General features: G+C 44.0%; 1 protein-coding gene across 5 annotated transcripts; it reads left to right on the top strand.

Moving 5' to 3' along the window:
* Positions 1-203: 203 nt before the first annotated feature.
* On the top strand, positions 204-45,663 carry ATAD5 (ATPase family AAA domain containing 5). 5 transcript variants are annotated; one of them, XR_013623610.1, is made up of 25 exons: positions 204-825; positions 1,240-1,356; positions 2,574-2,790; positions 4,274-7,214; positions 10,903-10,987; positions 11,194-11,307; positions 11,460-11,607; positions 12,239-12,320; positions 12,430-12,587; positions 14,544-14,698; positions 18,183-18,312; positions 18,614-18,771; positions 20,140-20,341; positions 23,371-23,464; positions 32,724-32,803; positions 33,165-33,343; positions 37,968-38,133; positions 38,768-39,066; positions 39,372-39,465; positions 42,813-42,877; positions 43,045-43,262; positions 43,506-43,663; positions 43,866-44,608; positions 44,739-44,900; positions 45,141-45,492. XR_013623610.1 is itself a non-coding variant. In XM_078778967.1 (25 exons), exons 1-25 carry the CDS (start codon positions 697-699, stop codon positions 45,214-45,216), a joined length of 6,918 nt encoding a protein of 2,305 aa, XP_078635093.1. In that variant the 5' UTR covers positions 204-696; the 3' UTR covers positions 45,217-45,663. The 5 variants fall into 5 exon arrangements, 4 of the variants coding, with proteins under 4 accessions (XP_078635093.1, XP_078635094.1, XP_078635095.1 ...); XM_078778967.1 differs by having other exon boundaries at positions 43,045-43,210; positions 45,141-45,663; XM_078778968.1 differs by having other exon boundaries at positions 18,617-18,771; positions 43,045-43,210; positions 45,141-45,663.
* The last annotated feature ends 20,842 nt before the right edge of the window (positions 45,664-66,505 follow it).

A 66,505-nucleotide genomic window follows, 5' to 3' on the forward strand; every position in this document is an offset into this window, starting at 1 on the left:
ACACCCATTACACCACCTAGTCACCATCGTCAATATTAAGTGCACGACACAATTTATATATATATATATATTTTAAGTAAAGCACCTAAAAAGACAAAAAAAAATACAACTTAAGAAGCTGATAATAAATCTAACTTTTTGTTTCTGAAAAATCCATAAAACTTAAATGAGGAAGACAAACGAACTTGCGGCATGGGTCAGGCGGTGTAAGGTTCGTAGTTGTCGACTCGTGTAGCTTTCTTCTTTTTCTCGTCTTATCCGCCTTTCAACCTTTTCTTTACTCTAATTTAAAATGCTCCAAATGTTATAGAATTTACACACGCTTCACGTATTAATATTGGTAAGTAAATAGGTGAGGGTGACGTGACAGGGACGCCAATCGAGTTTGAGGATATATCGAGAATACTCCCACCGGAAGTTGGTCTTGAAAATGTTTAGAGTGTAAAGCAATCGAAGAACATCGCGTAATACCTTTTGTACACACTGTAAACCTTTAAATATCTATCTTTAAATGGAGTGAACCGTCAAGGCCATTTGGAATGCCACAATTTCTTCAGTTTTAAAATGACGTTTAATATTATTTACACACCGCACTGGATCGCACCTGCCCGGACACGGGGCTTTGAAAGCCATTTCGGAGTGTGAAGTTAAAATTCTTAATCCTGCCTGTTACTGGCGGTATGACCGGATGTCGTGATGCATGTCGGGACAGCGCGGAAATCATTTTGGCGCCAATTTACGCCGCGTCCGAACCTAGTTCGATCTATCCCGACAAGTTTACCTGACTGTGCATTTTCCCTACCTTTTCACCGACGTCGCTCTCAGGTGTGTGAGTCGTTCGGTGCTGCGGCGCATTCGGTTCACGGGCTCTTTGTATTGAATGAAGTGATTAATCCTTCCACGGTTGTTTCGACTTCTCTGATTCCACCATTCGTGGTATAACGACATATTTGTGCTGTCGCTGTCGAGTTTTTTAAAATTTGTTTTAATAACGTCATCAAAGTTACCTCACCACAAGTGGAAGCATCGCCCTTCAGAAACATGGTCGACCTGACTCGACTATCGTATTCTTCCATTTACTATACGAGTGAAACATGAAATGGTCTTTCAGTTCCATGACACGATAATGACAGAAGTGCTTGCTGTGTTCGGACAGTTAAAGAGTCAATTTTATTTTATTTATTTTCTTGAGGAAATGCGTGCATCGATTCCACTGTTCCGTGTTTATCCTACCCTCAGGACGCCGAGTTAGTGTGTGTCCACGGTTTGGGCCAAGAGTGTTTGTGCGATGCCATGGTGGGAGCAGTTGCTGTGGAGACGCTGATGGAAAACTTCCCAGTAAAGAATTGTTGTTTGGTGTGTGTGTGTGTGTGTGTGTGTGTGTGTGTGTGTGTGTGTGTGTGTGTGTGTGTGTGTGTGTGTGTGTGTGTGTGTGTCATTGTTATGTGTGTGTGTGTGTGTCACTGTTATGTGTGTGTCACTGTTATGTGTGTGTCACTGTTATGTGTGTGTCACTGTTATGTGTGTGTCACTGTTATGTGTGTGTCACTGTTATGTGTGTGTCATTGTTATGTGTGTGTCATTGTTATGTGTGTGTCATTGTTATGTGTGTGTCATTGTTATGTGTGTGTCATTGTTATGTGTGTGTCATTGTTATGTGTGTGTCATTGTTATGTGTGTGTGTGTGTGTCATTGTTATGTGTGTGTGTGTGTGTCATTGTTATGTGTGTGTGTGTGTGTCATTGTTATATGTGTGTGTGTGTCATTGTTATATGTGTGTGTGTGTCATTGTTATATGTGTGTGTGTGTCATTGTTATATGTGTGTGTGTGTCATTGTTATATGTGTGTGTGTGTCATTGTTATATGTGTGTGTGTGTCATTGTTATATGTGTGTGTGTGTCATTGTTATGTGTGTGTGTGTGTGTCATTGTTATGTGTGTGTGTGTGTCATTGTTATGTGTGTGTGTGTCATTGTTATGTGTGTGTGTGTCATTGTTATGTGTGTGTGTGTGTCATTGTTATGTGTGTGTGTGTCATTGTTATGTGTGTGTGTGTCATTGTTATGTGTGTGTGTCATTGTTATGTGTGTGTGTGTCATTGTTATGTGTGTGTGTGTCATTGTTATGTGTGTGTGTGTCATTGTTATGTGTGTGTGTGTGTCATTGTTATGTGTGTGTGTGTCATTGTTATGTGTGTGTGTGTCATTGGTGTGTGTGTGTGTCATTGTTATGTGTGTGTGTGTGTGTCATTGTTATGTGTGTGTGTGTCATTGTGTGTGTGTGTGTGTGTGTCATTGTGTGTGTGTGTGTCATTTTTCTGTGTGTGTGTGTGTCGTTGTTGTGTGTGTGTGTGTGTGTGTGTGTGTGTGTGTGTGTGTGTGTGTGTGTGTGTGTCATTGTTGTGTGTGTGTGATCGATCTTTTTTATTTCGTTAAATATTATTCACTATCTTCTTATGTTATTGAGGCATACATTAATATAGTAATTAATTAATGATGTCAGTTTTTTTTTTTTAAGTTTCTGTTGAAATTTTTTTTTGCACCTTACCCTTGATGTGCTCACTCATCTTCTAGGCTGAGAGGACCCATCATCATGATATTGATAAGCCGAGAAATAATACCATTACGAGCTACTTTTCTCAGCTACCTTGCAAAGTAACTCCTGCTACTTCCCCGCAATTGCACCACATGGACCTACTTAAGTACTTCAGTCCCCGTTCTGGCTCATCATCCAAGTCGCAAGATTGTCTGGTAGCGCAGAAGGACTTCAGAGAGAAGACATCGAAACATGGTAATTAATTAGCTGAAAGAGTAAAAGTTAATAATTTTTAAAAGCAGGACTCACGAGACAGTAAAGTCGACGTTTTGGTGAGAATCCACTCGCCTTGGTCATGGCAGATGTTGAAGTGAAGAATAAGCTTGAGAATCGCTATGTGACCTCCACTGCTTGAGAATCGCCATGTGACCTCCACTGTTGGTAGGGTGAGTTGGTCTATTGACCAATCTGGAAGTCATGTGACCGTTGCAGACTCTGCTGTGTATACACACCTGAACCTACATGCTCATAGCTTTGATAACAGTCCAATGGTCATCTTAGACAAAGACAAAAGTGATTTACTCGAGGTGTAAAGGAATCCATTTGGGAAAGAGTAGAATCACCATCTCTCAACAAAACATATCCTCCATGCTGTCTGCAACCGTCACGTGACGCCCGGGATTTGGTCTACAGACCAAGTCACCCAACCAACGGTGGAGGTCGCGTGGCGATTCTCAAGCTGCTTCTTCACTTCGTCTTCCATGACCAATGCAAGTGGATTCTTGCCAAAACATTGGCTTTACTGACTCGTAAGTCCAGCTGTTTTCAATTAATACGTTTACTGTTTTAATATGACTGAATGAATAATAATAACCTGCATTGACTTAATTAGCTGAAAGGTTACCTGGATTGATTGTCCTTGGCCTTCTTGACCTTTTTGGTGTTGATTGTTTGCTGTTTTGTCTTGCATGTATTATGTATATATTAATTTATTTATTTATTTATTTTTGTATCCATGTGGCTATTGGTGCGGTTAGATTTAACCAATTTGTTAAATTACACAAAGCAATACTTTTAATAGTGTCAGTACTTTAAAACTCTCATGGATCATGAACCTTGACCTCTTTATTAAATAATACTAGCTGTGCCTACAGTACCTGTCGCTTCGCTGACTGATTTCATTAAAAGAGAGCATTTTGCACTTCACAAACATATTGCATGTCTATCTTGGAATAACACCTAGTTATTGTTGTTGTTTTCTGCTGTCGTTATTATTTGCTGTTGGTGTTGTTGGCGGTTGCTGCTGTCCTGTCGTTATTTGTGTTCTTTCCACGTACCTTCATATACAGTATTTTTATATTCCTTTGCGTATTATATATGATTTTGTGTGTTGTGTTTTTCAAAAGGGTTCCTACTGTCATAGAATAATAAATGTTACCGTTGCTGCATTGAGCTTCAATTCACACATATTTTTATTCAAGTCCAGAAAGAGGGCTTTTAAAACGGGGACCTTTAAGTTTAAACGGACGCAATTTTTATTCAAAGTAAATTGATTATTAGCTTTCCAGCAATACTATTTTCATTATCCTACAACAGTACGAAGTGCTAATGGTTGAGGTTGTGCTGCTTCTTCTTCGCATGACGCGCAGACGGATGAATCGCCTTTTAGTAATTGATGTTGACTGAAGGTTTACCACTGCTATCTGTTTCTTAATGGTTTTTATTTTTGTTCTTTCAGTGAATGCAGTTTTAAGCAAGAGTGGGAAGGAAATTAAACACACCGATGAAAAGCACAAAGTGAAAACGAAAAGGAAGAAGAAAGAGCTCGACCTTGAGATAATAGAACTTGAGAGCACAGACTCATTAGAAGTGTTTGAAGAGAGGAAGGTGAAGAAGACAGAAGGAATAAATATTAGAAAGAATGAACGATGTAGTTTGGAGGAGACAGAAGCGAGGCAACAGCCAGTCCGTATGTCTAAGGGTCGAGGTTGTTCTAAACAGAAACCGCACTGTACAAGTATTTTGGGTCATAAGGCACAGCGTGGAAATGCAAATCTCCAGGGTAGTCATGTTGTGGAAGAAAAAGGCTTAAAACAGAGCATCGACGAGACAACAAAGAAGGTCTCCAATAAGAAGAAAGGAAGGGCAAAGAAGGAATTGAGTGTACTCAGTGTAGAAAATACGAAAATAGAGTTAGTCAGCAGTGATGATTTTGATAAAGAAAAATCACAACATACCAGAGAGCGATCAAAGGTGAGGCCAAATATGGGGTCACTATCAGATGATGTTCAAGAAAACAAGACAGTCAGGACAGCCCCGTCCTTGGACGAATTGAATGCCTCGGTGGGATCAAATGACCAAAGCGGGGACAGTAAGAGCACCAAAAAGGAAAAGAGTGAGTTTATGGCAGCCTTCAGGAGGCTTAGCAACTCTTCATTGCAGGAGCCTCCACTTCATTCTCTGCTTCAACGACCTCACAAAAAACAATGCAAGTCAACGGGACAAGGAGAGCAGGAAGGTACAAGCTCCAGGAAGGTACCACAACGAGCAGGTGTAACAATGCAGCTATTGGGGCAGCAGGAATCTAAGGGAAGAGAGCAGGAACAGCTGATCATTGATGAAGGAAGCAACCATCAGGGATACGAGTCCAATGAAGTGGAAGTGATGGATGAAAATAAAAATGCAGAGATTGAAGAAGTAAGTAAAATAGAAGTTTACACCAAGAAAAAGGGAGGATTGGCAAGGAAAAAGAACTGTGGGAAATACAAAGAATGTTTGAAAGGGAAGGCACAGCGTGGAAATGCAAATCTTCAGGGTAGTCATGTTATGGAAGAAAGAGGCTTAAAACAGAGCATCGACGAGACAACAAAGAAGGTCTCCAATAAGAAGAAAGGAAGGGCAAAGAAGGAATTGAGTGTACTCAGTGTAGAAAATACGAAAATAGAGTTAGTCAGCAGTGATGATTTTGATAAAGAAAAATCACAACATACCAGAGAGCGATCAAAGGTGAGGCCAAATATGGGGTCACTGTCAGATGATGTTCAAGAAAACAAGACAGTCAGGATAGCCCCGTCCTTGGACGAATTGAATGCCTCGGTGGGATCAAATGACCAAAGCGGGGACAGTAAGAGCACCAAAAAGGAAAAGAGTGAGTTTATGGCAGCCTTCAGGAGGCTTAGCAACTCTTCATCGCAGGAGCCTCCACTTCATTCTCTGCTTCAACGACCTCACAAAAAACAATGCAAGTCAACGGGACAAGGAGAGCAGGAAGGTACAAGCTCCAGGAAGGTACCACAACGAGCAGGTGTAACAATGCAGCTATTGGGGCAGCAGGAATCTAAGGGAAGAGAGCAGGAACAGCTGATCATTGATGAAGGAAGCAACCATCAGGGATATGAGTCCAATGAAGTGGAAGTGATGGATGAAAATAAAAATGCAGAGATTGAAGAAGTAAGTAAAATAGAAGTTTACACCAAGAAAAAGGGAGGATTGGCAAGGAAAAAGAACTGTGGGAAATACAAAGAATGTTTGAAAGGGAAGGCACAGCGTGGAAATGCAAATCTTCAGGGTAGTCATGTTATGGAAGAAAGAGGCTTAAAACAGAGCATCGACGAGACAACAAAGAAGGTCTCCAATAAGAAGAAAGGAAGGGCAAAGAAGGAATTGAGTGTACTCAGTGTAGAAAATACGAAAATAGAGTTAGTCAGCAGTGATGATTTTGATAAAGAAAAATCACAACATACCAGAGAGCGATCAAAGGTGAGGCCAAATATGGGGTCACTGTCAGATGATGTTCAAGAAAACAAGACAGTCAGGATAGCCCCGTCCTTGGACGAATTGAATGCCTCGGTGGGATCAAATGACCAAAGCGGGGACAGTAAGAGCACCAAAAAGGAAAAGAGTGAGTTTATGGCAGCCTTCAGGAGGCTTAGCAACTCTTCATCGCAGGAGCCTCCACTTCATTCTCTGCTTCAACGACCTCACAAAAAACAATGCAAGTCAACGGGACAAGGAGAGCAGGAAGGTACAAGCTCCAGGAAGGTACCACAACGAGCAGGTGTAACAATGCAGCTATTGGGGCAGCAGGAATCTAAGGGAAGAGAGCAGGAACAGCTGATCATTGATGAAGGAAGCAACCATCAGGGATACGAGTCCAATGAAGTGGAAGTGATGGATGAAAATAAAAATGCAGAGATTGAAGAAGTAAGTAAAATAGAAGTTTACACCAAGAAAAAGGGAGAAGGATTGGCAAGGAAAAAGAACTGTGGGAAATACAAAGAATGTTTGAAAGGGAAGTCTAAAGACAAATCGCAATGCATCCTAACAATTGACAACATTACTTTCTGCAAGAAAACGCATAAAGAAGATGGAAAGGTAGCCGAGCCAGCGAAAATGCTCACCAAGAAAGACACCAAAGCACAAAGCAAAAAGTGCATTAGAAAATCTTGTGTGGTGAAAGCACAACTAGTAAAAGCATGTGATAGCAAGAGAACACGACGTGCCCAACAAAATGTGGGATCCACAGATCGGGGACTGGAACTCAAAGTAAAGGAGACTAATGCAAAGAGGCAGAACTTGAGAAGAGCAATCAGGAGGAAGAGGAAGCAAATCTTGATTCGAAGTTTGTACAGGTCGGAGCAGCTTGAAGCAGAGGAGACGAAGAAAGGAAGTCCCATTCGGTGAGGACTATGGGATTGCTTATGAGGTGTACTCTTTCCATCTTTCTTTCACCTGTTTCTTCTCCTAGGTCTTTTCCTGTTTTACCTCTAAAAGAACCCCATTCCTGGGGCTGGTACGATAGCTTAGAGGTATGCACACTTGTCTCTAAGCTGTCTAGCCTAGATTTGTATCTCGGCCCAGCTATGAACTGCCACCCTGGAGGTTCAAAGGCAGTTTGATTCATCAATGTGTGCCGTCCTTCGGGTGGATGTTAAACTGGACATCCCATCTGCCAGTATTATTTTGTGGCCGTTAAATATCCCACGGTGCTCTTCGCGAAGACTAGCCGAGCTGTTGCCTGAACAAATTCTTACTCTAACCTAATTGGGGCACTGCTGCACCCCCAGAAGATAATGCTAACTGCAGTCGAGTTGTGCTGAGTATGAAAGACGAAGATGAACCCCAATTTTAGGCCGAAACGTTCCTGTGATTTCTCCGATTAAAAAAAAAAAAAAATCTCTTGTTTTCGCACTCTGTTGTCACTCTCTATCTCTATGCATGCCTCTTTGAAATTATATCTTCATTTTTCCTAGCTTTTCTTTACAAATACGAGTTTAGGTACTCGATGTCCTCTGCAGATGCACCCTTGGTTTTCATCTCTTCTTCTGTCTGAAGAAGACAAAATAAAAAAACTTCTGCTTTTCATTTGTCTTGATTGCACATGCAGAGAGGAGCGTGATACATTTTTAAACGGTGAAGCCGCTTCAATATTTGGCTATGTACTTCTTTACATCCGTCCGTCAAAAATGAAGAACCTTTCTAACCCACCGTGTTTAATTCTAATGGGTTCTAATGGGTAATTCTGATGGGTTCTGAAGGATAATTCTAAAGAGTTCTAAAGGGTAATTAATTCTAAAGGATAAGTCTCAAGGATAATTCTAAAGGGTTCCAATGGGTAATTCTAAAGGGTTTCATTTGTTTTATAGGCTTTGTCAATTTCATATTTAAAAAAATACCAAACTGCACCGCTTCCTTCAGACACTAATGCGTTTCCCCCACCCCAACCCCGGTCTACCTGTCTACTAGTCAAACAAATTTGAAAATCATTCCAAATGGGAAACTTACTGTTTTAAGGACATTATAAAGAACACAAATAACAGGTACCGATAACTAATGTAACGTGTTAGATAGGGTGGTGTAATACTGTAACAGACACTGCATCAATGGCGGTAAATTTCCAGAATTATTTTTATTTATACGACTTTTACAATCTTTATTTTACTTAAATTGAATTTTATATTTTAACACTGTGTGGAGTAACGTGTTCTATGAACTCTCTCGTTACCTCCGCCACCAAAGGTGGATGGAGATTATGTTTTCACCCCTGTCTGTTTGTCCGTTTGTCCGTTTGTGAACAAGATATCTCAAAACGTTGTGGACATATTCGGACGAAATTTGGCAGAGAGGTAGCGTATGTAACAAGGACGAAATGATTAAATGATCTGATGAAGATCTGGATTTGGATCCGGCTGGTAGAATTTTTTAAGTGATTCTTCACCACTGGGAGATAGGGCCAAAACGATACACAGCAGGATATCTCAAAAAGTTATGGACGGTGATTCCTGTGATTTATTTTGATTAAATGTGATTCTGTATTGTGATTTTCTGGTCTACTCTGAGATACAAAACGTAAACTGTTCACCAGGCGGAGGTATGCTCTCCACTGAGTGCTGTTCTAGTTGCCCTCGCCTGAGGAGATGGTATTGCATTAGTGTCTGTTTGTCTGTCTGTTTGTTTGTTTGTCCGCATAGAATAAATATGATTTTCTCTGTAACCGTTGGTCCGATTGATAGGAAATTTTCACCATAGGTGCAACTCCACATGATGTGTCCCAAAGTCTGCGCCTGATAGAGTATGGGAAGATTCCACAGCACCTCTCCATCTTCTGTTGATTAAAATGTAGTCTATCTGAATTCTTAGTTGCCAATCAAGTGAAGTTGATGTGTTTTCCTGTTTTTGAACCATGTTTACAATTTCAAGATCATTCTCCTCACAGAATTCCAGCATTTGCTGCGCTGGCTCATGTTGAACACCAATTCCATACTTCTGCCATGCCTGGTGCTCTTGCTTCTCAAACTTTTGCATTTTAGTCTCCTATAACCTGCACCTGTTCTACCAATTCCTGCAATTGTCCAGAAAACCTCTCTGCAAATTTTTCATCTACTGTATATGTTGGGCATATATCTGCATGATGGTGGTGTTCATTTTATGCCCTTTAAATCTTGCTGATATTAACCTGTCATTGACTGAGTTGTATCTTCGTATTGACTCTACCAACATCTTATTACAAATCCCTGTAACTCAGTGTTTTTTTACAGGTTTTGTAAGCAGAAAATGACACTTTATAAACGTCAGGTGGAAAACCGTCCCAAACTGGTCCAGTTCACTTGACACCAAAATTTCAATTCTTATCCTCGACATCTTTCTTTGTATCTAACTTTCCCTGGTTCATTGACCTTGCATTCCATGTCCCAATTCTATGGACCTTTGAAAAGCTCAGAGTTAGACTCCACTCTGGCAACCTCAGCAGTTTGATTTCTTTGTGGGTTTGATCCAGTATCGTCATTACTGCCAGTCCGACTCATCAGAACGCTTTGCTTTTCCCCAGGACTTGGTTGGTGCTTCCACGCCTGAAGCATTCGCCATCCAGCGCCAAAACTTTGTCTGTTGAATTCCTGATTTTTGCTTTCTTGATAAATACAGAAGTGGTATGCCTTTGCTGCCTTCTGGGAATTGTTCCCAACCCAAGCAATTGTTCTCCAGATGAGAATCCTCTGCCTAGCATCAAGGCAATGCAGTCACTACTGTTAAAATTTTACCAGCTGTCTGCATAGCCATCCACCACCTGCTGCCATGGCTTCACGCCACCCTGATTGAGAGGCTGCAATGGAGCGGTACGCATTGCCCAAGGGCGACCAACGGGCTGACGGAGGGAAAGAGCACTTAACACCTGCTTTGATAAGGATTGCTGTCCTTACTCTTTCTAAAAAATACTGCAAGGCAGCAGTGGATTTGAAATTGAGAGTTTCCTCCTCCTGGATGGGCTCCCTACCGAGGCTAATGGACTCGATCTGTTTCTAATCTCCCCTCTCACTGCTTCACACGTCATCGCTAAACGTTGGAGGCATTATTAGCAATGTCTTACAAATCCGCTTGTGGCATATAAATTTATTTCCAACTTTTATTCCTTTTGACCATGCCGAACACTTTTCTCAGTGTTTTCCACGCTGGACAACATCATTGCATTCCAGTCGGTGGCACGTAGCGTCATTCCGTCACGGGATTGTTATTTTGTCGTTTGTTTGACAAAAAGAAGGTAGAAACGCTTTTTGTCCCTCCCAAGATCGAAGCTCATGGAAGACCAAGATTTTTTTTTGTTTTTTTTCTAATAAATTCCAATTTAGATACATTTTTCCACGATGCAGCAAGTGGAGGTATGAAAAAAAGGGGGGGGGGGTAGGGAAACCTCGCATCACACATCCTAGACAGGTATATAGCTAGTTTTTGAATATTTGTTGTTTTGTGGAGCAATCTTCATTTCCATAGCATTTGATAGAAGAGATTCCTGTGAAATAATATCAACATCTCGATTTTGTTTAAGCTTATTCAACTTATTATGGAAAAACTGAAACGCTTTCTCCTTTGCAGTTTGAAGCTATCTCGTGTTGTTCCTTGTTCAACCCCTGAAGATAAATCTGACATCAAAAGAGTTGCGAGGAAAGGGCTTACAACGGTAATCAAGTTATATTTTCAAGTTTCCTTTTAAAAGGTTTACTAAACTTCCATGGGAACCTTGTGTATCGGATGTGATTTTTTTTGCCAATTTAACTGGGCGCTTTATTACTCGATAGAAATTGGCTTCATTCGCCTGTGTGATCCTCGAGTGCATTTTTCTTCTTAATTGGTTAAAGGTTGATTGAAAAGCGTTAATTTTTGCAGAAGTTGAAGCACAAGAGACTTTATGGAAAGAGAAGGACATCACAGGACAGATTAGAACAAGCTCCTCTGTATGATTCTTCACAAGATTGTGGAGTAGCTCAGCGAAATACCCAGGTTGGTTTTCAGTTGCAGTGCGGTACTTGTTTGTTCTCTTGCCATTGAGTGAAAATTAAACTTTTAATTTCCAATTTAAATTTACTCTCAACCCTATATTTAACCTTATGCACTCATTCCATCTGTTACATCATCCCCAACTCTCTGGCCAGACGTCTACCGTAATATTAAGTGATGGCAGCCCGAAACGATGTGGGCAAAACCTCATGACTCCAAGGACAAAGATGACCAGGTCTTGCAAAAGTTTGCTAAATGAGTTTTGTAGTACAAGGAAAGCTACAGCACCAGAAGCCAAACCAGGTGGGAGCTCATTGGTTGCATCCTTATGTGAATGATTTTCTTGCTCTTTTCTTTGCTTTCATGAATGCATCGGCTTTTATGGAATTTAAACCTTTAAATGGGAAAAGCAATTCATGTAAAATGTAGGCAAGTTAGAGTGTGTCTGCATTGAGCATCGGAGGATGTTATCTGATGATGCTTGAGTTGAGAATGATGGGCTGACAGGATGGCTGAGAGGCACGCACACTCGCCTCTCGGCTGTGTAGTCTGGGTTTGAATCTTGATCCAGCTATAAACTGTCCTGGTGTTTCACAGGCAGGGTTATTCATCCATTTGTGTGCCGTCCCTCGGATGGACGTTGAACTGGGTGTCCCGTCTGCCTGCATTTATTGCTGGACGTTAAAGTTCCCATGGTGTCCTTCGTGAAGAGTAGGTGAGCTATCGCCGGCACCCTAAACAAGTTCCAAATTGCTGCCCTTAAACAGGCATAGGCCATTACATTAACGGCACAGCCGGGCAGTCAGCCAATGGATGCTACCCCACAGCCTTGTGCTGTATATGGATGAAGAAGTCGAGTATGATTTTAAACAAATGAGTGTTTTGTGCCAGATATTTCGCTATTACTGAGGATTTTCGATTGGTGTCCGAACAGTTGCTGAAGCAGCCCTAAAGTTGGCACCGATATTTCAGCCAAGAATATCGACCCCAGTTCTCAGTGTTAAAGCCCTTGACAGGTGAGTAGAGCTTTGTGAATGCATGGATCATGGCTGCACTATTTCCAAAATGTCAACTTCTGCAAACATTAAAAAATGATAAACGAAACTTGAATGTGCACTTGTGCAGTGATGGCATTATAGAAGTGAAAGGCATCTGTCTGGCTCAGCAACAACCATTCCTGCAGAGTGTCCCAACGAAGCGAGCTGCATGTGCCCTGGCACGTGTGGCCCCAACAGCCAATTTGCCAGCCTTTCTTCCTGTGGTGCATGTGCTTCAGAAGGATGGTGAGAGATTAAAATGTGTAATTTTATGTTTAAATCGTTTGGTCTGTTTCCTTAACTTGATTTGTGCGTTGCTGATTGGGGGAGACAGACCTGCAATGTGATAAAAAATTTGATTAGTAGAATCATCTATTATGTAGTAGTAGTAGGCCCATTGAACCAAATTTTAATTGGTCTTCACGGTCTTGTAACATACCTGTCGGCTGTACTTCTCGAGCATTAGCTTGCCTTTCATCAAGCCCTGATTTGCTTGGGCCAGGGTGGGGATTATATGTTCGTTATTATTATTACCGAATGATACGACTATTTTTGTTGTTAATATCTATATAATAATAGCGTAAGGACTCGACTTTGTTATCCCTTTTACGCCGCACCCAGTGACCCAGTGACCCGATGCCCACGGCACTAATGGATTTACGATCTACGAACCACGCTCTTTGTTTATCACGTACAGCCATACTCGAAAAATCTGAATTAGCCGACGTTGGGGCCCAAAAGCATCCGATTAACTGCCGATACGACGCCATCTTACGACGCCACCGTATTGGCGTCTGCTGGGCGAAGGCGAAGCAAGCCGTCCGCTGATTGGACAGGCGAAGGCGAAAGCAAGCCGTCCACTGAGTGGACAATCCAGAGCATGCATTTGTGCCGGTGTCGTCGATCGCGGTGTAGATTGCAATAAATACGTTGTTCATATACGCACTCTTCATTCTCATCTTTATTCCTAACTCTTACTCGGACAAGCAAATCCCCTATGCCATGCATAATGGTACACTCTATCCATACACCACATCCTCCCTTCCGTGGATGTTCCACGGGTTTCGGCTAGTTATTAGTATTAATTAAAATATGCTTTGTTACAATGTTATTACCTCCCCCATCGAAGGTGGGTGGAGGTTATGTTTTCACCCCTGATCGGCTGTTTGTAAGTGATTCTTCATCATTGAGTAATGGGGCTAAAGCCGATTTATAGCATGATCTCAAAACGTTATGGACGGATGCGGACAAAACCTGGCGGACATGTTGGGTGTGTGCCAGACAGGAAACGATTGGATTTTGGTGAAGATCCGGATCTGGATAGCATAATTTTATTTTTTAAGTTATTCTTCACCACTGAGTGATGGGCTAAAAACGATATATAGCATCATATTTCAAAAAGTTGTGGACCAGTTATGGCAAAACTAGGTGGCTGAGTTGGTTAGGTGACAAGAACAAGACTTTCGTTCAGGTCTGGATCAAGATCTGGCCTATCAAAGGGTTACAAAACATAAACTGTTCAGCCTGGTGGAGGTATGCACTCTGCCGAGTGCCATTGTAGTCATTGTTTTTATTATTTATTTTGTAATTGGAAGGACGTATTGCTCTGCTCTATACACTTTAACGTAGCATCCGTTTAAAACTTGGGAATTCTTCCAGATTATTTGTAGTTGATTAGCCTTATCAACTCAGGAGATCATAACGATCATTCTGGTGTATCTCATTCCACATCAGAATGCTCCACAAAAACCATGCCTCACACACACACACAACTCATTCATTTATAGTTGATTCAACGTTGGTGTCATTTGAAACTCTGTTGCCCCCTTATATTTCTTGACATCTTATTTTCCTGTCCTTGCTCCTATCTTTCCATTCTACTTTCACTTGTTTGCCCTCTCTTCCCACATTCCCCAATCCTGTCTTTTTTTTCTAATTCCTCCCCTTCTCTTTGTTTCCCAATTTATACCCTACCTTGACCTCTTGCATCACCAACACAAAGATGGCTCCTTGAAGTTTCACACTATTTAGGGATGGCTATTTCAACGCTATCTGCCCGCTTGTATATTGGTCCCCTTATATCCTCATTGTTGTCGTTATCATATTTGACCATTACATATTGAGGTTTACCAAAGGTCTTCACTAAACACAAGCTGTGGTTTATAGGGAAGGTCTCTGTTTCTGACCCCCACCATCCCAAAGACTCCTCGTGCTGGGACCTGCCGTTCCCAGCTTCGTTGCAGTTTTGCCGGTCAACATCTGAACCTGTGCCAGTTATTATGCCCTCGACGACCTTATCTCTGGGGCAGTTGACATGGGCAAAGATCTCTTCCTGCCGGGAAGACCACGCATTGTGGGTAGGAGTGTACAAATAACTTTTCACAAGATGTGTTACTGCAACGCATGCGTCATGAAGGTGTAAACTGGCTATACACGCACCACAAGGCCAATTATTCCTAGACTCAGCCATCGATTGGCTACTTGTTGTTAAGCTTTTAAAGATCTACTTATTAGCCTCCCTTGTTTCTGAAGGCATGTGAGAGGCTATTGTAATGTTGGTCTATGTGTGTGAGTATGTTATTGTGTGAATCCACACATGGATTGATCATTCTCAGATTTACTGTAATCTATATACCTGGGTAGACTCGGTATTGCTAAATACTCAGTCTTGTTAGTCGTGAAAGTGATGAGACGATTGCAATGCACCTGTCTGTGTGTCTTTGTGAGTCCGTGGCCATATATTTTCACTTTCAAGATGTTTATCTCTGCAACCGCTTGTCCGATCGATGCAAAACTTTAAACATAGGAGAGACTCCCCATGTCGAATATTTTAATGCTAACTCTGACATCATAGGTCACATGCTATGACAGCCATATTGATTAAAGGAAAAATTGACATCATTTTCTCCGAAATCGCTCAATTAAATAAATTGAAACTTGGCATATGACATCATCAGTGAAGTGGTATTCCACCCACAATTACTTGAATTGAAATCTTTCTCTGAAAAATCTGGAACTTCATATGCATGATATATGACCCGATGTGAATAAATAATTCAATCTATACATAATAATAGTGCATGGATGATACAGGTACATAGGCCATAATAGAAATGGGCCATAATCGTAGCATGTTCATTTGATGATGGTATTTTTGTTCAGAATGTGCATGCTAGGCGAGACTATGCACTCTGGGTGTCGTTCTAGTTTCTGTTTGGGATTGCTTATTTCTATCTGCAGCACGTGTTTTCTTTGTGGTTTTAATTTTTTTTTTGATGTTTCACATTAACCTTTGCCTTTCTTTGTTCTCGCTGTCACCCACATTTTTTCGATACCATTTGTTTTGTTTTATTTTTCCTATCTTCTTCCTCATTATCACCAAAGTCTGCTTCCTGTTCCTTATTGCCACCCACCATCTCCTTTCCAGTTCAAACTCGTGTTTTGTTTTGTTTTCTCGTACATATATTTGTTTGGCAAAAGGTTAGTCAAATCTCTAACTATTTATACATCAAAATCCTGCTCTGCCGCTCTATCTCACCATCTCTCTGTTATTTTCACCCTCTCTTTTGCTCAAGGTCATCTGCCAGCATCCTGGAAATCAGCAAACATTAATCAATCAGCACCGCTTTACACAAAAAAGGTGCAAAAACAGGTCCTTGCAACTACAGACAAATCAGCCTGCTCCCAATTATCAGCAAAGTCATGGAATCCATCATTGCTTCGGATATCAAATCCTTCCTCTTCTCCAATGGCTTGATCTCCGATCATCAATTTGGATTCAGACCAGGTCATTCTACTCTGGACATGCTGCTTCTGCTGTCTCAACAATGGATGGAGGTCCTCAATGCCAAACAGGAAATCAGAGCTGTCTCCCTTGACATATCACGTGCCTTCGATACGGTCTGGCACCCAGCTCTGCTCACCAAACTCTCCTCCTATGGTATTCATGGAAATGTCCATGCATGGCTTGTGGACTTCCTCTCTGGTCGTAGTCAACGTGTGGCCCTGAATGGATTTCTCTCATCTCCCCTTCCTTTTCAGGCTGGAGTTCCCCAAGGCAGTGTTCTGGGCCCTGTGCTTTTTCTGGTCTTTATCAATGATCTCCCCGACTCTCTGGAAAATCCTCTCTATCTCTTTGCTGATGACTCCATTCTCTGCCGCTCCATTCCTCTTCCCTCAGATCGGCAGTCTGCAGCCTCCTCACTCTCTGAAGACCTGGACAAAATCACAGACTGGTCAAACAAGTGGAACATGTCTTTCAATCCTGACAAATCTCACACTGTTACTATGTCTCTCCGAAAAGATCGACTGGACAACCCTCCCAGCTACTTTCTCAACAATCCTCTCCAAGAAGTTCTGTCGCTCAAGCTTTTGGGTCTCACTATCTGCCATGATCTTTCTTGGGAAAACCACATTTCCAAGCTGGCCTCCAAAGCCAGTCGCCGACTGGGCATCCTTCGTCGTGCGAAGTCCTTCCTCACCACACCTGAGCTCCTCACCACATCCAAGGCTTTCATCCACAGCTCAATGGAATACTGTTCTCCCCTATGGGCCGGTGCTCCTGCCTCACACCTAACTCGGCTTCACGCTGTTGAAACCAAAGCTTTCAGAATCATTGGAATCTCCCGTGATGAAGCTATCTCCGAGGGCCTTTCACTCGCTCACCGCAGACAGGTGGGTAGTCTTTCTGTCTTCTACCGACTCCTCTCCGGCCTTTCTCCCCCAGCTCTCTCTGTGCTTTGTCCCCCAAATATTCCTACAGGTCGCACAAGATCTGCCAGCAACCCTCTGATGGTTAAACTGCCGAAATCTCGGCTCTCTGCTCACCTTCACTCTTTCATTCCTCCTTTCTCCCGCCTCTGGAACAAACTCCCACACTCCCTTCAATCCCACTCCTCCCTCCAGGTCTTTAAAACAGCTGTTCACCACCATCTCTTATCTTCCCCCATCCAAAACCTTGATCTTTTCTACGCCCGCTAATTCACCCCAGATCCACCTTGTTTGAAATTCCAACTTCTTTCCTGGAAGTCCTGGCAGTGTCCATATGTTTTATACCTCTCCCCCCCCCCCCCTTCCCATGCGTCCCCCCCCAAAGCCCTCTCCCTCCCACAGATCTCTCGATGTCCCTGCTGTCAAATGTTGTGTTTGTGTCCTTCCCCCTCTCTCCCCATTTTGTCTACCGCTCCCCATGTTATATGTTTTACGTGTCGGTTTGTCTTTCTGTGTGATTAATGTTGGCTCTTTCACGAGCCTCGATCTTGTATACAAAAAAAAAAAAAAAAAAATTTTGATTTGTCAACACTTTCCTCAAAAGCCCTTGGATCACAAACAACAAGTCCACCATGAAAAGGTCTTTGTGAGTCATTGTTTTTTTTATTCTGAGGTTGTGGTCCCACTGTTTGGAGAGATTCTGGGCTGAAAGGGTCAAAACTTTTATGAAGAACGGAACCTAGCTGATGGTTCAAGCAGTCAGAAAATCCGTCAATTGGTTACAAATCAATCAGTGAGGCTCTTACTTTCGGTTTACAAATATTTTAGCCATATTGTTCAATACATGATTATAATTGTTGTTGGGAAGATTTTTATGGGAGGAGGGGAGGTGGAAGGAAATCGTGCGCGTGCGTGTGAATGCATGCATGCATATGTGCGTGCAAGTTGCTGCTGTTGATTGCTATCTCCACACGTGGATGGGATCCAGGAGATTGAACGGAGACACACCGTGTCTCAATGTATCCACCTCCGTGTGTATGTATGTCAGTGATGTTTTTTATATGCAAGTCTGAATATTTTAATGACCACATAAAAACGGCTAATATCAATGTTCCTGTATGTTTATCTCAGGCTGCTCAATGTGTCAAGACGGACATCCAACACCAAGCACTGCTTGAAGAGATAAAAGCCGCTCAGCCAGGATTATCTGTTAACACGTTCTACCAACGGCTGCTGAGTAAGCGCTTTTCTGACAGTCCAGGTAATCTTTGTTTGCAGAAGTTATTTTACAGCTGGATTTATACTTCTTTTTTTTGTACAGTTTGCCTTTTTGCCTTGTAGCGGAGAAGGTGAGTGGGTGGGAAGGGGTAGTGGTAGCTAACTCTCAATTTAATAAGTGATATCTACCACATTGAAACAGAAAGAACAGCTGGAAACGGCATTTTATGCCTCAAGGGTTTTTCAGGCATTTGCCATCCGCTTTGGAATGCCAAAATGAAGTCATTCTTTGAATTGATTACAATTTGACGTATCCATGTATCCCATCACCTTTTCCTCTTCAGCAGGCTTCAGGCACAGCAACATGGAAGGCATCAAAGACAAAGGACATCAGGGTTCAATAAACCACTTGGGTGTCCAAAACAAGCGCAAGGCAGAGGGAGGAAGCAACCGGAATTGCAGGAGAAAGCGACGGCGGCCGGAAATGGAGGAAAAGGCTGAGGTGATCATCATAAAGGATCATTTAAAAGGAGTGTATTTTCTGTTTTGAAAGCAGAATTTTATTCCGTCAAATATATGAAATTTTATTCCGTCGCTGCCCTATTTTTGTCGGAGTGTCGGAGTGAACTCCATTCAATGTACAATGTGTGCTGAGTGGGTTCATCAAAAATGTAGTGGTTTAAGAGGGTCATTAGCCACTAACCAGTGTGGCAGCTACATTCAAATGTAAGGTGTGCACAGAGGGAGCTGCAGATGGAGGAAATGTTGAGTTGGATCTTGGAGACGGCGTGAAGCTGGAAGGTGTGAAAACATTTTGCTACCTCGGAGACATACTGAATGGAGAAGGTGGATCAGACTCGGCAACGGTTGCTAGAGTGAGATGTGCATGGAAGAAGTTTCGGGAACTGAGTGGCGTGCTGACGAGGAGGGGAGTGTCGTTGAAGCTGAAGGGAAAGGTGTATGCTGCATGTGTGAGAAGTGTTATGATTTATGGGAGCGAGACATGGGTAATGAATGTAGAGCAGCAATGAAGGCTGGAAAGAGTGAAAATGCGAATGGTTCTGTGGATGTGTGGAGTATCATTGAGAGAGAGGAAGACAAATGATGAATTGCAAAAGATGATGGGAATAGAGCCTGTGATGGATGCTGTGAAGAGAAACAGGTTGAGATCGTTTGGTCATGTGTTGAGGAAGGATGAAAGTGACTGGTTGAGAAGAGTGATGGAAATGAATGTAGAAGGAAGTAGAGGACGGGGAAGACCGAGAAAGACTTGGCTAAAGATGGTGGAAGAAGAAATGCGGGCAAGGGGGTTAACAAGGGGAGATGCAGAAAATAGGGAAAAATGGAGAAGATTGTCATGGGGACCGCAAGGCTAACCACCCCTGCTCTTGCAGGGAAAATGGCCTTAAAATGCCTGTTGTTGTTGTTTGTTGCTGCCCTATTTTTGTTCAACGATGAACTGTTCAGCAAGAACCTTTTGTTTTGTTTTTTTATGAAAACAAAAATCTCAATTTAATCCATTTTAAATTGTGGCTGTAACACAACAAAATGTGAAAAAGCCATGGAGTGTGAATACTTTCGGAAGGCACTGTACTTTGGTTATTGTCATAACTTGGTGTTCACTTCTGCTGTTTTATTCTTTTTAATACTGTTATTAATGTTGTTAAGAAGAGTGAAATTAATTTATGCTATCTGCAAAACTATTCAGGTCTTGCCCAAAATTGATATGTCAGTCTTTGGGGTGAAATAACAGGGCTATACTCTTCCGCCACGCCTTCACATGCGCCTCTGCTGCCATGCTTTTTTTGTTTGCACGCAAAATATTTCAAACATTCATTTTAATCCAACTTTGGAATTTTTCTGCTTGCAGACCTTGAAAGATGCTGAAAGTGATATTGTGATCGGTGCTTCTAGCCGAAGCAATTCAGAGGCGGTAGGAATATCGGACCGTGCCAGAATGAAAGTACGAAGGCACTCTGGAGATGCTTTACGACATGGCATGAGTAAAGCAGAATCATTTGACGCTTCTGGATATGGCATTGCTGGGGAAGAAGCCTCTAAAAGAAACTTTGGTGTGATTATTTTCTTCTTGATGTTTTTGTTAAAAAAAATTCCTTTCTTTGTTGTTCACAATATGTTTTGTTTGTTTGTATGTTGTTTATGATGCAGATATGGTGTTTTAAACATTACATTAAACTGTTTGTTTTGCATCAAAGATAACGATATTATTTGAAGGATGTTGGAAATGCAATGTCATTATTTAAATATACAGTAGCGTCAAAATGATATTGACACTGGCATTGATTGGACACACTTTTTAATTTTATTTTTCTAAAGTGATCTAAAGCTCTTGGATGAGCTTGTAGATATGTCACATGTAGAATAGTGACATGAGGAGATGCCAATGTACTTTTGCATGAAATACAAGGACGTTTTTATGCCTCTGCCAAGGAAGTCACCGGAGGCATTACGTTTTCGGGTTGTCTGTCCGGCTGTCCGTCCGTCCATCCGTGATAGGTTTTCGTTACCGTGATAATTTGAGAACGCCTGAAGGAATCTTAGTCAAAGTTGGTGCAGGTATGTATAATGAGGTAAAGATGAACTGATTCGATATTTGGGGTCATGCAGTCAAAGGTCAGATGTCATGTTAGGTAAAATTTATGTTACCGCATTAACTTGTGAACCAGTGATGGGATTCTGACCAAAGTTGGTACAAGTATGTATTATAATAATAATAATAATAATTCATTTATTTTGTATAGCGCTTTTCATGAAGCCCAAAGGCGCTTTGACAGAGTGCAAAACATAATGCATAACAAAACATGAAAACAACAATTGCAAAAAGACAAGAATCAATAGGGAAATATTTAAAGCAAAAGGAGGGAGAAGGAGAAGTGATAGTCAGGGGTTAAATGCTGTGGGTTGAATGTTGAATGCAGTGCTGAACAGGTGGGTCTTGAGTGATGTTTTGAATGTGGTGAGTGAGGAGGAGTCTCTGATGGTGTGAGGTAGTGAGTTCCAGAGGGTGGGAGCAGCGATGGAGAAGGCCCTGTCCCCCCAGGATCTGAATTTGGTCCGGATGGGGGGGGGGGGGGGGGGGGTCGGTCAGGAGGTTGGTACCAGCAGAGCGGAGGTTGCGGGTGGGAGTGTGTCTGGAGAGGAGGTCAGCCAGGTAGGATGGGGGCCAGGTTATGGAGGGCTTTGTAGGTCAAGAGGAGGATTTTGTACTGGATTCTCTGGGAGATGGGGAGCCAGTGAAGCTTGTAAAGGACGGGGGTGATGTGGTCACGGGTCCGGGAATGGGTGAGTAGACGGGCAGCGGAGTTCTGAATGTATTGGAGTTTATTGGTGATTGTTGAGGGTGAACCATAGAGGAGGCTATTGCAGTAGTCCAGACGGGAGGTGATGAAGGCGTGGATGAGGGTTTCTGCAGCCGTGGAGGAGAGGGATGAGCGGAGACGGGCGATGTTTTTCAGGTGAAAGAAGGCTCTCTTTGTGATCTGTTTAGTGTATTTGTCGAAGGAGAGGGTTTGGTCAAAGATGACGCCAAGATTCCGGATGAGAGGGGAGGTAGATACTGGGATACCGTCGATGTTGAAGGCAAAGTTATGGGTGGATTTTGTGAGCGTTTTTGGGCCAATGATGATTATTTCAGATTTATCACAGTTAAGTTTGAGGAAGTTGATTTGAAGCCAGGATTTTATTTCAGAGACACAGTTTGTCAGGATAGAGTGGGTGTCGGTGGAGACGGACTTGGTGGAGATGAAAAGCTGGATGTCATCGGCGAAGCAGTGGAATTGGAGTGAGGTATTATGATGCAAAGATTGACTGATTTGATTTTGGGTTCAATAGGTCAAAGGTCAAAGTCTGTAATAGGTTTATAACTTGAGAACGGCTTAAGGGATCTAATTCAAACTTGGTACAGGTATGTATAATGATGTAAAGATCAACTAATTGGATTTTGGGGTCACGAGGTCAAATGTCAGATGTCCTGTCGGGTAAAAATTCTGTTGCCGAGCTAACTTATGAACCAGTAATGGGTTTTTCACCAAACTTGGTATAATTATATATTATGATGCAAACATAAACTGATTTGATATGGGGGTCGAGGTCAAAGCTCAGAGGTCATGTTAAGTAAAAATTATTTTGTCACCATGATAACTTAACGGCTGAAGGGAACTAACCCTAACTTGGTACAAGTATGTATAATGATGAATGAATGAATGGATTACATTATGGGCTGAAGAGGTCAAAGGTCAGAGGTTCCATTGGGTTAAAAAATATCTCCTACTGCGTTAACTTGTGAATCAGTGGTGGGACTTTGGCCAAACTTGGTACAACTATATATTACGATGAAAAGATGACCTGATTAGATTTTGGCGTCAGAGGTCATGTCAGGTAAAACTATGATGCTTGAAAACAGCTGAAGAGATTTAAATCAAACTTGGTCCAAGTATGTATAATGATCTAATAATATACGTGGGGGCATATTGTTTGACCTTGTGACGTCAAAGAGTGTCGTTCTAGTTTTTTTGTTTTTGTATACATAGTCGAGGCTCGTATCAGAGCTAACACATAGAACATATAATAACAAGAGACAGACAGACACACAGACACAGAAAGAGAGAGAAGCGCAACGACAGTAAAGAACAGGGACATCAGGAGATCTGTGGAAGAGAGAGGGCAGGGGCCGTATACACGGGATAAACAAGATGGACACTACAGGGGATTTCAGGAACGAAAACAAGGAATTTGAAGGAGGTGGATTTCCCAGGGTAGAAAAGATCAAGGTTTTGGATAGGGGAAGATAAGAGATGGTTGTGAACAGCTGTTTTGAAGACATGGAGGGAGGAGTGGGATTGAAGAGAGTGTAGGAGTTTGTTCCAGGGGTGGGGAAAAAAACGAATGAAAGAGACATTCAGACATGGGGAAAATAAACATGGTACATTGGATGTCAACATGGAATCCCAGTGTAATGAGTGTGTGCAAGGGAATAGACAACAGGTTGCCAATGTGTTTGTTTTCTGAAGAACAAGGCTTGTGGACAGCTTTTTACTTTACGGCTGCTGTAACTGGTGAAATGTATTTTTTTTTTTTGCAGAATTTGTGGACAACCAGCTGTGGACTGACCGATACCAGCCCAAGGCCTCGAAGGACATTGTCGGTAACACTGGAGCCGTAAGCAGGTTGCACAGGTTGGTTACCTTTTTAACAAGCACTGATGATGCAACACAACGTGGACAATTTGATGTGTCCCAAAATAATACGGCACTTTTGAAATGACGTAATCCTGCCCCTGATTGATCAGCACACGTGCACAGAAAGCCCTGGTGTCGAAATAAATAGCTGCAACCTTGATCTCTTTCATGCCTCCAAGTAAGGATTCAAGAAGGAAATGACAAATATAATTTCAAGAAACCAAAAGTACTTATTAGCGTACCTGCGAGAAAGGGTCATGTCTCCACACAATGAAACGGTTGGAGAACTTCATGATCAACTCGTTCAAAAAGTTGATATCTTGCTGTCTGTAAATTACAAAAACTCCTGACGATGTGGGCCCCGTGAAACGCCGAAGGTTCGTAGACAGGTGCATTACCCAAACCTTTGTGCTTCTTGACACTGATAGGAAGTCATATCTGGGGCTTGTTGATGCACAGGATAGGTTTTAAAAGGCGATATTTACTGTTAATCACGTTTGGAGGAGGGGAGTGGGAGTTGTGTGGGCTGAGAATGCCATTATAAATACTAGTGGGGTCATCCATGGGAATCCCACGGGCATGGAGGTGTATCGTTACGATCAGTGCAGCCGTTTTTGCGGTACCCGGGACAATAACGTTAGGCGGGAGTCCAAGCCTGAAAATGCTGGAGACCAAAGCTGAAATTGGGAAAAATAATAGAGCCGATTATACTCCAGGGGGTCGCAGGATTACCCACCCAAAATTTTGTTGCCGTTTTTTGCCGTTTTTGCGGCTGTTTTTGCAGTACCTGGGAACGGACAGACAGACAGACGGACGGACATTTGGTGAATTATAGGAAGATGTTTTTTCTTTGGTTTCACAGCCACAAAATAAATTATACTACAGTCACATGAAAAAGTAAGTACACCCTATGTAAAGTTTTGACTTTTTCAACACATTTCAACATACAGCTATTTGATCTTCATTTCAACAATATTGATAGATAAAGGTGATATAATATAACAAATATGAAACATTTACATTTTGTAGTCCATTGTATAATTTAAATAAACATAAATGCAAATTTCGCATGTGGAAAAAGTAAGTACACCCCAACATTTATCACTACGTCAAATACCTAAAATTAGAATCAGGTGCACCAGCTCAGGTGCAAATGATTAGAACATCGTTAGAGAGGATCTTGGAGGAACCTGTCTTATTTAAACCTCAGACATTTCGTTTGGTTTGCTCTTTGTTGTTGAAGTGTGCGGCGTCACCATGCCTAGATCAAAAGAGCTCTCTGAGGCCTTCAGAAAGAAGGTTATAGAGGCCTACGAGTCTGGGAAGGGATTTAAAAAGATCTCCAAACAATTTGAAATCAATCATTCGACTGTCCGGAAGATCATCTACAAGTGGAGAGGATTCCAAACAACTGCCAACTTGTTCAGGCCAGGCCGCCCCAGCAATTTCAGCCCGAGAGACCGCAAGATGCTGAAAGAAGTCTCGGAGAACCCCAGAATGTCATCACGGGACCGACAGGTAGCTCTTGCCACTGTTGATGTCAAAGTGCACGAGTCTACCATTAGAAAGAGGCTGCACAAATTTGATCTACATGGGAGGTGTGCCAGGAGGAAACCTTTGCTGTCCAGAAAGAACATCAGGGCAAGACTAAAGTTTGCCAATGAACACCTAGGCAAAGACCAGCACTTCTGGAACAATGTGCTCTGGACAGATGAGTCAAAGGTAAAGCTATTTGGCCACAGTACCAGAAGACATGTTTGGCAAAAACCAAAGACAGCATTTGACCACAAGAACCTGATACCAATTGAGTACCAGTTTACTGGTAATTCCCTGTTTGTCGTTAAAGGCGGCAAAAAGGGTTGGCGTCAGGAAGGGCATCCGGCCGTAAAACATTGCTTCCAAAAGGGGACCAAAAAAACAACAACAACCACGGTTCCCGAAAAAGGCCAACCCCTGCTTTGCGGGGAAAAATGGCCTCTAAAGGTGGTTATTTTATTTTTTAAACCTGATACCAACTGTAAATCATGGTGGTGGAAATATTATGGTTTGGGGCAGCTTTGCTGCATCAGGGCCTGGGCAGCTCACCATCATAGAATCCACTATGAATTCTTCATTGTACCAGAGGGTGCTTGAGGATAATGTGAGGCCATCTGTCGGAGAGTTGAAGCTCAACCGAAGGTGGACCTTGCAACATGACGATGACCCTAAACATACCAGTAAATCCACCAAGGATTTTTTTTTTTTTTTTTTGATACAGAATCCAGGCTCGTGAAAGAGCTAACATTTATCACGCAAGCAAATCAAACAGACAACCAAAGTATATAAGATGGGGAGAGAAGGGGAAGCACACGAGCACAACATTTGAGAGCAGGGACATCAGGAGACGTGCTGGAGGGAGAGGGCTTGGGGGGAGGAGGCGTGGGAAGGGGGTGGGGGGTGGGAGAAGTATAAAACACAAAGACACCAAGGACTTCCAGGAAAGAAGTTGGTATTTCAAAAAAGTGGATTTTTGGGTGAAATTAGCAGGGGTAGAAAAGATCAAGGTTTTGGATGGGGGAAGATAAGAGATGGTGGTGAACAGCTGTTTTAAAGACCTGGAGGGAAGAGTGGGATTGAAGAGAGTGAGGGTGTTTGTTCCAGAGGTGGGAGAAAAGAGGAATGAAGGAGTGAAGGTGAGCAGTGAGTCTTGATTTTGGCAGTTTAACCATAAGAGGGTTGCAGGCAGATCTTGTGCGACCTGTCGGACTATTTGGGGGACAGAGCCCAGAGATAGCTGGGGGAGCAAGGCCAGAGAGGAGTCGGTAGAAGACGGAAAGACCACCAACCTGCCTGCCGTGAGTAAGTGAAAGGCCCTCGGGGATAGCTTCATCGTGGGAGATTCCAATGATGCTGAACGCTTTGGTTTCAACAGCGTGAAGACGAGCTTGGTGTGAGGCAGGAGCACCAGCCCAGAGGGGAGAGCAGTATTCCATTGAGCTGCGGATGAAAGCCTTGTATGTGGTGAGGAGCTCAGGTGTGCCAAGGAAGGACTTCGCACGACGGAGGATGCCCAGTCGGCGACTGGCTTTGGAGGCCAGATTGGAAATGTGTTTTTCCCAGGAAAGATCATGGCAGATAGTGAGACCCAAAAGCTTGAGTGACAGAACTTCTTGGAGAGGATTATTCAGAAAGTGGATGGGAGGGTTGTCCCGTCGGTCTTTTCGGAGAGACATCGTAAGAGTGTGAGATTTGTCAGGATTGAAAGACATGTTCCACTTGTTTGCCCAGTCTGTGATTTTGTCCAGGTCTGCAGAGAGTGAGGAGGCTGCAGACTGCCGATCTGAGGGATGAGGAATGGAGCGGCAGAGAGTGGATTCATCAGCAAAGAGATAGAGAGGATTTTCAAGAGAGTCAGAGAGATCATTGATGAAGACCAGAAAAAGCACAGGGCCCAGAACACTTCCTTGGGGAACTCCAGCCTGAACAGGAAGAGGAGATGAGAGAAACCCATTCAGGGCCACACGTTGACTACAACTAGAGAGGAAGTCCGCCAGCCATGCACGGAGATTTCCATGGATACCAAAGGAGAAGAGTTTGGTGAGCAGAAAATTTGAATGGCTGAAAATAAAGAAATGGAGGGTTCTGGAATGGCCATGTCAAAGCCCAGATCTAAATCCCATCGAGATGTTGTGGAGGGATTTGAAACGAGCTGTGCATGCAAGAAACCCCTCAAACATCGCACAGCTGAAAGAATTTTGCATGGAGGAGTGGGCAAAAATTTCTCCCAGTCGATGTCAGAGACTGGTAGACAGTTATAAGAAACGCCCACTTGAGGTTGTTTCTGCCAAAGGGGGCAATACCACCTATTAGAGCCAAAGGGGGCAATACCACCTATTAGAGCCAAGGGTGTACTTACTTTTTCCACATGCGAAATTTGCATTTATGTTTATTTAAATTATACAACGGACTACAAAATGTAAATGTTTCATGATATTTGTTACATTATATCACCTTTATTTATCAATATTGTTGAAATGAAGATCAAATAGCTGTATGTTGAAATGTGTTGAAAAAGTCAAAACTTTACATGGGGTGTACTTACTTTTTCATGTGACTGCAGATATTTGCATCTATTGGTGAAAGGAGAAGAGCGTAAGTGTGTGTGCGTTTAACCACAGCCAACGCCAGATAATTGTATTTGCAGGAAATGATAGGAACCCGACTCCTATCATCCACAGATGTTTCTCGTGTGTCGTATATTCTCGCAAGTCCGATTTTCAAATTCATTAACAGAACAATTAATGATGAACCATTTTTAAATTGCTACTCCTTCTCTAAATGCTGAATATTATGTTAAAAAGACGTTGAATTACAACGTTGAATATTATGTTGAATTACACATTTCGTGCTAGCAACAGCAGGTAAAAAGTGCAGTAACCGAGTCATTGTGAACACACCCAGCGCATGTGAAAAAGCCTCAATTATCCTTCATACGTCATTTTGAAAGTCCGGTATTGTGAAATGTGTTTTTCTTGTGTTACGGAGTTCTCTACAATCTCCTGGTCTCGGTAACCTCCGAACCCCGAGAGGAGCCCCGGCAGAAAAATATGTTACCCTGTGTTTAAAATCAATAGTGAAACCACACCAATAATTACAAATGAACAAAATAGTATTAGAAATCACACACAGGTATCACAGTACAACAAATGGCAATTAAGAGTGCAATATATATATATATATATATATATATATATATATATATATATATATATATATATATATATATATATATATATCTTATAAAGTCAGGTAACTCACTGCGCTGCCAGTGAGTGGAAGGACACTCCTCAATGTCTCTATAACCTTTCCCAAGGCGAATGTTATTCGTTCCAGCGGTCGGTAGAACGCAATCCGGTCGAAGCCCGAATCTCGCTCTCCAGTCGATATTCGAAGCGCGTACAGTGGGTGATGGAGCTCGCCCCGCCAAACTGTACAACGGCGTCCTCGAGAGGCGCACCTTCACCGCTCACTCAGCAAACCGCAACGTAATTGGAGACGAAGCGGTCGCACACACACATCCCCGACAGACGGTAGGATGTTGGGGTGAAGATGACACGAACCAAAACCTTCATAGGTGTCCGAAGCGCGGGGTTCAAAATAGCCGACGGCTCTTGCTTGAGCCGATGCCACGAGTCGAGGATTCGTCGGAATCACAGCGCCCAAATCTGACTACGCAGATTTCTCCCCTCCAGCGATAATTCCTATCGCCGGATGTCCTTTCAAGGAACTCAAACTCCCCTCGCGATTGTCGGTAGACCTTGCTCGTTACGGAGCGCCGACGTCACGCGTCTTCTCCGACTTTGCTCGCGCCGCTACTCCCTCTTCCTCTCTTCCGGTTCGGTTTCCTGTATCATTTAAAGTTAGCCTTTTTAACTTTAGATAACCGTTCCTGAATAATAAACCTTTTGAAGATAATAATAGTACATAAGATCAGAACTACGTCAAGTGGGTGAAAACCCCAATAACGGAAGTTACGAATCCGTAACACTTGCTTGTGATTTTAAAGTACTGACTAGTTTGTAATTTAGGTGTTCGAGATACCAGAATAATTATATTATAAAGAATATTGTTTGTGCATTGTATATTGACAAACACATCACCACTTTGATTATGACACAGATTCTGTGCTTGAAGATTATATTGATGTGTACAGAGTTCTCCACATTTTAAAAATTACCTGCACTTTGGTAAAAAAGCAATTCACAATTTCATTTTGCTTTTCGTTTTTGACATGGTGTAAACGTTACTTAAAACAAGTACACATACATTCAAAGTACACCGCCCCCATGCCAAATAATTAAATATCCTACAGCCTCACAGAGGCTGCATTGGGAGGGAGAGGTCTGCCGCTCCCCTTGTTTTTTGTGTTTTGTGTGTCGGTTTGACTTTTTGTGTGATTAATGTTGGCTCTTTCACGAGCCTCGATCTTGTATACAAAAAAAAAAAAAAAAAAAAGAAAAAAAAAGTGCCTGAGATATTGGCCAAATGAGAAAGAAAATAAATAAATGATTAATAATGAAAATAAATAAATAATAATCATGAAAAAATTAAATTCTTAATCAATTCGGTCATAGAACACATAAGCCACCACCATTTCATCAGAATCTGTAACTTTAAAAAAAAAAAAAATTTAGTCATTAATCGAATAATTAAATAATTAATCGATTAATTGATTAATTAATAAATCAAAAATAGCCTTTGCAGCCAAATCACCTGGTCATTGGCATGTCCAAATATCAGCTTCCTAACTCAAAAGGTGCCTGAGTTAATGGTCAGAAGAGAAAGGAAATTTGATTAATTAAATAAGTACTTAATTAATCGCTAATAATTAAATAACTCCTCAATTAATTGATTAATCAAAAAACAAAAAATAGCGTTTTTGACAAAGGACTTGCTCACTATTGTACCGAAATTTCAGCTTCCCAGCTCAAAGGATGGCTGAGATATCGCCCGGACAAACAAGAAAACAAGAAAGAAAACAAGAAAACAACCAGAGTGAAAACTGAGTACTCCCTTTCAGCGTGCGTCACTGCCGAGCCCCCTTCGGTGCCCGGCAATGACGATTTGCAATGCCTGGAGATGGCATAGGAAAGGTGCGGTGTACAACAACCGGAGTGAAAACTGAGTACTCCCTTTCAGCGTGCGTCACTGCCGAGCCCCCTTCAGTGACAGGCAATGACGTTTTGCAATGCCTGGAGATGGCATAGGAAAGGAGCGGTGCACATTACTTCTGCTATGCACAAGCTGAACAAGCAAGTTCTGCTACTCTCACTAAACCCTCTTTTGAGTGTGTCATTCTGTAATGTCAATAGCAGGACAGCATTATGACAATGTCGACCTGTGTGGTCCAGCGTGCCTGGTCAGGGTGATCACCATCCACCATCACCATTGTCTGTTGAGTGTGTGATGCGGGGGCAAGTCTGTTCAACATGTGGTGCGACGGTGGGGGCACATCCGTTGAGTGCGATGTGGTGGCAGGGGAGGGGGAATGTACGTTGAGCACGGCGCAATGGCGGGGTCACGTCTGCCCTCCTAGGGTGCGGCGCAATGGTGGCGTCACGTCTTTCTCTCCGAGGGTGAGGCGCAATGGCGGGGTCATGTCCGTCCTCCGAGGGGGTGGCGCAATGACGGGGTCACGTCCGCCCTCTGAGGGTGCATCACAATGGTGGGCTCACGTCCGCCCTCCGAGAGTGCAGCGCAATGGCGGGGTCACATCCGCCTTCCGAGTGTGCGGCGTAATGGCGGGGTCACGTCCGCCCTCCGAGGGTGCGGCGTAATGGCGTGGTCACATCCGTCCTCTGAGGGTGCTGCGTGATGGCGGGAACACGTCCACCCCCCTGAGGTTGTGCAATAATGGCGGTGTAACGTCTGCCCTCCGAGTGTGCGGCATAATGGCGGGGTCACGTCCTCCTCCGAGGGTGCGGCGTAATGGCGTGGTCACATCCATCCTCCGAGGGTGCGGTGCAATGGTGGGGTCACGTCCTGCCGAGGTTGCAGCACAATGCGGTTTATTAAAGTTATAGCCTGCGTATGATATGTTATTTGCTCTCAGGAAAAAAGTTGAACTCCACTTCAAATTCACATTTGAAATGAACCTGCAGGGTGGGTAAAACAATTAGGTTTTAATAAATGGTACCACTGGATGACAAATTAGTGCGGGCTTCTCTTGAAGTTTCTCCATATACATATCTGCTTTGTCTTGTTTGAGTGTTTTGTTTTGTTTTTAATTTGGTGAGAAAGCCTCACTTCATCTTAGTGCACTGGCAAAGAAACACCAGTAAATAATGTGCTTTTAATTATCAGTGAAGCACAGAGGCAGTTTGAGTTGCGGTCTGATTGTTACATTCGTCATGTTGGAGGACAAATTAATAATGTGCTTGTCAACATTTTTAAAGAATATGGGAATTTTGATGGAAAAATCAACAATACAAGGACATGGAACTTCATTAAATGATGAGGGCATGGTGAGAAATAATGCTTCCTATTATTTTCCTCTAAAACAGGTGAAGGTATTCTCGGATGAAGTAGTTTTGTAATTTTGTTATGATATAACTGTGCGTCCCGCTGACTTGTGAAGGCCTCTTTGAAGCACTTGTTATTATTGTCGGAAGAATAATGTTTTCCACAAAGGTGCTCCTTAAGTTTGCGGAAGAGATTAAAATCTGACGGAGCCACGTCTCGGCTGGTGATTCTTTGTGGCGGTGCTCCATTAACCATCTCTCGCACTCACAATCGTAATAGTACACCCAACTCTCATCTCATCTCCAGTCAGTCATCAGAACTCGTATCTCCAGTGCTTCATAGCACGAACAACGTGAGTTATCTGTCATCTTGACTAAAGTAGCACTGAGACCTCTAGTGTCAGAATCACAAAACCTCGCACTCAGTGGCAGGAAGAACGAAATGTGCGGATTGCGCTTTGTTTCATTCTAATATATTTACCTGTTTTGGAGAAAAAGAATAGGAGGCATTATTTTTCAGCACGCGTTCGTATTTTTCCACCAAAAGGTGACATCGCTTTTCACCCCTCAGCCCAAATTGGGCTAAGGGGGTATTGTCGTCCGGGCGTCCGTCAACTTTTGGTTTCCGTCAATTTCAAGGAGAACGGCTTGTCCGATTAAATCCATTTTTGCAGTGTGTGTTGGGGTTGAGTAGAGGAAGGTTCCTTTCGAAAATGGGCGCGCTGCGATTTTCAATATGGCCGCCACGGCAGCCATCCGGGCGTCCGACAACTTTTGGTTTCCGTCAATTTCGAGCAGAACGGCTTGTCTGATTAAATCCATTTTTGCAGTGTGTTAGGGTTGAGTAGAGGAAGGTTCCTTTCGAAAATGGGCGTGCTGCGATTTTCAATATGGCCGCCACGGCAGCCATCTTGAAATTGGTTTCCGTCAATTTCAATCAGAACGGCTTGTCCGATTAAATCCATTTTTGCAGTGTGTGTTGGGGTTGAGTTGAGGAAGGTTCCTTTCGAAAATGGGCACGCTTCGATTTTTCTATATGGCCGCCACGGCAGCCATCTTGAAATTGGTTTCCACCATGCATGGGCTGAGCGGTTACGCCCGCTTTGCGGTGCTATTTATTTATTTTATTATCCCAGCACCAACTGCCAACGGTGAACTAACTGTTCCGCAGGAAAACATAAACTGCCGGCTCTTATGGAGACCCCTGCATGTGATTAAATCTCAATGTAATGAGTGCTTTGTTGTGCCCATGTCAGTTGGCTCAAAGAGTGGAAGCAGCATGTGAACAAAGAGGCTAAGAGGAACCGTCGTGGGGACAAAGAAGCCAAGCATACAGGTAAACATCCTCCATATGCATGGCATTTTAACAGTTCGGAAAATTGCAATTTCTCGCTGTTGTTTCGACACGAATCGAATGCTTTCAGAGCCTGTCCTTTGCTCCTCAACCAATAATAACTGTCCTTATGCATCCCTGCTGCACATGAACAAAAGTATGTGTAATAAAGAAGTTTATAATGCAATGTAAATATGTGCACGGGATATTGATCTCGTAATACATGTGGCCTCACGTGCACATGACATCAGTATATGTTACAGATCTTTCTGCTTTGAGAAGGTTCTTCAATATGTACTCCTTCTAGCTTTACATGCAGTACTTTCCTTTCTTTTCATGCTGACCACCTTACTCGCATCTTCAGATTCCACCAAGCATGGGCCTTCAGACAGTGACTTTGAGTCTCAGTCTGACACTGAGTCAAGTATGACGACTGATTCCGACCTCGACGATGGCCTTTGCAGTGCAGCTCTTCTTTGTGGCCCACCAGGAGTCGGCAAGACTGCGGCAGTGTATGCCTGTGCACACGAGCTCGGGTATAAGGTAAGAGGTAGTTTTTGGGCAGTTCAGGTGGTGTGCGCACCCGGGTTCATTGGTTAAAATTGGACCAAACACAGAGATGTGCTTATCACAACATTCCAGTCAAATTGAGTTTGATGGTCAAGATAAGGCAGTATTCTAATTTTCTTAACCTTGAACTACTATACAGAGTGTTGCAAAAAAGTGGACGATTTGAACGTTTTATTGTAGAAAAATTACAAATGGGGTCAAGTTGAGTGATACATTGATGGAAAGCACACACCATGCCATTTTCAAATCACTCGTTGTACTGCTTTTAATTGACATTTTCAATGTGTGCATGAGTGAGCGTCCTCTGTGTTAAACAAGATTTGATCCTGACTGAAATTCTCCACACTTGTTTGCAAGTGGCCGGAGTGGTAGCCTGACGGTAGTCCTCTCCCTCTTGCTTCAAGACAGTTGTGGTTTGAGGTTTGTTGGCGTAAACTTGACCTTTGGCAGCACCCCAAAATAAAAAACCAATGGATTCAAATCCGGGCTGTGGGGGCGCTCACTCATGCGCTATGCCCAAGCTGATGACACGATTTCCAAACAGCTGGTGGAGCAAATCAGTGGTTTCACCTGCAATTTGCAGTAGAGCACCGTCCTGCATGAACCATGCAAGTCTTGAGTTGGTTTTGAGACGGTAGTTGAGCGAGATCAGCATGGAGTTGGCATTTTGAATGCTATATATAATACCAACAAGGAAATTAGACTTTCCGCCCTTACCCTTTAACATATTCATCTGAAACTTGGTGCATGGCTTTATTAGTCCTCTACCTGGTGGGGACTGTAGGGTTTGCCCTCCGTCTGTCCATCCATCTTTCCGTCCCACCTGTGGTTTTCTGCACTTTTTTCCATACCCTTTACATATTCACCTGAAACTTGGTAGACTGTTTTATTATCATAAGTTACAGAACAAGTTTGAGTTTTGGGGTTTCACCAATTTTTCATGGAGTTGTGTCCTGACTTCACCGTCCTGCTTTACACCCATTGGCAAATCTTCCCCATTCTTCTCTGCTGCCCCGGTTCGTCAGGGCAGCGCAGTCATGGTCAGTGCCGATTGGTTACCATGGACCAGACTTCCCCTCTTGTTTCTCTTTCTTGTTCTCTTTATATTTCTCTCTCTCCCTCTCTAACTCTATCGTGGCCCTGAAGTTGTGATGGCAGGGGTACACCACCCTGGATGTAGGGGATCTGTGGGTCGCTCCTGCGAGATCTGGTTGTTAAGTCTGGGTGTTAGTCCATGGCCCAGTGCAATTGGAAATCATGTTACCGTACATATTTAAGTTCCTGGTAGGAGTGCGTATCATGCTGGTAGGCAGTCACGTAACAGATATTGGATTTCACCGAAAGTCGTGTAACCGTGGTGTTAACCTACGTGCCAATTCGCTAGATCAATTGGATCCTTTCTTAGCCAACATGCGCCACTGTTGTGATGTGGGCAGGATAGGTCCAGAAACCAATCGGTTTTATGCATGTATTAAAATAAATGGCACATATTTGCAAACAAAAACAATCCACAAGTTACCCTGACACGTACACTTGTGTCCTCGGGATGATTAGATATTTAAAAGCAACTTGACAATCTAAAATAGGCCCTGCATTCGTCCGACAAAGAGACAATTGGGGGTGAAGAAAAGTCAGACACCTCTAACCTGGAGCGATAGCTCTGAGAAGTCGGAGTGTCCTACTGGAGGTTGCACGAGCTTGTGCCCACAGCGCCTAAACGGCACAACGCTTCACCCACGGCTATGGTGACTGGTGGCCGTGCGCTGCTGTTTATTGCGTCGATGCTCTTTGGTGGCACCAGACAACAACAGCCTCGAGGTCCATGAGAAGACCCTCCAGGGTACTGAGATGTCAGATGCTCTCCACTCATCTTCCTCGTCCACACCAGCAAGTCCCACACAGCGCAACCCGGCACGATAACGGCACAGGAGGATGTCCTTGATCCTGCCGCACGCCATCACTAAAGCTTTACAAAAACCCTGAAAGTCCCTGATCGAGCACCACCGCTGGGCGACGTCGACCACAGGACGTCCAACCCAGGTGATGATGAATGAACAGGCATAGACCGACGAAGCAGACGACTTGTGACTGACCGATCCTAGCGAAATCGACAGACCAATCCTAACGAGCAATCCAGGCGAAGCCGACAGACGACATCCCAAGACAGACCCAGAGTGTGTGATAATGCAGCCTCTTATTCCCGGCACTAACTCAGCCCATTTCCTGCTCTTGACCCGCATATTTGCATCCTGCCTCAATCTTATTGATGAGGGGTGCACGGCGTTGCCAGACCCCGCTATTGGTGTCTGCGTGACAAGTCCCTCACCCCGATTGGCTCTGGGCTCCATGAGTGTGTACAGTTTCTGATCCATGGTGCTGCTTACATTGGTAAACCAGCCGGTTTGAGCTGGTTCCAAGAGATGGAGGAAGAAAGATGGACTAGGAAAACCCATACATCTAATACATACGTAGCGTGTATCTATCCACCTGTATTACAGTACTCTTAACTGAACAGGTACTTAAGGAATAGATATTGTTATACTAAAGATGCATTCTGTAACCCCTTGGAGCCATAACCACAACACTATGTTATGGTCACTTGATCCTAAATGCTCCCCTATTAGGAAATCCTCATCTGCTCTGCCCTTTCCATATTCCTGGACAAGATCTATCCCTGGCAAGTTAAAATCCTTCATGATCGATACTCTTCCCTTGTCCACATGCCTTTCTGAATTCTTCATGTAGCCTCCCTTCCTCCTCTTCACACCTTTTGTTAACATTTTTCATAACTACAACCTAAATTGTAATGATCTGGTTATACATACAAGAGTGATGTGTTTGAGTTTGATACTCTGATTTCTGATGAAAGTTTTTTTTTTTGTATACTGAATCGAGGCTTGTGAAAGTATTCCTTGAAGATGAGAATTTACCTCGATCTGTATATCTCTGGTATTACCATTTCTCCATAAGTGCATAAATCCTGAAACGTGCAACAGAGTAGAGCCTAAAATATTGTGCTGTCCGTGCTGATAAAGACCGGTCTTGGACGGATTGCCGATCAAGCTTGCACTCCGATGCGTTCAGTAAAACATGGCGGTGTTCGTTACACGCGAGGGAAAGGAGAATGATTAACTTACCTGGACGGCTTCCACCAGACATCTTCGAACCTGCGATAATTCATTCAAACCGACACGGAATTCAAATGTACAAAAATACCGGCTTTATTGAAGAAATGCCGGCAACCAAATAATGCACGACAAAACTAAAATTCCTAAATGGAGCGCCCCCATACAGACTCGTACACACACAAAGGGAAAAATAACTGGTGAAAATACTGTGTAATGTTTCTGATCTCAGCTATGAGCGGCTTCTGAACCCCGTCGGGAATCGTCCAGACCCCGAGCGCGCAATCGTACGCGACGCAGGCCCTGGCGGGAAGTAGGCCTCAGCACGCCCTCGTTCATTCAGCCGTGCTTGTCTTCATCATCCGCTTCACCAGCACCCACGTCTTTCAGCGCACCCAGACGGCACCCAGCCAGTACTAACGAGCCAGTGAAAGGACAATGCAGCCGCTGAACCGATCGCCCGGACCATGAAGAAAGAATGCACGAGCCGCGACCGTCTGCAGGAACTCGGCACACCGCTGGTGACAACCGTGACTGTTCGCTATCAAAGTCCCAACTCAACACAGATGTCGACCGTTCGTATAGAAAGTCCAGTGCAAGAGATATCCGCCTTCCACAAACACAAGGACCCGAGAGACAAGAGGATGCACAACCGCACGCCATCGATGTCCCACGCAAGAGCTTATCGGCGTCCATTCACTTTCAGCTCCAAAAGCCGAGAGAGAAAATGTCGGCCCTCCAACTCCTTTGTACTCCAGGCTCTGACGTTGTCCGACGCCGCCCGTGCCTGCTCCTACCAGCGACTCCCTCTCTTTGTTGGTCGACAATCCTAACCAATCACTGCTCTCCGGGGCGTGGTCCTATGGCCCTGCCTGCTGGATGTGGTGATGTGACGGCTGGCAGTGCCAGCGGTATTGTTCAACGTCTTGTTCCGGTTGCTTTATTTAATGTTATTGATGCATGACTGCTTGGCTTGTTTGTGTGGTGCGTTGTCATTAGGAACAGAGGGGAAATAACAGAGGCGATTACATACAGGGGATTAATTACCCATAATCCATAACTAATTCACATAATCCCACCCCTCATCATCGGAACAAAGAGACCGCATGTCATGTAACAGTCCATAACGGAACCCTACTTTTGGTACATGGGGTTTCTTCTTCTTCGTGACATTCGGAGCATTGTAATCTATACACTTCTACCTGGACCAAGGTATTTCATGGCCTACTCCCTACAAACATAGCAATATTTTATTTCAATTGAGCAGTTAACTGTAGGATGTCCTATAACATGTTACTGTATTGGGCTATAAAATCTATCATGGTTGGCTGCCTCACGAACAGTGCTTTCATCCAATTGTATGCTGTATACATGTTTGCACGAGGCTCGATTGCAAAACCAGGGGAACGTCGAATCCTTTGCAAGCATCAACTGTGGAAATTTTGAGATTTCTGCTTTATTTTTCCCGGCAGGTATTTGAGGTGAACTGCTCTTCCCTACGAAGTGGGCGCATCCTTGTTTCCCAGCTCCAAGAAGCAACGCAGTCTCACCAGGTCCACAAAGCAAAGTCTCACGGACAGCCTTTCACTGTTCTGCCCAAAGGCTGTGGGCAGACAACTGGTGATGGAACAGGCACTCGTAAGTTTCCCCCCAGGTGATGGTTGCCCTTTTATGCAGGCCAACAGGAAATTACACAAGTATAAAGGTCTGCGTTGGTTTTATTCAATTGTGTGTACATTATCTCCTGTTACTTTGTATTTAGAAAGCAAAGCTGTTTTACGAAATAGAGCATTACTTCGGTATTTAACCAGAGCGTCAGCTCCAAGTCTAGGAGGTCAGCAGTTCAAACTCTGGCCGAGTCATACTTAAGACTTTTAAAATGGTACCTGCTGCTTCTTTGCATGATGCTCAGTATTTAAAGGGATAGAGCACGGACAATTCCCATCGTTTGGCATCCATGGGGAGGACGAAATTCCTCCTGAGGAAATGGCCCTCTGAGTTTGGTGAGAAAATCTGCATTATTGTTGTGATGTTGCTGATGCTGAGAGTATCCCAGGAAGTGACGGCACTTCCGCGAAGCTTAGTGGCTGTGTCGAGCGTTTGTCTCGTCAGTATGTCTGTGTGCGTGAGAGTGGCAGCTCCATTACGAAGCTTAGACCTTGTATAAAAAGTATAAATAAATCATAATCCCAATCTGTTTTTGCAAGTCTGAACTATTGACGATTCATGTAATCTCAATCTGTTTTATGTGTGCCCACGTGTTTGTTGTCAGAAAAACACGCGTCTCCAAAAAAGTCGTCGCCCTCTCCGCGGAAGAATTCGCTTCCTCACCACCCCAGAGCTTCCTTGAAGCAAACTCGTCAACGAGCCAAACCACCATCGAAAAGCCAAATCCCTGCAGCTTTTGCCAACTTCTTAAAAGGTCCACCGCCACTCCCACAAAGGATAAAAAATGAACAGAGCGTTGGGATACAATCGCCCACCTCGACACCCGTTACAGCACGATTGAGCTCCACCAAAGCAACGCAAGCAAAGTACTCTGCAACGACGTCCCTCATTCTCTTTGAAGAGGTCTGTTTCCCATTATCATATTGCGTCCATCGGCAATCTTTGTTGGATGTGCATGAGAGGCAACAATACTAATGCAAAGCCCAATAGTGATGAACAGAGAAGTCTATAGTTGTCTATTTCATTTATTTAATCCATGTAGTCGTAGTAGAGTTTGGAAGGCCACCTATATATCCCCCCTAGCAGAGGAGTTGCATAAGAGACCAATTGTTTACAGCCCAAGAAGGCTAACGATTGTCTTAATGGAGTTTTCCTTCAGATAGATTTGAAAGTTTTGTTTTTCCTCATTATTTTTTTACCATTTTCAGGTGGATGTTATCTTTGATGATGACATTGGATTTCTTTCTGCCATCAAGACTTTCATGGCTACTACCAAAAGGCCTATCGTGCTAACTACCAATGGTGAATCATCACTACCGACACTAATCGGCACCACTAGTAGATCAATGAAGTTTGAACCATAAACCATGAGTCTTTCTTTCTGTCTCACCTTTTCTCCATTTACTACATTTCTTTGCATTAGTTGGCGTGTACCCTCTTCCATATCTCATCCCATGTTGAACAGCTCCAATAACAGCAAAACATGTCCACTTGGTGGTGCTTTCTTCTGGTGTATGCTGAAATATAAAGTAAACCAGTAATAACTTTTTTTAATGTAAAAGGATGTCGGGATGGTTTGCCAAAAAGTCTATAACAAGGTAGGGATGGTCACAAGAAATTGTCTTGTGTAACCATCCCTACATCTATCTTCCTTTGAATAATGGATGTGCCTCCAAATGACACAAAACGTCTGTGTCAGTGTGTCTATTAAATGCGAAGGTGGTATTTACCAACACTGTCCTCGCATTTACCAACACCATACTCGCATCCTCCACCGACGCCGGACTCTCATCCTCCACCGACGCCGGTCTCGCATCCGCCACCGGCGGCGGTCTCCCATCCGCCACCGGCGGCGGTCTCCCATCCGCCACCGGCGGCGGTCTCCCATCCGCCACCGGCGGCGGTCTCCCATCCGCCACCGACGCCGGTCTCCCATCCGCCACCGACGCCGGTCTCCCATCCGCCACCGACGCCGGTCTCCCATCCGCCACCGACGCCGGTCTCCCATCCGCCACCGACGCCGGTCTCCCATCCGCCACCGACGCCGGTCTCCCATCCGCCACCGACGCCGGTCTCCCATCCGCCACCGACGCCGGTCTCCCATCCGCCACCGACGCCGGTCTCCCATCCGCCACCGACGCCGGTCTCCCATCCGCCACCGACGCCGGTCTCCCATCCGCCACCGACGCCGGTCTCCCATCCGCCACCGACGCCGGGTCTCCCATCCGCCACCGACGCCGGACTCGCATCCGACGCCGGACTCGCATCCGCCTCCGACGCCGGACTCGCATCCGCCACCGACGCCGGACTCGCATCCGCCACCGACGCCGGACTCGCATCCGCCACCGACGCCGGACTCGCATCCGACGCCGGACTCGCATCCGCCACCGACGCCGGACTCGCATCCGCCACCGACGCCGGACTCGCATCCGCCACCGACGCCGGACTCGCATCCGCCACCGACGCCGGACTCGCATCCGCCACCGACGCCGGACTCGCATCCGCCACCGACGCCGGACTCGCATCCGCCACCGACGCCGGACTCGCATCCGCCACCGACGCCGGACTCGCATCCGCCACCGACGCCGGACTCGCATCCGCCACCGACGCCGGACTCGCATCCGCCACCGACGCCGGACTCGCATCCGCCACCGACGCCGGACTCGCATCCGCCACCGACGCCGGACTCGCATCCGCCACCGACGCCGGACTCGCATCCGCCACCGACGCCGGACTCGCATCCTCCACCGACGCCGGACTCGCATCCTCCACCGACGCCGGACTCGCATCCTCCACCGACGCCGGACTCGCATCCTCCACCGACGCCGGACTCGCATCCTCCACCGACGCCGGACTCGCATCCGCCACCGACGCCGGACTCGCATCCTCCACCGACGCCGGACTCGCATCCTCCACCGACGCCGGACTCGCATCCTCCACCGACGCCGGACTCGCATCCTCCACCGACGCCGGACTCGCATCCTCCACCGACGCCGGACTCGCATCCTCCACCGACGCCGGACTCGCATCCTCCACCGACGCCGGACTCGCATCCTCCACCGACGACGGACTCGCATCCTCCACCGACGCCGGACTCGCATCCTCCACCGACGCCGGACTCGCATCCTCCACCGACGCCGGACTCGCATCCGCCACCGACGCGGACTCGCATCCGCCACCGACGCCGGACTCGCATCCTCCACCGACGCCGGACTCGCATCCTCCACCGACGCCGGACTCGCATCCTCCACCGACGCCGGACTCGCATCCGCCACCGACGCCGGACTCGCATCCTCCACCGACACCGTCTATGTAAAATTATAACATTTATTAGCGAGCAAACTGACTGGCTCCGTTATAGTATTGGTTTAATAGAACACTTGATAAATAGCAGGCAATTATTACAGTCATTAGACTTTAAGAGTTGCTTTGTTTGTCTTTCGTGCAGTGTGCAATTTGTGTTTCAAAACTGAAATTTATTGACTTTCTGCACATCCATGTGTTCAACCACCCTGCACTTTCAGTACGACCTCCACCATAAAGGTCTAAATTCTCTAAAGGTCATCTCATTGGCACCAATTTTGACTTAGGCTGTCTGAAAAAAGGAATTACAATCGGGCCCTTTTGAGTCGGTCAATTTTTTAGTTCAGCGATGCTGTCCAAAGGTTTAACGAGTTGGATTGGATGCAAAATCGTCCACAGACTGCTGCTGGGTACTTTATCTAAGTTTGCATCTTGGTCGATTTTTGTCCCCCGTCGCACAGCGTAGCGAAAGGGGGACTATGGCTTTCCCCTCCGTGCGTGCGTGCATGTGGGCGTGCGTGCATAAGCAAAGGACCGCATTCGAATTTGGTGTGTGGGTGCAACCCACGTCAAAATCCAAGATGGCCGCCGCCATGTATGTCTGATGCCATGTATGTCTTAACCTTGTGAGATGAATATCCTGAAAAATAAGCGAAGTACAAACTTCTAATTTGGTGTGTGGGTGTATCTCGGCATAAGGAAGAACGCTATTGAAAATTGGGGTGCCACGTCAAAATCCAAGATGGCCGCCACCATATATATGTCTGAACCTTGTGAGCGAAATATCTTGAAAAATAAGCGAAGTACCAACTTCTAATCTGGTGTGTGGGTGTATCTAGGCACAAGCAAGAACGCTATTGAAAATTGGGTGGCCACGTCAAAATCCAAGATGGCCGCCTCCATGTATGTCTGAACCTTGTGAGCGAAATATCATATCATAGCATGTTTTCTGCGTCTTCCACTTTGTCAACTCGCATCACTTCACCGACGGGGGACCGAGGCATAACGCTTGTTATTTTGAAAACTTGTGGTGTGCTTGTGCCATCCCTAAATAGGAAGTCGAGCGACTTCTGATTGACCTAGATTAAACTTTGTTGCAAATTATTTCCTTTGGAGAAGACTATGGAACAAGAAGGAGAAATTTCTGTTATAAAGGTGCTTTATCATGATTCTGTGCCTTATGTTGTTATTCACTTGGTTGACATCAAGAGTGATTGTTTGAAGTAGCAATGGAACAAACTTGGAGCAAAAATAAAACAAGTTCTCAAATGCATATTTGTGTGGTGTAGTTTGGTAGAGCAGGGTGCTGTGTAACACTTCCATGTGTGCTTGTGGTGATGTTGCAGATCCCAAGTTCTGCAACATGTTTGAAGGACATTATGAGCAGATCATATTTGAAAGACCCTCCATGGTGAGGCTTACAAATCAGAGCCTTTGCAGACCTCGGTTGTTGATAAAACCCTGTTGCTGAGATGCTGGTCTACAATCAACGAAAACGTGTCTTCCTTTGATATTTTCATATGTTGTTTGTGTTCTCACTTTTCCTCCCCTCTTCCACCTCCTTACTTCCGTGTCCAGTTGAGTGCAACCGCTTTCCTGCGCCTTGTTTGTCTAGCGGAGGGTCTGCGCACACGGTGTGACCATGTCGATTCGCTGGTTGCCTGGACACGTTGTGACCTCCGCCGTTCACTTCTCTCCCTCCAGCTTTGGGCAGCAGCTGGAGGTGGCACCAAGCTACCGACAGGTCTCATCTTAAATGCAGGACGGGAGCCCAATGAACCCTCTACTTGTGGCTTGTTAGCGATCAATCTTTCTTTCTGCAATTTTCCACTTTAAATTGGGGGAGTAGAGGAGAGGGAGGGGGATGGGTTGTTGAACAAATGAGGATCATTTATGATTATGTAATCGTCATGTTCACAACATTGGGCTGTGGGGTAGTCTTAGCAGAATTGTGTTTGGATGTGTTGCTGGGTTTGATAGAATGGTACACTACTGTTGCCAAAACACTTTGCCTCTTCTGTACTTTTTTACCTTGGCAGCTGACAAACTTGAGAACACTCTTCAACAAGAGGGTGATGTGCTGCAGGCAGCTCCAAGTGTATTTGTTGGGGAAGAGAGTGGTGCCAGTTGTGTGGAAAGCACACGCAGTGTGTGTGCACTTTGTGCCGAATCGAGTTCCTTTGGCATGCAGCTGTTGGTGAGTTGGAACATCTTGTGTTTAGCTTTAAAAAAAAAAAACTTAAAAGTGGGTGACTTAAAGGTGACTTTGGGTGACTTAAAAGTGTGGCCTTTCGGATTCAGCCGGAGGAGGCATTTGAGCCTTGAGGATTAACTTGGACAATTCAGTTGGTAATATTTTTTGCTTTCTGTCTGTCTTTCTCTGACACACCCTATCCTAGCCGGTCCTTGGGGTTTCTGGGTTTTGTCAACAAGTTTCTTCGCTCACGGAATTGCAACGCTTGGGCCTTGATGTTATCCAGGACCACTGGCCGCAATTGATAAATCTCTCAGGTTCACGTCACCTTCACAATCTTTCACCTGTGCTCGAAAAAATAGCTGGTGATGGCAAAACAAGCCCCAGATGCTTGAAGATGGGGATTGGAAGGTTGAATGAGCCTGATCTGCAGCCAGGGCTGCAGATTGAAGATGATGGGCCAGGAGATTTAATAGATCGAAGTTCATTTGGAATATTGGATGAAGGTGAAGATAAAGCCAAATTGGATAAGGACAGATCTTTCAGTGAAAAACCCTTGGAAAAAACAATACTCAACTGTTTGGAATATCTCACTGACCTTTTGGTAATGTTCAGCACCATTGATAGTTGGCCACCTGGTGGAGGAGTTGAGGAACTTGAGGGACCATGTAGACATGGGAATGGTTATGACTGGTTACCAGCGGAAGTGAAGAGTGGGCAGGTGGAGACAGTTCGTGCAGAGGAAGGGGAAAATGGCTGGGCACAGCCATGGAAGGAGTGGCCGGAACTTCGAGCTACCACGGAACTTAAAGCCCTGCAAAAGTGTCGAGACAAGACTGCACGAGCATTGAAGTCGTGCAAAGGCCACGGGTCGGACATTGCCACCAATACGGAATTCAAAGATTTCGAGATTTCAAGGTTCATTACTGAAGCGTCAGAGGAGCAAAGGTTAGTGATTGAAGGAATTGGACATTACTTGGCTGGTATGTGATATTTTGGGTTTTTGTAACTGTGGTTGAAGATTGTTTGAGATTTTATAAAATACAGCGAGGTTATTTTTTATTTTTTTGCTGGACAGGCGGTTGAGCCAGAGGCACTCCTTGCTGCAGGACGCCCTCTTGCATCTCGTGTCACCAGCAGCGCTAGGTGCACGGCGCGCAGTTGTAACTGAGACGACGCCATATCTACGCTTCCTCTGCAGAATGGAGAAGAAGCGAGAGGCCACAGGAAATCGGAGAAGGTAGTTTAGATAGAAAAGCAGAATCGGGTAAAATGAAGTTGAGCAAGTCATGATGAAACCGGCATTTGACTTTGTTTGAAACCATTTAACAACACACACATTGATTGTTTCTTTATTGGTAAATTCAATTAAAAAGAAAATCTGTTTTATACCAATTTATAGGTGTTGCACCTCATCCATTAGGATTCAACTTTGTGGATTGTTTGCAATTTATTTTATGGATGTCCTCCCCCACCCCAGGTTTCGCCATTACTTGGAGGAAAGATTGGATGTTCCACGCACGCTTCTCAAATTCCTTGACGCTGACTTTCCATGATGCTTTGTTGGGGAGGATACAGACGTTTTCCCAAACTGCTTTTCTGTTGCGTTGTTTTCCCCAAAAGTTTGAATCATGTCATCATAAGCATCAGTTTGTATCTATAGCTCGAAAGCTTAAATTATGAGACGATCCTGATACTAAAAGACCTGCCGGTTTGGGATTCGTTTTTTTAAACGTGTATAACATTAAATTTGCTACAGTTGTAGTTATTATCTGTCATCTAATACATATTTGACTGTCATCTGCACCACATTTTAGTTGGTGATCGTTTTATATGCAGGGCCTCTTTATAAATACAAATGAAAAGATAAACGTACAATAAAAATCATATTTCTGTACAATTTGTAATCTTTGTGACATTTCTATGAGATGTTGCCCTGCTTTGTACAGTATTTTTTTTTTTTACAAGGAATTATTGCTCTTAATAAAATGCAATCAGAATGACTTGCTTGTTTTTGTCATCAACTTCACAATCGTGATTCTTTATGGGAAGTTTTGATTCGTGTGTGTAGATCGGTTTTGTCTTCGTCATCTCATGGGTCTTGGGGATCTCCTCCAGTCCTGTGAAGTCTGTTCGGCTCTCAGTGACCACTGGGCCCTTCTCATGGGTTTTTGCATAGCGGTTATTATAACCTGGTTATTATACTGGCTTTCCTTAACCTTCATCACAAGTAAAAGTTTTTGTGTTTGTGTTTCTTTAGTTGGTGTACATATTGGCTCAGGTGACAAGCCTTGGTGATGGAAATCTTGATATGGTGAACTTGACCAGCTTATTTCAGTCGACTGCAAGATGACCTCACTCAAAATGGTCCATTATTAGCCCCTGGTCCCTGGTGCTATCCCTGGTGTTGGGCTAGCGGCTAGGGTGCCGGCTTAGGATCCTAGGATCCTGGGTTCGAATCCCGGTCGATCGCTGAATTAACGCCAGGGGGGTTGACTCAGCCTGTCATCATTCCGAGGTCGGCTAATTGAGTACCAGTTCACTGGTAATTCCCTGCTTGTCGTTAAAGGCGGCAAAAAGGGTTGGCGTCAGGAAGGGCATCCGGCCGTAAAACATTGCTTCAAAAAGGGGACCGAAAAACAACAACAACCACAGTTCCCGAAAAAGGCCAACCCCCGCTTGCGGGGAAAAATGGCCTCTAAAGGTGGTTTTTTTTTTATTAGCCCCCATTGGACTTAGTCCAAAACGGGGGCTTGTGGATTGGGTCTCGTCCGTCCATGTGTCCACAACCATATCTCGGAGATGTATTGACCGATTTTGTTCATACTTGGCACAAAGACAATACATGATGGCATAAGTGCACCTCACTTTATTTTGTGATCTGATCAAAGATGGTAGACTGTCGGCCATTTTAGTTGTAAAAAAAACCCCCGATATTGAACACGTTCTCAACCTTTTCTCGGACATGTATTTACTGATCTTGTTCAATCTTGGCACACACGTAACGAATGACGGCTTACATATGCACGTAATTTTGTTTTTAGATCAAATACAAGATGGCCGACTGGCGGCCATTTTGTTACTTAAACGTGTCCCTATCCATTTCTCGGACATGCATGGACCGATTTTCTTCAAACTTGGAACAAAGACAACACATGAATATGCATATGCAGAATATTTTGTTTTGTCATCCGAGTAAAGATTATCGACTGACGGCCTTTAACTCAGTCCAGCAAAATTCCGAAAACCATGGTGGGGGTTATGACATTTTATGTCTTTTTTTTTCTTCTTTTCTTTCTTTCTTTTTGATGCAAGATTTCATTCCGAAAGTCTCAGCTGCCTCCTACAGATCGTAGATACAGCTCGGGCATTGGCAGATAGTTTTATTTGAGTTTTGGTGAAAAATATTCAAATGTCTATTATGATGTCATGGCCTTAAATTCGGTCAAGGTCAAATCATGTCAACCCCACGTACTTTGTATTCACATTATTGATGCAAAATTTCATTCTGAAAGTCCCTGTCAGCTCCGAGATGCAGCTCGGAAATTGATACAGTTGGGAAATTTGAAGTGTTGAGTGCAGGAAAAACAAATATCTTCTAAATGGTGGTTTAGTACTCCTACGGATCTAAGAAACTGGTACCATTAAATATTGGGCGCGCTAATTCTAGAAACATACCCTAAAGCAGCAATAAGCCTTCCCCTATTATATGCTACTGGCGAGTTAACTGTGGATGCATGGGTGGGAGGTCAAAATCTCAGAAATGTTCTGAGAAATTTTATGAAAACCCTCACCCACTTTAGGACACATGTCGTGGTCCCAAAAACTGCACAAAAACTGTGGTGGGGCTGGCCCCAAAACTGGGAGTAGTACTGTGTAAAATCAATGTACCTTTAATGATGATGATGAAGGTGATAATGACGATGGTTTACCAAACCAGCAAATGTTTCCACTTGCAGTAAATGGCTAAACTGAATGAGTTTACACAGAGAGGAGAGAGAGAGAGAGCAGCACTTTGTACGGGTGGAAACTCAAAATCACAATTTTATTGAGAAAATTTTGAAACCTTCCTGCACTTCATTTCTCTGCCGTTTTCACCCTGTCATTTACCCGAGGTCATCTTCCATCTGCTTGGAAATCAGCCAACATCACGGCATTATATAAACTAGAGCAAAAAGGGATTCCCTTAACTAACTCAGGGCAATTAGCTTACTTGCAATAATCAGCAAGGTCATGGAATTCATCATCGCAGTTCATATGAAGTCCTTCCTTTTCTCCAACAGCCAATCATCAATTTGGATTCAGACCAGGTCACTCTACCTTGGACATCTGCCGCTTCTACTCTCCCAACCTCAGTATCAGTCACGAGATCAGAGCCCTGGATATATCTTGAGCTTCTGATACAGCCTGGCATCCCATCTTACTCTCCAAACTGACTGCCTATGGAATCCAAGACCAACTCCACTCTTGGATTACTGACTCACTTCACTGTCGTAGCCAGCGTGTGGCTCTCGATGGACCCTTTCTTCTCCTCACTGTCAAGGCTGGAGAACCCCAAGGCAGTGTTGTGGGTCCCATACTATTCCTAATCTTCATCAATGATGTTTCTGACTCTGGTAAATCCACTTTATCTTTTTGCTGATGACTCCACACTCTGCTGTGACATCCCTCATCCTTCAGACAGACAGGAAGCAGCCTCTCCCCCCCCCCCCCCCCCCCCCTCTCTCCTCAGATCTTGAAAAAAATCACAAATTGGTCAAACACATGGAATATGTCTCAATCCTGATAAATCCCACACACTCACTCTCTATCCGAAAGGACCGTTCCACAAACCTCAAAGAGGTTCACTCACTCAAACTCTTGGGTCTCACTTTCATCCATGATCTCTCTTGGACAAGCCACATTTTCAAAGTTGGCCTCAAAAGCCAGATGCTATCTGGGCATCCTCCATAATGCAAAGTTGTTCCTTGGCACACCTGAACTCCTATCCACCTGCAAGGCTTTCGTCCACAGCTTGATGGAGTACTGCTCTCCCACCTCACATCTTGCTCAGCTTGACGCCGTGGAAACCAAGGCCTTCAATATCATTGGAATCTTCTGCTATGAAGCTGAGTCAATGGGCCTATCACTTAGCCATCGCCTACAGGTCAGTGATCTCTCTGTCTTCCACCTAATTTCTGGTCTTGCACCCTCTGTCTTCACCGGGCTTCCCCTCCTCCCCCTTCCTAGGTATCTGCAGGACACACGGTCCACCAGAAACCCACTCATAGTGAAACTGCCTAGTTCCAGAACCACTGGTCACCTCCAATCATTTATTCCTCTTTTCTCACCTGTGGAATCAACTTTGACATTCTCTTCGATCTCGTTCTTCCCTCCAGGTCTGAGACAGCTGATCATCACCACCTCAGGAGCCCCTATCCAAAGCCATTTTTTTTCTATACCTGTTACATCACCCTACCCCTCCCAAAATTTTACTTATGTATCCATCTTGTTCACCCCTTCCATTCTCCCCCTCCCACTCATCGTTACCTTCATTCATTGTATGTCTGTCAGACCTACTCGGTCTGCCGTGCTATTGGCTTTCCCCTTTCTACTGATGTTCCTTTTTATGTTGTGTCCTGATCTGTTCTGTGTCCTCACTCTTCCACGAGCCTCAATCATGTATTAAATAAATAAATAACCACACACCTTAGGACACCCACTGGGACCACAGAAGGTTACACAGAAAGTTTGGCAGGGCTATCCCCAAAACTGAGGGAATAGTTGGGGGACGGACAGACGGAGTCCTGCTTTATTATGTAGAGAACAGGAGGCTTTATGAAATACTTTTGAAAAACCGTTACTGGGTGGACAAAAGTGCCTAATTTTCCAGGAATGTTCCTCATGTCATAATTAATTTCAGAAGGGAAGCCACCCAGAAATAGTACAATGGGACCTCAGTAGGGGAAACTGAAATTCAACATAGGATATTACCCACAGATATGACGTCATATGTCCGAAGTAGGTTTTTAAAAATAACATTTATTGGAAAAAAAATCGACACCAAACTGAAAAGTGCATAGAATTAAACTGATATATTTGTCACTTGTACATTTATTCACTTTAAATAAAAACTGTCGATGCTTCATATGTGATGCCGCGCCCATGATGGATGTAAATAGGGGGGGACAATGGCGGACAATAAATCAAGACTCTGGTCACCTTCACTCTTTCATTCCTCTTTTCTCCCACCTCTGGAACAAACTCCCTCACTCCCTTCAATCCCACTCCTCCCTCCAGGTGTTTAAAACAGCTGTTCACCACCATCTCTTATCTTCCCCCATCCAAAACTTTGATCTTTTCTACCCCCGCTAATTTCACCCCAGATCCGCTTTTTTTGAAATACCAACTTCTTCCTGGAAGTCCTAGCAGTGTCCATGTGTTTTATACCTCTCCCACCCCCCCTACCCCCCAAGCCCTCTCCCTCCCACAGATCTCCCGATGTCCCTGCTCTCCATCTTGTCTCCTGCCCCCTTTATCATATGTTTTATATGTCAGTTTGTCTTTTTTGTGATTAATGTTAGCTCTTACACGAGCCTCGACCTTGTATACAAAATAAATAAAAAAACAAACAAGAACTTCAAGGCCGAATTATCACCTCGATGGCAAATCTTCACCACCCGTCACTTCTGCTTCATCATTGGTTTTCAGGCAATTGAAGAGGACCATCTATCTTTGCTTTCATATCCACCGACACACCACTGAATCAAGCTCGTTTACCTGCTTGCTAGGTAGATAGGCAATGAGTGGTGTAGCTTGGGCATTCATTTAGTCTCAGCTATATTAGCTATCGACCGACTATGCACAAATCGCTCTCCTGTTTTGAGTGTGGCAAAATCATTCAGAACTTCATCAAAATTACTTTTACGGCCTACATCACTGTCTATGGACAGGACCTCCAAGTTGCAAAGCCTTGTTTGACTCATGGTATATCCGAGGTAATTATTGATCAGTTTTAGCTTGGAAAAGCTGTGCTCGCAACTGGATATTGAAATACAGTCAGCAGAATATGCAATGCAATGGAGACGTTGGGTAAGCTTTCAATGTATGCCCACATCACCATCCACTGAAGCAATTTAAATTGTATAATTTAAATAAACATAAATGCAAATTTCGCATGTGGAAAAAGTAAGTACACCCCTACATTTATCACTACTTCAAATACCTAAAATTAGAATCAGGTGCACCAGCTCGGGTGCAAATGATTAGAACATCGTTAGAGAGGATCTTGGAGGAACCTGTCTTATTTAAACCTCAGACATTTAGTTTGGTTTGCTCTTTATTGTTGAAGTGTGCGGCGTCACAATGCCGAGATCAAAAGAGCTCTCTGAGGCCTACAGAAAGAAGGGTATAGATGCCTACGAGTCTGGGAAGGGATTTAAAAAGTTCTCCAAACAATTTGAAATCAATCATTCGACTGTCCGGAAGATCATCTGCAAGTGGAGAAGATTCCAAACAACTGCCAACTTGTTCAGGCCAGGCCGCCCCAGCAAGTTCAGCCTGAGAGCAGACCACAAGATGCTGAAAGAAGTCTCTAAGAACCCCAGAATGTCATCACGGGACCTACAGGTAGCTCTTGCCACTGTTGATGTCAAAGTGCACGAGTCTACCATTAGAAAGAGGCTGTGCAAATTTGATCTACATGGGAGGTGTGGCAGGAGGAAACCTTTGCTGTCCAGAAAGAACATCAGGGCAAGACTAAAGTTTGCCAATGAACACCTTGGCAAAGACCAGCACTTCTGGAACAATGTGCTCTGGACAGATGAGTCAAAGGTAGAGCTATTTGGCCACAGTACCAGAAGACATGTTTGGCAAAAACCAAAGACAGCATTTGACCACAAGAACCTGATACCAACTTTAAAGCATGGTGGTGGAAATATTATGGTTTGGGGCAGCTTTGCTGCATCAGGGCCTGGGCAGCTCACCACCATAGAATCCACTATGAATTCTTCATTGTACCAGAGGGTGCTTGAGGATAATGTGAGGCCATCTGTCAGAAAGTTGAAGCTCAACCGAAGGTGGACCTTGCAACATGACAATGACCCTAAACATACCAGTAAATCCACCAAGGAATGGCTGAAAAGAAAGAAATGGAGGGTTCTGGAAGGGCCAAGTCAAAGCCCAGATCGAAATCCCATCGAAATGTTGTGGGGGGATTTGAAACCAGCTGTGCATGCAAGAAACCCCTCAAACATCGCACAGCTGAAAGAATTCTGCATGGAGGAGTGGGCAAAAATTTCTCCCAGTCGATGTCAGAGACTGGTAGACAGTTATAAGAAATGCCTACTTGAGGTTGCTTCTGCCAAAGGGGGCAATACCACCTATTAGAGCCAAGGGTGTACTTACTTTTTCCACATGTGAAATTTGCATTTATGTTTATTATACAATGGACTACAAAATGTAAATACAACAACAACAACAACAACAACAACAACAGGCATTTTAAGGCCATTTTCCCTGCAAGAGCGGGGGTTAGCCTTGCGGTCCCCATGACGATGTTCTCCATTTTGCCCTATTTTCTGCATCTCTCCTTGTTAACCCCCTTGCCCGCATTTCTTCTTCGACCATCTTTAGCCAAGTCTTTCTCGGTCTTCCCCGTCCTCTACTTCCTTCTACATTCATTTCCATCACTCTTCTCAACCAGTAACTTTCACCCTTCCTCAACACATGACCAAACCATCTCAACCTGTTTCTCTTCACAGCATCCATCACAGGCTCTATTCCCATCATCTTTCGCAATTCATCATTTGTCTTCCTCTCTCTCAACGATACTCCACACATCCACCGAAACATTCGCATTTCCACCCTTTCCAGCCTTCGTTGCTGCTCTACGTTCATTACCCATGTCTCGCTCCCATAAATCATAACACTTCTCACATATGCAGCATACACCTTTCCCTTCAGCTTCAACGACACTCCTCTCCTCGTCAGCACGCCACTCAGTTCCCAAAACTTCTTCCGTGCACATCTCACTCGAGCAACCGTTGCCGAGTCTGATCCACCTTCTCCATTCAGCATGTCTCCGAGGTAACAAAATGTTTTCACACCTTCCAGCTTCACGCCGTCTCCAAGATCCAACTCAACATTTCCTCCATCTGCAGCTCCCTCTGTGCACACCTTACACTTGAATGTAGCTGCCACACTGGTTAATGACCCTCTCAAGCCACTACATTTTTGATGAACCCACTCAGCGCACATTGTACATTGAATGGAATTCACTCCGACACCCTTCCTGCACACAGCACACGGCCACTTCCCAGTTCTTTCCACCTCACCACATGCTTTACCATTTGCCATCACCTTCGTTTTTCCGATATTCACCTTCAGACCTTTTGTCTCCATACATTCCTTCCACTTGTTCATCTTCTCCTTCAGTCCATCCATACTTTCTGCAATCAACACCAGATCATCTGCATACAACAACTCCCACGGTAAACCCTCCTTTACATTCTGAGCCGGCACCTCCATCACAGCTACAAATAGTAGTGGACTTAGTACCGACCCCTGATGCACTCCCACCTTCACCTCAAACTCACCACTGTTCCCGTCCTTCGTCCTTACAGCTGTGCGCGCTCTTTTGTACATTGCCATCACTACTCTGATCAACCATTCCTCCACTCCTAACTTCCTCAATGCCCATGTCACTACTTCACGTGGAACCCTATCGAATGCTTTCTCCAGATCAACAAACCCAAGAAACAACTTCTTCCTCTTCTCCATATACTTCTCCTGCAACTGCCTCACAATAAAAAGCACGTCTGTCGTTCCTCTTCCTGGCATAAATCCAAAGTGCATTTCGTCAATCTTCACTTTCTTCCTTATCCTCCTCTCCAACACCCTTTCCAATACCTTCATTCCATGCTCTAATAACTTTATCGCTCGGTACGAGCCACACTCCAGAGGGTCACCTTTCCCCTTGTATCGAGGGACGAGGGTACTCAGTTCCCAAGCCACTGGAATGCGGCCATCTTTCACCACCAGATTGCAGATCTCTGTCATTCTCTTCACACCCCAATTTCCCGCTGCCTTCAACATATCTCTCACAACTCCCTCCCGCTTTTCTACTCTTCATTGCTTTCATCGCTTCCTCAACTTCCTTCTCGGTTATACAAAATGTAAATGTTTCATGATATTTGTTATATTATATCAACCTTTATCTATCAATATTGTTGAAATGAAGATCAAATAGCTGTATGTTGAAATATGTTGAAAAAGTCAAAACTTTACATGGGGTGTACTTACTTTTTCACGTGACTGTACATATGCAGAGTGTACATTTGTAAAGGTCACACATCACATGGTGTTGCAGCCATATTAGCTTGAAAGCCGATATTTAAAAAAATCCCCTCTCTGAAACCACTTCACCGATCGAAGTGAAACCTGTCATGGCTAGTGAAAATATGATACTTGAAAACAGCTGAAGGGATTTAAATCAAACTTGTTGATTTTTTAGGACAGTGAACGATGGCATCTACCCGTCGTGGGACTATGTGGAGACATATTGGCGACACAGTCACATTGCTCTTGTTTCCACTGTACCACCGAAGGTCACAGAGTTTGCTATGGTTCCTGCAGAATTTACACCCACAAGGTTTACAAGGAACAAATGTAGCTTTTGGATTCAAATTCAGAATACACTTTTGAACACCACAATGTAATGAAACTTGGCATCCTGACCATAGCAATTCTGTATGTCTAAGACTCTAGGTAATCTTTGTGTAAGACTTCTGTATGTCTAGCACCATGCTTTTGAAGCTTGGCAAGTATCTGGTTTGTTGTGGATTCAGCAGTTTTTCCATCGAGATTAGTGAAATCAATGAACGATTCCATTACTTTTACTTAACCATCATCAATGAGCACATGAAAGGATAATTTGTGACAGCTGGTCAGTGTGTGACAGGTCCGGTGTGCTGTCAAACATGATCACAACATATTTAGCTGTATTGATGTTGGTGAGGATAGTCAATCGTACCCTGGCGTCGATGAACTCATTCTGTATTTGTGGGGATAGGTAAGAGATGAGTTTGTGTTTTGCATATTGAATTTTGGTAACTAGTTGACGAGCAACCGAGTTATACTTTGCCAAAAGATTCACTGTTTCAAGGAAATTCCGAGAGTTGATGTCGTTACTGAGATTTTCTCTATGCCCTCTGAATGGGAGATTTTGTGTAGCGAGGAACAAGATGCATTCGAGTGTTTGTTTGAGAATTTATTTTCACTTTGTGACCGCTTGGTTTATTTCACATTCGAGTTTTTGATCGAGTGTAACTCCTCTTTCAAGCCTGATGGAGAGTTCCTTCCACTGATTGAAGGCCTGGACGTGCGCATGGCTATTCTAATGTTCTTCAATGCGTGGGTTCAGCTTTCGCTCTGCTTTGAACCATTCTTCCTTTCCAAAGGCAGATTTGTCGTTATGGAAGAGCCGGCAACAGAAGGAGCAAAGAGCTCCTTTTAACAGAGAAAACAGCAATCATGTCCTACATACTCTCTCAGACCTTTGACGTGGACCAATTGCGGTTTTGTCATTCGGGAAAGGTCCATCTTTGTTTTGTAGATGGGAAGGACCATGCCTAAGTAATTCGGTTCTCAAACGCTCTGCCATAGGATAAGGCCAACTTCCAACATCATGAAAGACAATGGCATTTGTTTCCTGTTGTCCAGCTTCTCCACCGTCCGTTTCACCTCTTTGCTGCTCCGGCTCACCCTCCTGTCCAATACTGTCATCCATTTGTTCATCGGTTTCATCCCGTCTTCCATGTTGTTCAAACGTATGTCCAACTTGTACACCCTCATTTACTTCATTGATTCTGTCTTCGGTTCTTTCTTCACTTTTTCTTTGTCCAACCAGTTATAAAGTGTTCCAGCACCAGATTTTGCTTCCCATGTGATTCTGATTCTCTTTCTCTTTCTCTTTTTCTCTCTCTCTTTTTCTCTCTTTCTTTCTTTCTCTCTCTCTCTCTCTCTCTCTCTCTCTCTCTGAGAACCTTTAGCCGGGTTTTTATATTTGGTTTTAGTATTAAACCCAGATGTACGCACGAATGTTTTTTAGCCAACTTTTTAATTTCTGAGGCAAAACTTGCTATATATGTGTCCAGGAAAAGGAAAATCCGGAACAGTGTTGTTCCAGTGGATGACGCTGTAGTCTTTCTTAGGTCATTGGTGTCGTCTCGGCTGAACCTGGAATTGTCTTTTGATAACTGTGGGGACTTCCAGAAACGATGGTGTGTTCGGCGTTCCTTGGGCAGTTTAACTGACGGAGTCCTTGCATTAAACTTGTAATATAGCATTGCTCTCTTATTTGGTGTAATGTGAAATGCTTCGAAATGGTACCTTTTATGACTGTATATATCAACTTTATTTGCTGTCTGTATTGATTTGTAACCATGGTTTTCTTTTTCTCACTGTCTGTATTTGTAGAAATGCTCTCATGACCTGTAAATATTTTTTTGTTTTACCTGTCTGCATTGGTGGAAAAGGTTTTTCCTTCAAAAAAGGAATGAAAATCTCTCTGTCTCTCTCTCTCCCTTCCTCTCTCTCCCTCTCTCTCCCTCTCTCTCTCTCCCTATCCCTATCTCTCTCTCTCTCTCTCCCTCTCTCTCCCTCTCTCTCCCTCTCTCTCTCTCTCTCTCTCCCCCTATCTCTCTCTCTCTCTCTCTCTCTCTCTCTCTCTCCCTGTCTCTCTCTCTCTCTCTCTCTCTCTCTCTCTCTCTCTCTCTCTCTCTCTCTCTCTCTCTCATTAACATCTCTCTCTCTCTCATTAACATGTCTACTAATTGTCTTCATAGAAAGTATACAAACTGGTGAACTTCCCTTGAGCTGCAGACGTGCCATCATTTCATTAATCCCTAAAAAGGGAGATCTTCAACTTGTTGAGAACTGGCGCCCGATCTCTCTACTCTGTATTGATTACAAAATCCTGTCTAAGTTACTCGCTAATCGCATAAAAATTGGGTACGTTGTATCCCCCGACCAGTCTTATTGTATTCCCGGCAGATCGATATTTGATAATATTTTTTCTGTTCGTGATTTGATTTCGATTTGTCATTGTCAGAATGTTAACACCGGGCTGATCTTTTTAGATCAGGAAAAGGCCTTTGATAGTGTTGACCATTCATATTTACTTGAAGTTTTGAAGGGGTTTGGGTTTGGTTCCTTCTTCATTTCTTGTATCAAGCTGCTGTATCACAACAACTTTAGTTTGGTGAACATCAACAACAGTTTATGTTCACCTTTTCCTATTCAGCGAGGCATTAGACAAGGCTGCCCTCTTTCCGGGTACCTGTATTCACTTTCCATTGAACCCTTGCTGATTCACTTACGCCACAAACTTTCTGGGTTCTTGGTGACACCTCTTGCTAATCCTGTTAAGGTGCTTGCGTATGCTGACGATTTGTGTGTGATTGTTAACACTCAGTCTGACATTGCTGCCCTCACAAGTGCTCTATGTGAATTCAATTTGGCATCCTCTGCTACTGTCAATTGGAGTAAGAGTAAAGCCTTGTGTCTTGGTCCTTCTGGGTTATTACTTATTTATCCCACCTTCCCTGCCTAATGCTTTGCAGTGGAGGTATGATGGCGTTAAACATCTCGGTGTGTTTCTTGGAAATGAGACCTTTTCCTTAAAGAACTGGGATCAGATGGTTGATCACATCTCCCATATCCTTAATTGTTGGAAAAGATTGTCCAGCCTACTGTCTTATAGAGGTCGAGTGCTGATAATTAATAACTTGGCTGCTTCCAAACTCTGGCATCGGATGACTGTCTTACAACCGCCCAAATCGCTAGTCATTAACTTGCAGTGTATCCTTGTTAATTTTTTCTGGAACGGTATGCACCGGCTCCGAGCTGATCTTCTAAGTGTCCCCTTGGATAAAGGAGGTCAAGGACTTGTGGACATTACCAGTAAAATACTGGCTTTTCGACTAACCACCTTGCGCCAACTTCTCTACAAGGAAGTCCTGTCTTGGCGGCCCCTGGCTTCTTGCTTGTTGCAGCAAGCGGGTAAGCTCAGGTGTGGCCCCGAGCTCTTTCTACTCGATCTGCAGCGAATAGACATCTCCTTGCTGCCCTCCTTTTATCGAAGTCTCGTGAATGCCGGTCAGTGCCTCCTTCCAGTACGAAACAAGGATACATATAAATTTTGGAATTTAATGTGTGAACCCGTTTTCTACAACAGCCTATTTTGCCATGACTGCCAAAGTAGGTCCCTAATTCAATCTTTTATCGAATCTGGTTTTTTTCTTGTCAAGGATTTTGTTAATCATACTTATTCTGGATGGCAGACCCCCAACCAGATTTCGGAAGTATGCAACGTTACCTCAGCCCGACTAATTGGACAACTTCTTCGTTCAATTGTTAAAGTGTTCATCTCTTTTAATTTATCATGGCCTCTACTGCATGATGTTCAGAACACAAAAACAATGCACCCTGACTTCCCTGATTTTTGTTTTTCTGGTGCCCCTTCCACAAAGCCTCTACAAGCCTGTGCAAAGGCTACTTTGTACGTGCAATGTCTTAATGTTGTCATCTCTGCTAACCCCAATAGCCCACTGACCACCCACTGGAAAGAGCTTCTACCTGCAGGGGCTCCATCCTCTCCTACCTGGTCGTCGATGTACGCGTTACCTGTGTCTAAACGTGCCGGTGATATACAGTGGAGGCTTGCACACTATTCTTTGCCTTCCAACGCGTTTCTTAAACGACTGAACCTCGTGACATCTGATGACTGCCCTTTTTGCCATCACTCCGAGGACACTTTCCATGCATATGTCGGATGCCAAAGGCTGGCTCCACTTTTTCAACTCCTGAAATATGTCTTCCAGAATTTCGGTTTTTGTTTTTCTTCTTATCTCTTTGTGTACTGCATGCCTGTGTCTAACGAGAATGTCGGTTCTCAAATCGTTTATTTTTTACTTGCCGAGGCGAAACTCGCGATATATATTACGCGGAAGAGTCGGGTCTCTGGGACAAGCTCACCGGAATGCAGAATTTTGTTAGCCTTTAAAGGCCTTGTGTCTGCCCGCCTTAAAATTGAATTTAATTTTTACCGAGAGAGTTCTCGGCTTGATCACTTTGTTCAAAAATGGTGCAAAGCTGAAATCCTGTGCAAGGTGGAGGGAGATGAACTTTTTTTGCTGCTCTAATTATAATTAATGTCATGTTTTTCAATTCCTTGATTTAATTATTTTGTTGACTGCCATTGAATTACTTGGTTTGTTGTGCTTTTTTTATACTTTTGTAATAAAAGACCTTAAAAGTCAAAAAAAAAAGAAAAAAAAAAGTCTCTCTCTCTCTCTCCTCTCTCCTCTCTCCTCTCTCCTCTCTCCTCTCTCCTCTCTCTCTCTCTCTCTCCTGATCCACTTGGCTTTGAACTGCATTTCATATTGTATATATTTCTGAAACAAAGTCAGTTCGAAATTATTGAAATATTAATTTGAAAATGAAAATATATTAACATCTCGGGTAAAAGAAACAGATCCACAGAATGCCCTTCCCATTCACTACTTCGCCAAAGAAATGCAAATAAAAACACAATGTGGCCAAACACATTGCAACTAAAACGCAGATGAGGATAATGGATCGGTGGGGAAGACAAGTAGGGTAGACGAATGGGATAATTAAAAAACATAGCCAATTGGACAGATCATCAAGTCATCAATGTATAGAAAAATACTTCTGATAAAAGTTAGTGCAGTATTGGAGGAGTGAGTTGTAGGCCTGAGTAGGCAAGCAAACTGTCGTGTCTGTAATTGGGCCATGGACCCGGGATATCTCCCCTACTCTTTCCGAAGGACACTGTGCCATCTTTAACATCCACCAACTAATGACGGCAGACAGGGCCATGGAAAGCCAGACAGGGCCATCGAAAGCCAGGCAGGGCCACCGAAAGCCAGACAGGGCCACCGAAAGCCAGGCAGGGCCACCGAAAGCCAGACAGGGCCACCGAAAGCCAGACAGGGCCACCGAAAGCCAGACAGGGCCACCGAAAGCCAGACAGGGCCACCGAAAGCCAGACAGGGCCACCGAAAGCCAGACAGGGCCATCGAAAGCCAGACAGGGCCATCGAAAGCCAGACAGGGCCACCGAAAGCCAGACAGGGCCATCGAAAGCCAGACATGGCCACCGAAAGCCAGACAGGGCCATCGAAAGCCAGACAGGGCCTTCGAAAGCCAGACAGGGCTACCGAAAACCAGACAGGGCCACCGAAAGCCAGAATGGGCCACCGAAAGCCAGACAGGGCCACCGAAAGCCAGACAGGGCCACCGAAAGCCAGACAGGGCCACCGAAAGCCAGACAGGGCCACCGAAAGCCAGACAGGGCCACCGAAAGCCAGACAGGGGCACCGAAAGCCAGAATGGGCCATCGAAAGCCAGACAGGGCCACCGAAAGCCAGACAGGGCCACCGAAAGCCAGACAGGGCCACCGAAAGCCAGACAGGGCCATCGAAAGCCAGACAGGGCCATCGAAAGCCAGACAGGGCCACCGAAAGCCAGACAGGGCCATCGAAAGCCAGACAGGGCCACCGAAAGCCAGAATGGGCCCTGGGGAAATACAAAGTGTCCGAACCCCTTCAAAAATTTTTGTTGTTGTTGAAACAATCTATACAGAGTTTTCTGTATTTTCATTGTAAGAAACACATGCCATGTTTTAATGGAAATCGGAGTGTTATTCACTTATCCGTATTTGTTTCTTTACCCTTTATATCCGGAAGGGGTGTGGCCAACTCTCGCGTGTTCATTTACATCATTACCGCGATTATTTCGTAAAATTTCCCACAGTATTATATTTCACGAGGAGGGCCCCATGGCAATGGTATGCTGGGGAAATTGCCCTGAGTGGCTTGGTCGGAGAGACAAAAGAAAGCTGCTTGCATTGGAGGGGTCGGCGTGGCGTCACAGTCACGTGATTTTGCTTGGATACGCGACCGCCATGTTGGCAAAAGGGAAAACAAAAGTCATTAATTTCACGCATCACGTATTATCGTCGTTCCTTTGTGCACAACGACTCTCACTTTCGGAAACATACTTGCTCATCTGTCGCTTTATTTTGGTTGAATTATTGATACATTTAGTTCATCCAACTGTTTACAATGTCCTCTCAGTATACGGAGCATTTGCCAGGTGAGGCATTGGCCAGATATTGAGTGAAACTGCAATTAATTGGGCTTAATAAGTTAAGTGTCTTGTTACTCAAGTTAGACTAAATAAAGCTACATGTAAATTCACATCTAAGTGATGGTGGGGAGAGTAACAAATGTCTAGATTAGTAATCGACTGCCCAAAGTCCGTCAGATTTATCGGACTAAAAAAAAGTTAGGCTTGGCCTTGGCCTTGTCTTGGCATGGCTTCTGTTAAATTTAGCCATCAGCCCACATCACATGTTAAATTTAGCCATGAGCCCAGATCACATGTTAAATGTAGCCATAAGCTTAAATCACATGTTAAATGTAGCCATAAGCCTAGACCACCTGTTAAATGTAGCCATAAGCCCAGATCACATGTTAAATGTAGCCATAAGCCTAGATCACATGTTAAATGTAGCCATAAGCCTAGATCACATGTTAAATGTAGACATAAGCCTAGACCACCTGTTAAATGTAGCCATAAGCCGAGATCACATGTTAAAGGTAGACATAAGCCTAGATCACATGTTAAATGTAGCCATAAGCCTAGATCACATGTTAAATTTAGCCATCAGGCCATATCACATGTTAAAAGTAGCCATAAGCCCAGATCACATGTTAAATGTAGCCATAAGCTTAAATCACATGTTAAATGTAGCCATAACCCTAGACCACCTGTTAAATGTAGCCATAAGCCCAGATCACATGTTAAATGTAGCCATAAGCCTAGATCACATGTTAAATGTAGCCATAAGCCTAGATCACATGTTAAATGTAGACATAAGCCTAGACCACCTGTTAAATGTAGCCATAAGCCGAGATCACATGTTAAAGGTAGACATAAGCCTAGATCACATGTTAAATGTAGCCATAAGCCTAGATCACATGTTAAATGTAGCCATAAGCCCAGATCACATGTTAAAAGTAGTCATAAACCTAGATCACATGTTAAATGTAGCCATAAGCCTAGATCACATGTTAAATGTAGACATAAGCTTAGATCACATGTTAAATGTAGACATAAGCCTAGACCACCTGTTAAATATAGCCATAAGCGTAGATCACATGTTAAATGCAGCCATAAGCCTAGATCACATGTTAAAAGTAGTCATAAGCCTAGATCACATGTTAAAAGTAGCCATAAGTCCAGATCACATGTTAAAAGTGTTGTCATTTTGGTGGAACAATCGCAACATTACAATTCCAATGTTGAAATTATTGGGCATATTGCAAGTTTAATTTTTACATTTTCTTTCGCTTCTATTTCGCATGACTACCATAAACTAAAATAAACGATGACATCACTAATCCGTAAACTAAAATACATTTTGACATCACTAACCCGATATGAAATGTGCAGAACAAATGTAGGTATGACCCGACTTGGGCTCCCACAGGTTTCCTCTCGTATCTTTCGTGCCGCGATTCACCGATTTTACAGATTGTAGCTGAAGCCATAATTCTGTCTCAGTAGCTTTGACTTGGTATCAAATAAAACGAAAGTTCGGACTGTTTTGCTTTATTGTTCGTGCAATTGAAGATACAGCAACGTTTGACAATGGCTGCAATTACAGAAATATGGAAATAATAAAATACACATGTAACCTGCGAAGGTAACAGGTGTAACTCAGGCATACAGAACGTGCACGCAAGACGCGTCTTTATCCTTTGGTTGCCCCTTCGAGTTCGAGTTCATTGCTCAGCGGACATTGCATTATGGGCATATGGGGCGACAAAGTTCCCGGATGTCCGACCCCGAGGATGGGCTTATTCGCCCTCGTCCAGACGGAATACTACCGACTACCGAGTCCTCACACCACGTTTACTTTTTTGTCCAGACCGTTGGAGCAGCAGAGCCTTCTGCCGCTCTTCGCTTTTTTCCTCACACGCCTGACCACGTCACGTCACACGTCACACGTCATGACGTATCTCGTGCGCACACGCTGGCGAGAAGAGACGGACAAGAAAATTAAATCATTAACTTAACACGTGACTCGTCGCCGTCGCCAACGAATTCGTATCTTGTAATTGAAATCCAGCTAACTTATTATTAACCCATGGCGTATCCAGTTTATAGCTAAATAGAAGGAGCAGGATTAACGTTTCTCGAACCGGATCCGGATGTGTCATTCTACGTCCGGGTTAAGCAGGCGACTGGCGACGCGAGATTCAATTGCACTGAAGCTAACACCGGGACAGGCTTAATCTGTAAGTTGATTTTTTTCATTGTGAACGAGGCGATGTAATGTAATGTAATAAATGGAATGCTTTTTTCTGGTTCATATTTCATGAGTTGTGTTCTGTGTTTGATGAGAGACTGACGCATTTGACGAGAGCCCCCCTCGTGTAATGGCGGGAACAAAACGGTCCTCCAGGGTAATGGCGGGAGGGGAACGCGTTAGACGCTCGTCACGCCTGAAGTCTCAAAATCCTTTTATCTGTCTCTTTGTTTTGAAGGGGAAATCACCAACATGATTGCCATAGTTATATAGTATAGCAAGTGTGGGTGAGGTGAGGGGAATTGTCCACTGTCCAGCTCATAGGTGGAGTTGGCCATTTTAATGGCGCGGCCGCCATTTTAAACCGATTTGGTTTGGACGAGACTCGAGAGATGTGAGAATAAGTTAGAATTTAAAACTTTAGTTTAGTTGAGTTGAGATTTAACGGCTTTTCGAGGTTGTTTGAAGATGAAATTAAAGTTGTGCGAATGTTGTTGGGGAAAAAAGTTGTAGTAAAGCTGTTTGAACGACGCCAACAAAATGGATCTGGCCCACCGACGCCAACGCCCCCACCTCCCTGTTGTAATTAAACCTTTCCCCATTCTTTTCGGCAATTGTCGGCCTCGTGGGAGTGAGAAGTGAGGAATGGAGTTGGGGGAGGAGAGGGAGAGGGAGGGGAGAGATATATTCTACTTTACTAGTACCCGACTGCAAAGCCGCAATGAGCCGGCGGAGCCAAACCCTCTGGCCACTATTTTACCCATCACTATGGCATCAGTAGGTTAGGTAGTTGGTAGTAGGTAGGTGTAGTAGGTACCGTACCTCGTTCAAAATGACACCATTTGCATTCTGGATGAGATTAAAATTTATAAAATATATGAGAGACGTCTGTGTCACCATTTTTCTCAGTTGGCTGAATGGATCTTCATCAAACTTTCAGAGGTTCATCAGTGAGTGCCTGCGAATGTTTTAGGCAAAAAAAAGGAAATTATGAAAAAAAAAAAATATGGGTTTTTTGGAGTAAAAAAAAAATAAAATCGCTCGATAGTGCCTAAGCCTTTTAAAATTAATGACAGTTATATACAAGTGCACATTCGCATAAATAAATACAAAACAATCACCATACATTTGAATACAAGTAAATCAAACAATTCTGGAAGTGTACGAAGTTGGTAGTACGGCTTCTTCTTCTTCCTGATCGGCATCACAGTTAACTCAGAAACGTGATGAACGCCACATTCACCCACCAGCATATATATGAACCCCCTTCCTCTCCTGCCTCCCCCTCTCCCCTCCCCTCCCCTATCCTCCTTCCTCCTTTCCCCCCTCTCACCCCCTCCTCCCTCTTCTCCCCTCCTCCCTCTTCTCCCCTCCTCCCTCCCCTCCCCTACCCACCTCCCTCCCTTCCCCCCTCTCACCCCCCCCTCCCTTCCCCCCTTTCACCCCCCTCCTCTCTTCTCCCCCCTTCCCCCCCCCCTCCCCCACCTGGCAATGCCGGGTACTTCTGCTGGTATTACATATACATCTTTTTGGGGGTGGCTTTGACAGGCCCCTCTGTTTTGGGGAAGGGGGAAAGGGAAGTAGGAAAAATTTGCCTGTGCAAAGAGTGCTTTAACCTCAGTGTTGCCCTGAGGTGCATGAGATTTGCACTTCTGGAAGAGGAAGAGACTTCCGGAAGACTTCCGGTCCTTCGATTTGGACTCTTGTCTTCTCGGAAGCTCTTCTGCCTCTTCCCGTCATCCAGCAGAAGAGGCGCAGGCTCTTCGAAAACAAAATGGCCTCTCCTAATTTCAGTCACGGAGAAACGCTGCTGGTTATACTTACGCAGCAAAACTTGCAAGTGAAAACACAATCTGGATATTTGCATCAACTTGTGATGTAGTTTCATCTTTGTCTAATTCTTCCATCATGAGTGCGAGTAATACATGTTTGGCCGCAATCTTGCTTCTCTTCTGCCTGTTCGGCGCAAAGCAATCTTCCGGAAGAGGCTTCTGTCTTCGGAAGAGACCAAATCGCACGCGCCTCAGGTAAAAATGGGAATTGTAATACCCTCTGCCACCATCACCAGGTGGCGCTACACGGTACACAATTACATAGAGAATTACGCCCCTCCTCTGGCCCCCCACAGCCCCGCATGAGGCCGCGGCCACATAGCCGATGTTACCCCCCAGACAAAGTTGTATTTGTATTTGTACCCCGAGTAAGGTGTGTGTGTGTGTGTGTGTGTGTGTGTGTGTGTGTGTGTGTGTGTGTGTGTGTGTGTGTGTGTGTGTGTGTGTGTGTGTGTGTGTGTGTGTGTGTGTGTGTGTGTGTGTGTGTGTGTGTGTGTGTGTGTGTGTGTGTGTGTGTGTATACATACATATATACTGTATATATATATACATACATATATACATACATATATATATATATATATATATTAGTGTGGTCCAACCAAAAAAAAATTTCAAAATGTTTATGTCTCACCCTATAATATTGTTACACATGATGAGGAGATGATATGTGTGAAATTTCAAGAAGATTGGTTGATATTTAGATGGTGCTACCATGTTTTGAAGTTTCACCATATATACGCAATACGGTTAAACGTATACTATAACGGTGTCATCTGGAGCTTCACAATCTCACAAATTGGCGGCACCACACTCCTAATAAACATGCCACTAATGAGATAAGGGCTACATCATTGAGTCATAAAAATGCCATCTGGTGATAGTTACAAGGTGGTGTAGTGTTACAGCTATCCAACAGTGATAAACTAATTGCCCTCTAGAAGTCAAAAGTGAGCATGTTGAAGTAGTTTGTAGAATTATTCTCAGTGACACTTGTCTTTCTACCATACTATGTTGTTATAGTTTTAATCTCTGGTGGCTGTAGTCTTATAGGTTGTGATATTGAATTTTGAAGTGATTATAATATTCTTGGCTAAATTTGTTGATCAAAATACAGTTCTGCACGTGATTGTTTAACAACATATATGAAGGTAAGCAATTATAATAGTTTAACAAAATAAAGCATGTCATACAGTGTTATGTGTATTTTATACTATATTAACAATTTAATACTGCTTACAGTTAAACTTTAAATATTTTATTATTTTGTCATAATATATTTAGAAGAATTTTTTATTAATATCCATAAATAGTCCAAAGTATAATAATTAATATTGGCTACAACCGATTTCAGTACAAAAATCATGTTTTAATTTCAAATTGTGTCAATTCATAACGCATAATATCTGATGAATGTTTGTAAATGTAATGTTTATGTTTGGATAATTTAATAATAGTCATGCTATCTTTTCTGTTTCAGATGTCCAGGTCCAGGTGCTCTACAGAGATCTGGCTAATCGGACCACGTTCAGCTGAACTGAAAGGCGCCAAATTACTGTCGTAGCGCGAGATACTTTCCGTCTTGTTCCATCATCATCATCATCTTACAAATAAAAAGTCTCTACATGAGAGC

This window comes from Myxine glutinosa, chromosome 5, assembly GCF_964187855.1.
Source record: "Myxine glutinosa chromosome 5, kmMyxGlut1.1, whole genome shotgun sequence".
Lineage (NCBI taxonomy): Eukaryota > Metazoa > Chordata > Myxini > Myxiniformes > Myxinidae > Myxine > Myxine glutinosa.

Bases quoted from the DNA above. Each gene is read 5' to 3' on its own strand.
- ATAD5 (XM_078778967.1), top strand. From the start codon at position 697: ATGCATGTCGGGACAGCGCGGAAATCATTTTGGCGCCAATTTACGCCG. The intron at 18,313-18,613 runs GTAATCTTTGTT...TTTCCTCTTCAG, and splicing joins GCGCTTTTCTGACAGTCCAG to CAGGCTTCAGGCACAGCAAC. The intron at 20,342-23,370 runs GTGTGATTATTT...TTTTTTTTGCAG, and splicing joins AGCCTCTAAAAGAAACTTTG to AATTTGTGGACAACCAGCTG.